General features: G+C 39.0%; 3 protein-coding genes and 1 long non-coding RNA gene across 5 annotated transcripts; 1 reads left to right on the top strand and 3 right to left on the bottom strand.

Moving 5' to 3' along the window:
- Positions 1 to 27,689: 27,689 nt before the first annotated feature.
- On the bottom strand, positions 27,690 to 30,541 carry LOC130421302 (E3 ubiquitin-protein ligase RBBP6-like). The gene is made up of 10 exons (XM_056749113.1): positions 30,128 to 30,541; positions 29,671 to 29,770; positions 29,551 to 29,587; positions 29,134 to 29,175; positions 28,954 to 29,042; positions 28,784 to 28,880; positions 28,561 to 28,700; positions 28,307 to 28,482; positions 28,129 to 28,232; positions 27,690 to 28,039 (listed from the first exon to the last, which is right to left on the bottom strand). Exons 1-10 carry the CDS (start codon positions 30,285 to 30,287, stop codon positions 27,791 to 27,793), a joined length of 1,194 nt encoding a protein of 397 aa, XP_056605091.1. The 5' UTR covers positions 30,288 to 30,541; the 3' UTR covers positions 27,690 to 27,790.
- Positions 30,542 to 32,543: 2,002 nt separating this feature from the next.
- Positions 32,544 to 34,443, top strand: LOC130421322 (uncharacterized). 2 transcript variants are annotated; one of them, XM_056749145.1, is made up of 5 exons: positions 32,544 to 32,633; positions 33,126 to 33,343; positions 33,575 to 33,706; positions 33,904 to 34,071; positions 34,161 to 34,443. In XM_056749145.1, exons 2-5 carry the CDS (start codon positions 33,152 to 33,154, stop codon positions 34,392 to 34,394), a joined length of 726 nt encoding a protein of 241 aa, XP_056605123.1. In that variant the 5' UTR covers positions 32,544 to 32,633; positions 33,126 to 33,151; the 3' UTR covers positions 34,395 to 34,443. The 2 variants fall into 2 exon arrangements, with proteins under 2 accessions (XP_056605123.1, XP_056605122.1); XM_056749144.1 differs by having other exon boundaries at positions 32,555 to 32,649.
- A 2,918-nt stretch (positions 34,444 to 37,361) lies between these two features.
- Positions 37,362 to 42,022, bottom strand: LOC130421362 (uncharacterized). Its single transcript, XR_008906784.1, has 4 exons — positions 41,904 to 42,022; positions 40,211 to 40,292; positions 38,251 to 39,781; positions 37,362 to 37,614 (listed from the first exon to the last, which is right to left on the bottom strand). It is a non-coding gene; the product is annotated as an uncharacterized LOC130421362 (long non-coding RNA).
- An 8,555-nt stretch (positions 42,023 to 50,577) lies between these two features.
- On the bottom strand, positions 50,578 to 66,939 carry LOC130420429 (secretory phospholipase A2 receptor-like). The gene is made up of 4 exons (XM_056747714.1): positions 66,903 to 66,939; positions 60,223 to 60,567; positions 51,188 to 51,421; positions 50,578 to 50,945 (listed from the first exon to the last, which is right to left on the bottom strand). Exons 1-4 carry the CDS (start codon positions 66,937 to 66,939, stop codon positions 50,578 to 50,580), a joined length of 984 nt encoding a protein of 327 aa, XP_056603692.1.
- Positions 66,940 to 72,089: the final 5,150 nt, after the last annotated feature.

Raw genomic sequence — 72,089 nt, 5'->3', positions numbered from 1 at the left:
TTGTACTCACCCGGCTTCTGCTCCTGCAGTTAATGTGTGAACTAATGTTTACACTTAAAGAGAAAAGTAATAACATTACATGCCGTTTGACAAATTGGGGCCAGCATTATGTGTACTGTTGTATATCAGCGGTTCTCAATCCTGGTCCTCGCGACCCACCGCTCTGCATATTTTGTGTATCTCTCTTGTTTAACACACCTGATTTAATCTCTAGCTCATTAGAAGAGAGCTTAATGAATGAACCGCGTTCCAATTGACGTGTTCCCTGAACTGTGTTCATTGCTCTCTACTCCCTGCACACATGAAATCGCCTGACGTTAATTTAAGAACACGAAGAACAAAACTTACTACGGAAGATTGAAGGGTAATTTAACCGTAATTTTGAGATTTGCGCAACATTATCCACATTTCGAACGGGATTTATGGCAGAATATCTAGTGATGTTTACTTCGCAGGGCTCTTATGGGCGTATTAAACAAACCTCCGAAGCGGTAGGAGAAGCATACAAAATATGCAGAGCAGGGGGTCGCGAGGACCAGGATTGAGAACCGCTGTTGTATATGATGCACATGTTAAAAAAGGGACTGAGAAAGATTGTGTATATGTCCTTTCACCATGAACCCATAAAGTATGACACACATGATTTGATTGTTCATGGTCTCCAGAGAAAACAGGAGAAAAAGGAGGAGAGGAAGAACAAGTGTAGAACCAAGTCTTCTGAAATCAATGAGTGATATGATTTCCAAAGTTACACAAATGATAAGGTTGATTCGTCACCAAGAACATATCAATAAAAACTTACTGAAGCTTACAAGGGAAATATTAATAGATAATAACCTTTGCTCTAGATTAGAAGTGACCACAGCCGAGGTTGATTCATTGGCTTCGCCTGAAGAATTTTTGCTTACGCTTCTGCAACATTTAGATAGATGCAGACTATTATCTTGACACCTCCGCTCAGAGGAATGAGGGTGTAAAGGTCAGCGATGAATTACTTGGAACATAGTGTGTGTGAAGCCATTTATGTGTTCATTTATGGTGATAACTTATGGTTATAAAGCACTTTAGGTGTACAGGAATACACAACCGAGCGTTATATAAATGGCTTATTTATTCAAAGATACTTGCTTCTTAAATAATTACAATATTTTTTTCATTGCAAACATTTGTTCAATGTTCAAATCTTGAAGGAACAGAATAGTTTGTATTTCGGGTTTAAATCTCTCTAGGTTTATGATCTGCATTTGGATTTAAAAACCTCCTAAATCAATGGCACGATAAAGCTTCAATATAGGGATCAGTCTTTTAGACATGAACATTAATCATATGAACCTCAACAGTGGTGACAATTATAAGTCATACTGCATTGCATGATGGGAGTTTTTCATGCATTGCAGCTTGAAGCATTTTGTTGAGCATCACCATTGTTGAGCTTCATATGTTGGTTCTTGATGTCTGTCTAGAAGTTTTAATTTAGCATGTGTTTTTTTGCTATTGAATTTTCTCAATGATACTTTTAGATAAACAGTTTGTTTAAACACCGAGTGTACTGGGTTCATTATGCTAAACATTAACATGATTATGATCTAAAAGAAATATCTCGCCTGTAAACATTTCAGTGTTAGATCAACTCATCATATAAAATAAGTGAAGAGTTACACACTTCACAGAACTGATCTCTCTGCTTTATAACAGTACATGAACTGATTCAGTGCAAAATCTAACTATAGGGTCAAGAGTCCAACAAAAGCAAACACTGATCTCCATGATGGTGACATCATTTAACCAATAAAACGTCAACATCTCAATTACAGCAGGTGTTCATCACTAATGCTCAATCATCATTAAATTACTCACTTAATGATCTCATTAACATTAACTCTTTGAGGACTTGAGATTTGACTTGAGACTTGCTTGTGACTTGAAAGGAATGTTTTGGTTCCTCCGCTGATGAAATCAGCTGCTGAGTTCATGGGTGAAACAAAAATATGGCAGGACTTTTACTTTATGGCACCAGGATTGTCCACCTCTGTCACAATCACAATCACACGTACTCCCTTTTTGTTTTTAGTTACCCTGAGAAAGAGTTTTATATCCTTGACTTCGTAACTGCCAGAGGAAAAGTCACTCTGAGATATATTAACGCTGGAATCAGACGACTTGCTACCGCTTTCCATACACTCATCATCGTCATTCTCAACATCTTCTTTTTTTGCTTTATCATATTGCAAGTCTTAAGTGTTTTTCCTTTAAGTTGGGAATTTTAAAATCGCTCTGTTCTGCCCCCATATCAATGCCATCTCAAAGCAACTCAGACTGCACAACATTAATCCCATCACTGCGACCGTGTGTGTCTTTCTCCACAAAGGTTTTAGAAACCGGAGAATCAGGGTTAGTTACCTGAGCTGTCATTTTGGAGCTTGTGGATGGACACGCATCATCTACCTCCTTCGCCTTTCCTGACTCAGTTTCAGGCAAAGCAGTAAATGATGGTCTGGCCTCAGCCTTCTCGCCAACACTACCGTCACCAACCTCCAACTTTTTGCCTTTAACTTTACTAGGACATGTGTGAATTACATGACCGACTTCCCCACAACTGAAACATTTCATTTTCTCCGTTGTAGCATAAAGGAGGGAGGGAGAGAAAGAAAGAGAGAGACTTTTAACACACCTCAAAAAGCAAGCACTATGTTATCCCCAAAAAACTGTATCATAATATAATCAGGAGAGAAATAAAGAAGAAATAACAGTGTTGGTGAAGTACACTGTGAGCCCTGAACTGCCATTTCTATAGTAATTTATTGTCAACACTGTTACTAGATAGTGACTGTAGGTGTTTTACAGTAAACTACTGCAATGACTGTTTGAAGATACATCATTAAAATAATCTAAAAACTCACTGAAGTCACAAAGTCTTATATGTCTGTTAAGATCTCATCAGAGGAGAATTAAACACAAACATCATTCACATCTTCACTTATTTCAGACTCCACTTTCACTTTATTTCTGTCATCTGTGTAAGATCTTATTAACAGAAATATAACTCTAGTTCATTATAATGTTTTCAATATGATTTTAGTAGTGGTGGGCATAGATTATTTTTTTTTAATCTAGATTAATCTAGATTAATTCCAAGATTAATCTAGATTAATCTAGATTAAAATGGCTCATTTGAATTCTGCCGAAGGCATTCAGAATATGTGTGCTACCCAAATAATGACTAAAAGTAAGTCTTTGAGAACTGGTTTCTCAAGCCAGGTGGCGCATTAGACCAGTGGCTCATCTCCTGTTTCCAAAATGCATCACAAACTGCTTGAGAAAGCTGTTCTACTATGATAATTGGTGATGAAAATTAAATTATGTTCAATAAGATGAACTTGTGTTTACTGCCGCATTAGCTAAGGGATGATTTGCGTTTAGGTGGTACTTGAGACTGGAAGAGCTCCTACAGTACATTTACATTTAGTCATTTAGCAGACGCTTTTATCCAAAGCGACTTACAAAGAGTGAGGGAGAAACAAGCGATATGTCATACAGGAGCCATAATACATTAGATCTCAATACAAAGTTACTGGTTTCAACTAAAGCTAGACCACTACCTGTTGAGAGAAAGTGTTTTTTTTAAACCAATTCCGCATTGCACAAGGTGCAAACAACCTTAGTCTTGTCAATGTTTCTATTGGGAAGCTTCTTAAAAATGTATATTCCCTGAAGCAAACCCGGCGGCTTCATAGCTGCATCCATGTTAGCATGTCACGTTTGATGCGGTAATTTCACAGTAACGTTATGTTGTGTTCAGACCAAACGTGAATGGCGTGTCAAGCGTGAGTGATTTATATGTTAATGCAAAGAGCCAATAGACCTACTTGCTGCGCGAATCACGTTTAGTATTATAATGTTACCCAGCATGCAATGCAGCATGAAGCTTTCTTTTGTTGATTAATACCATCGTTGAGTTTCATACATTGCTTCTTCATGTGTCTGGGCATCTGTGAGATTCTGAAGCTTTAAACTTCTCAAAATCACTTATAATTTACGTTGCAGGAATAAGGCTATTAATCAAATATAAAATCGACTCCTCTTAGTCATTCTCAGAAAGTCACAACTCAACAGCTAGTATGGGGGTCTTGCTATTATAGTATCAAGTTTTTAAACATTTAAGTCAGGTGTAGGTCACATACACTTCTTTCTCATTAAAAGACGGTGAGCTTATAGCAAAGGCAGAGAGCCTCTTGGGTCAAAGGTTATGGGCCTCATAAACCAGGCACCAGGCAGTAGTAATCTGCTCAGCATCACACATTCATATACATTTCTGTTGCATACACACTTGTGTAAACAGTAGTTGGTGCGAGGTACGAAGGTACGAACGAAAACACTGTGAACTGGGAACGCACATGAGAACTGGAACTTAATACGTTTGTTTCTATTTCTCATTAGGGAGTTGGTAGCAGAGGATGATCTGGCTTGGCAAGTTATCTTTGATCCAAAGGAAATTGTGGATTAGCTGTGGCAACCATTCACACTGACCAGACAATTGCCTATCTTGATGTCAAGATGTCTGAACAAAGACAGAGACTACTCGAGCTTAACACAGACAAATCTTTTACCCAAGCACCACTATCTTGAACATTAGCAGCTCATGATCAGGTCTTTTGGGCCACTTGTTTGGCTATGGACAATGCACCTTAGAAGCTAAACATAGCTTTTTTAAACAAGTTGCTCTACACACAAATCATTTTAGAAACATGGCACTTACACTGGAAGCCAAACACCAGAAATTAATTGGTTAACAACAACATTCGTCCAGTCATGGTACATTAGATTTTGTAGTTACAAATGTCTCAACAGTGCAGGTTGATGTTTTGAATAATGAAGTTGTGTTGGCTCTCAGGGTTGTATTCCATAAAGCAGGTTTACTTACTGTCAGCTAAACTCTGAACTCTCGGTTGATAAACTCAAACTTGTATGTCGATTCCAGAACACCTGAGAAGAGTTTGTTTAATCTCACTAAAGATACTCAGAGTTAACACGCTCACAGAAACAACATGAAGACACTGTCAATGGATCACAGATCTCTCCAGTCACCATGGAAACAGTCAGGAAGCTGAAAGTTTTTGACTGTAAAACAACTTAATAAATCTGATTTTTTTTCACAGAAGACTTAAATCTGCGTCAATGTTTAAAGTGTGGGATAAAATTAATCCAATGTAATTATTTATTTCATTAAATATATAAATATTTTTAATATGTGCAATGTTTTTATACTATAATATTTAAACATATAGTCATTATGGCTATATTTGTTACATAAACTGTAGATGTGTTGAGATGTTTGTCTGTTATTTTAACGTTTGATCACATTGGTCATTTTGAAGGCAGTATTAAACCTCTTATTTGTACCTTCTGTGAATGTTCTGATGTAGTCATATTAATGGAAACTACATTGGTCATAATTTAGGAAATAAATTGTTTAATGCTTTTCAGTACACTGCAATATGTATGATGATTCATTTGCAGCAGAGGATTAAGTTCTGCTGTGACAGAGGTCGAGGTTTAAAATGTTAAGCCCAGTCATATACACATAATAATCATGAACCCTTTATATATCCCTTTTAAATACACATACATTTAGATTCTTTTGACTTTGTTCGCTAAAAAGGTCATGGCTTTCCTAATGTTAAAAGAGATGGAAACGGCAGATCCTGAAAGACTATTTGTAATCAGGGCCCGGTTTTTCAGAATTATTCCACTAGGTTTTTGGATAATGGATTGGATCAAATCTTGAAAATGTGTTTTTCAAAAGAAAAAACGGATTACATAATCGGATTAGATCACGTTATCCAATCTTGGTTTTGATCCGGATCAAACCTTAAATTTGGGTTTTTCAGAACTTTTTTGTAGGATATGGATCACTATGATCCCAAAAATCTGGATTAAACTGATCCAATCAGAAGGGTGGATTCAGCGTGTATTTCATTCTTACAAGATATCCTATTTGTTCATAAGGTTTAATTTTATTTGTTCATCCATCAGCCTACAGTGATAAGGTAGGCTTTAACGTATTCAGCCTTTCAGTATAGGCCTAACAAAGTAGAAAGAGTTTTCCTCATAAAATAATCCTCCAAACAGCTGTCAAAATTTACCAAAAACAATACATTTTATTCTGTCACTATTTGATATATATATATTCATCACAATCGAAAATATTTTTGTTTTTATAATATTTAGTGATGCATTAAATGATTAAAGAATAACCAAAAAAATGCAAGGAATGGCAATCACTGATTTTTTAAAACCAAAACAATTCCAAATCAGAAATAGTGTCTTACTATTTCGTCCCTTGTTGCACGTCCTGTCGCTCGTTCTGGCAGAATGCAGGAGGTTGGTTAGGGTCTCCAAGGGGCTCAGGTGCATCATTGTCAGCACAGAGAGGGACATTGCGCTTAGTTGCGCTTTTGATCAGGCTGGCCAGTGCGATTGACACATCTCTCACCACATCACACACAGCTGATTTCACCACTCCCATATAGTCACCAACATCTTGATAGAAAGTCCCACATGCATAAAATCGGAGAGCAATGAGGATCTGGTCTTCCACAGACAGACCGTGACTCCTTTGGGTTCTGTGTTGAAGTTTTGGCCTGAGAAGGTTCACAACGTGCTCTATATCAGCCTTCCCAAAGCAAAACAGGATATACAGCTCCTCAGTGGTGTATTGCTCCAGTGGCTTGGTACGTTCAACATACTAAAAACATGCCAAAAAACCCACAAACAGGCAACAAGCCATTCACGAGTTCACCTACGCAGATAATAAACGGTTAGCAGAAGTGTAAAAGGTATGCGTGTTTGGTGTGCTGTCCGGGGAGCTCGGTCCAGTGAGTGTCCAGAGCTCGGAAACGGCCCGAACCCAGAGCAAACCCCCCGGATTCTGCTAACAGGGGAGTTCGGGGAAGGAGCTGGGGAGGTGGGGTGGGTGTTAGAAACAGAAGAGATGTCGCAGGTAAGAGGTCTTCTTAGCAGGTAGGGTGGAAGCCATGATTACTGATTGCGAACCAGCCGGGTTTGATTATATGCTCCGGCTCCTCCCGAACTTTGTTTATAAAACATCATTTTAAGAGGAGAGATTACACAGATGTGGTCCTCAACATCATTGGAGGTGAGAAGTCGCAAGCTCGCCATGGTAGTCAAGGTGTTGTAGGGGATGGCGAGCCTTGGATTGAGGAGGAGGAGGAGAATCTGCCAGTTCCTCCTGAGGCTGATCCAGAGAGCGTATTTATATTGAATCTCAGCTCTGTTCCTGAGGAAGAAGATGGATCATCATTGGTTGAGCCAGTGGTAGTTGTCACAGGATCTCAGAGGAAAAGCTTGAAGTGCCCTTCATCAAACAAAGATGATGATTACAAGGCACTTCTGCAAAAAGAGACTGAAAGGGCAGAAGCACAGCTTCGTCTGGCAGAGGAACAACTGACTCGGACCAAACTGTAGCAAACCAAGGCTACACTTGAGATCCGCCTCCTAAAGGCTACGCTCAGACAAGCTTTTCTCTCCAAATCAGATGAGGAAGTCAAATTATTGTGGAGTATTTGAAATTAAGTCTTTTTTGTTAATTAAATATATCTATACTTGATACTTGTTATTAATATCCTCAATGTATGTTTTTTGTGTTGTAGGTCTCAGATGATTTTATCCGAATTAAACCTTTTGAAAAACCGGGCCCTGGAGAAAGGCATTTCAATACTAAACTGTAGGAGGCTGAGGATCAGAAAGACATTATTAGTCAGTATGAAAAACCTTAAGTCTAAGTTTTTAGTGTCCAATAAGTGGAAAAGAGAAACGATGCATTCCTCTTGAGTTAAGATACTTCACTATTAACATACATCAACTGTTGGAAATTGTAAAATCGGTTTATTAATCCAGTGATATTTGGAGATGTTTTAACGAACCAAATTCAAAGGATATACAGTATTTAATATAAATACAAAATGTTGAACAATAACAGCTAACATTATTTTATTTAAATATTATTTCATTTTAAAGGTTTAATATAAAGTTAATAAAATTAGTTGTGAATGCCGAATTGCGATGGGTGAGATTGGAAATGTAATTGTAATATTGATGTAAAATGATTATATATTTTATTTAATCTGTGCATTCTCGCCCACAACCCCTAAAGCTTAGAAACATTTCCTTTAAATGAAGTAACCCTGAAACATAAACTGCTCTGGAGCAGGTTATCTTCAGAGAGTTGCTATGGTTACTTACATAACCTGAAAGTTATCTTTGTTTTGGGAACTGAAAGTTGAGGTTATCAGATAACTAACCCTTAAACTTACTCGGGTATGTCACATAACCAGCTTTCTGGAATACACCCCTGGTGTCTGAAGTCTATCATCAGGGGTTTAGTGAATCACTTTGGTAAATAGTGGAGTGTATAACCTTGTTTACAGAAAAATGGTTTGATTCACTCTGTGGTTATATCAGGATTACCAACTCTCACACATTTGCAATGAGAGACAAGTTGGAAGAATAAAAAAAACTAGTGTTCTGGGAAAGTTGTATTTGTCACTATACTAATGTTACGTGAACGTTTTTTTGTATACCGGAATCTCAACTCTCACCAATGTAAATTAAATACAACAAAACAACTAAACTGCATATGTAATTGTCTTTCTGTCAGGATTGTTATCGCTCGTATTTTCAGTGAAAGAGTAGCTGGATTTATCACTGTATTTAATACCTGGAAAACCAGTAAAAACGTCATTCAGTTGCTCATCAAGTTTTGAGATAAAATCTTATCAGAATAAAACATGTTAAGGTTATTTAAAGTTTTGCAATTGTTTGTCAGTTTTTTTAGTGGTATCTATCTTTAAAGAAATCTTCAAACCATCTTTAAACTAAAAGAAACCGTATTCTTCTATCTTCATTTGTTTGTTTTTTTATCATTGTTGTATCGGTTTTGTAGGTTTCTTCAAAAATGCATCATTTTGATTAAACAGCTGAGATAATTAATGTTTTTTGTCAAAGATTCCGCCCAGATTACACTCAGAACAATCATTAAAAAACGCTAAAACATATATGTTCTAGGTTCTGGGATTCTGTACTTTTTCGCACTGTAATAGCGCCACCTGCCGTATAACAGTAAAACACTGATTGCCGTAAAAACTCGTCAAGGGCGTTGAAAGAGTTAATAACTTTAACCATGGTTCCCTTTCTGTCGGTCTCTCGACGTTGTGTCGAGAACGACAGATGGGGGTTCGCCCTTGAGAACCAATTAACTCTGACTACTATAGAAAAGGCCAATGAAATTTGGCGAATGCAATTTGCATGCCGGGCTCCGCCCCCGGAAATCCGGTATAAAAGGAGGCCGGCGTGCAGCATTCACTTACCTTTTGTTCTTCAGAGCCATCGCTCATGAGTACAACTCAGGATTCAATCCTCTACAACTACACGCTGGTGCTACGACGTGTTACAGCGGATCGTCCCTTCCTGCAGCGACCTTCCCCTGGGCGTCTCGGTGGTTCCAGAGGTGTTAGGAGGAGAGCGTGGCACACCGGCAGCAGGCGCATGGTGATGCCGCCCTGCTGCCAACGCACCATAACCCCTTGTCTTTATGACTTTTTCGACGGACTCAGGTCCCTCTGAGCAGGTTATGAGGCAGGTCGTGGTGACGACTGAAGTCTCCCTGCAGGGGTGCGGTGTAGTGTGCAACGGGCACGCAGGTGGGGTGTTGGACGAACCCCCGCCTGCGCTGGCATATCAATTGCCAAGAGTTGTGGGCTATGCTACTTGCACTGAGCAGGCTACGGCCTCTCGTGCGAGACATGCACGTGCTGTTCCGAGGACAGCACTATAGCTGTAGCGAATACAGATCGTCAGGGTGGCGTTCGCACACAGCAGCTAAACACAACTTGCTCGACGCCTCCTCCGGTGGAGTCAACAGGTGACTCGTTCCCTGCAGGCCACACACCCCGGGCAAACTGAACTAGACAGCCGACGTGCTTTCTCGCCAGTTTATGCCTCGTGGAGAGTGGCGACTCCACCCCCGTGCAGTCCAGCTCATTTGGAGGCTGTTCGGGTAGGCCCAGGTAAAACCTGTTCACCACCCGTAACACCACCATTTGCCCGCTTGATAGTCCCTGCCCTCGGCACGGATATCCTTGCGCACAGCTGGCCGCGGGATGGGCGGAAGCACACCTTCCCCCCCCCAGGAGCCTTCTTGTACAGACTCTGTGCAAGGTCAGGGAGCAGGAGCACCAAGTGTTATTGGTTACACCACACCGGTCTAACCGCACTTGGTCTCAGAGCCGATGCTCTGGACAGCGACTCCCCCTGAACCATTCCCCTGACAGAGGACCTGCTCTCTCAGGGGAAGGACACGTTCTGGCATCCCAGATCAGACCTCTGGAACACCCATGTCTGGTCTCTAGACGGGACGAGAAGATCCTAAGATGGCTACTCCCCCTATACGGCTGAGACCATCACCCAGGCTAGGGCCCCATCTACTAGGCGGTTACACGCCTCTAGACGGTGCCTCTTCTCGTCCTGGTGTCTTTCTCAAATAGAAAGACCCACTGAGGTGCTTGATCAGGATTGTGTTCCCCTCCTCAAGAGACTGGAGACTAACATCTCCCTTCCACACTGAAAGTGTATGTAGTCGCTATTGCCACTCATCACGACTCAGTCGGTGGAAAGTTTCTAGGGCAACACGACCTGGTCACCAGGTTCCTAAGCAGCGAGAGGGCGGAATCCGCCTCATCTCCGCTCCATACCCTCTTGGGACCCTAATTGGTCCTGGGGAGCCTCAGGGCCCCCCAAAGAGCCCCTCGGAGGTTCCGATCTTCCTCATAGAGTAAGACGGCCCTCCTGACGGCGCTCACTTCCATCAAGAGGGTAGGGGACCACCGAGCATCCTCCGTGTCCCTGGATTGCCTTAAACTCGGCCCTGGAAACTCTCACGTTATCTTGAGACCCAGGCCCGGATGCGTGCCCAAGAAGTTCCAACTACTCCCTCCGGGGCCAAGTGGTGAACTTGCAGGCGCTCCCCATAGGGGAGGAAGACCCAACCCGATTAGTGTTGTGTCCAGTACGTACTGGACCGCACGCAGAGCTCTGAAGCTCTGACCAGCTCCGTGTCTGTTGGAGGACAGCAGAAGGGGAAGGCTGTCTCCAAACAGAGGCTGGCGCACTGGGTCGTGGACGCCGTTACGACGGCATTCCGATCTCAGAATCTCCCATGCCCATTGGCAGTGAGGGCTCACTCCACACGGAGTTTAGCCACCTCCTGGACACTGGCAGAAGCGCCTCTCTAGCAGACGTCTGTAGAGCTGCGGGTTGGGCTATGCCCAAACACCTTCGCAAGGGTTAACAACCTTTGCGTAAACCCGGTGTCAGCCCACGTCCTGCATGGCGACATGTAGGACTGGCATCCGGGGGGGGCGTATGCCTGCGAAAGCACCTTTCCACCCTCTAACAGGTTGGGTCACCTTTTCTTCTTACCCGAACACATCGCTAAGAAACTGGTACCTCACCAGCCTCCCTTCTTACCCAGACACTGGTTAAGAATAGGCATTCCATCCATCACCAAACAAGCACCCCCTGGGGGCTGGCTGGGCAGAGCAGCCTTCCCCCTTAGGCCGGGATACCATGTGAGCTATCACAGATAGCTCTAACCGGACCTAGTGCTACCGGACGTCTGTAACACCCCCTCCGTGGGCTGTTCCGTCTGATGTATCCTCATGAGAATGGTTCCCACTCCTGGTAACCCATGAGCTTCCCCAGGTGGGCCTCCACCTCGCGGTTAAGTACTCAGTCTGCACGTTCCATGCGTTCTCCTCCAAGGACGAGACCATACCTATATCCACCATATTCCTCCCCACGGGTAGGAGGTGGCCTCTGTAGCGCTTCTCTGATTAAGAGTCGCGCTTACCCGGTGAAAACTGATCTGGACGGCCTCTCGCCTATAGAGAGCTAAGGCCCCGTCCGTGAAAGTTACCGGTCAGGGCTGTACCCATCTTTCTCCAAGAAAGCTCTGGAACCCCCCGACCACCACACTGGAAGGTTACAGTCTCACGAAAGCTTCGAGATGACACGCCCAGGCTTGTTACCGTCGCTTCGCTAGAGATTGTGACGCGATACAGCGTTGTGGCGTTTTCCATAGGCAACCCCATCTGTCGTTCTCGACACAACGTCGAGAGACCGACAGAAAGGGAACGTCTTGGTTACGTATGTAACCTCAGTTCCCTGATGGAGGGAACGAGACGTTGTGTCCCTTATGCCACGAACACGTATCGTATTCTGCTGCAGTTTGAGAGGTCTCAGGCTCTTCAGAACAAAGGTAAGTGAATGCTGCACGCCGGCCTCCTTTTATACCGGATTTCCGGGGGCGGAGCCCGGCATGCAAATTGCATTCGCCAAATTTCATTGGCCTTTTCTATAGTAGTCAGAGTTGATTGGTTCTCAAGGGCGAACCCCCATCTGTCGTTCTCGACACAACGTCTTGTTCCCTCCATCAGGGAACTGAGGTTACATACGTAACCAAGACGTTTTACCATAGTGTAACTGTGACATTTGTAGCTATACCCAAACTTTTTATCTAAGGAAAAACAACAAATGTTAACATATTTGACATTACATTTTTCATATGAACAGCTCATCCCTCCAAGCCGCGTAAAACCAACTCGGCCCTCACTGGACGCGTATTCTCGTTCGCCGGCCATGCGGCTTCAGCACTGCATTCCATGGCAGTGCTCCAGGTATACCAGCCCAAACTCCTCCAGAGCTGCGGAGCTTGACAGATCTTGCTCTACACGCCACCAAGGCCACGGACAAGGCGATAGGCAGATCTATGGCCAGTGTCATGGTGCTTGAGCGTGATCTATGGCTGACGCTTAGGGAGATAAAGAAGGCGGACAATGTTCCCTTCCTCGATACTTCGATTTCCACCACCGGCCTCTTTGTACCGGAAGTCGAGGGTTTTGCGGAACGATTCATCGCAGCACAGAAGTCTTCGCAGACCATGAAGCACTTCCTGCCCAAGAGAAGGCAGAAGGCAATAGGTGCTGAGACGCTTCAACGCTCTCACTCCGGGAGATGTTTCCCCCACCTTAAGCGCCAGGGACCCTGGCCAAAGGTCATGCTGGACCCTGCGCCTCAGGCACCATTCTGAGACCGAGGTGAGGAAGAGACCAAGTCTCGCTGTGCACCTCATTCAAAGGGAGCTCTTGTGTGCGCCCAAGCACCCCGTTCTGTTCCGGGTGCCGGCCCGGAAGTTGTTTTTGTTCCATAATGTGAATACCGGGTGTGTTCTAATGCCCGCACAACCCACCACTGTTATAGCGGCACTTTAATAAAACACAAACATTTTCAGACAAAGAGCAACCTTCCTCTGGAAGCACCCAAAAGGCGGGTTACCTCACCAAAGCATTCAACCCCTTGCCATAAGGGCCGAGGCCTGATGATCAATCCCCTGGGTATCGGAGTGGGTAATTGGTAATGGGGATAATATCTATAGGATATTTAATCCAATTCGCTTGCAGATCCCAGGGGTTCCACAGGGGGATCCCCACCCGAGTGCAGAGCGCAAATTAACACATTCTGTGAACAGAGTTGAGGAACTTACTGGACAAAGGAGCCATAGAACCAGTTCCTCCAGATCAAACCGAGTCGGGCTTCTACAACCTCTACTTCCTACCCAAAAAGTATGGTGGTCTCCGTCCCATCCTCGATGGTGCTTCAGAATGATTACACTGAAACAGATCTTCTCGCAAATATGCCCAGGGGACTGGTTCTTCTCCTTGGATTAGAAAAATGCGTACTTCTACATCCAGATAGGTCCACATCACAGACGATTCTTGAGATTCGCCTACAAAGGGGTTGCATATCAATACATCGTCTTTCCATTCAGACTGTCTCTAGCTCCTCACACTTTCACGAAGTGCATGGACGCGGCTCTATCCCCTCTCAGGCAACGGGAATCCGCATTCTGAACTACCTCGACCACTGGCATGTTCTACCACACTCAATGGAAGAGCTAAGTTCCCACAGGTCCCTCCTTCTCGGCCATCTAGACTGCCTGGGGCTCAGGATCAACCTTGCGAAGAGCGCTCTGTCCCCCAGCCAATGAATATCGTTCCTGGGGATGGTCTTCGATTCGAGTCGTTTGACGGAATCGCGCCATACCGTGCCCTGGCTATTTTGCAGCTCGTGGCCTCTTTAACACGGGTGCCATCGCCAGAGGTCCGTGCAGCTTCGCTGCCATTGGTGTACAGTTTTACTTTACACGCACCAATGGCCCTAGAGTATTCACTGCTTATTTATAATGCTTCAGTCATCTGAGAAAAAGGAGTTTTCCCCAAAGCGTCCTGCTATGCAGTACTCATTCCCGTATCTCAGGGATCTGAGGTTGATATATATCTGTTGGGATCTGTTAATATATATCAAGTCATGATGCATGTCGCCATCTGCGAGGACCTTCCACTTGAATACTAAAAGTCAGTTCCAACGTCGCACCAAGGAAGGCGCTCTAGAGTGTGGCTGTATTTTACGAAATCGTAAACAAACAAAACAAAGGTATTTATTGTGAAAAACTAGTTTGTTGCAAGATGGTTTACAGCAGTATGGCAAAGCATCTTCGGTTGGTTCATCGTATCGCATTACAAGAATGCACCCTGTTTGATGAGTTGCGCATCCTTAGAGCCCACACTGCCGACTCAGAGTTATCTTCATTAGCCGCTAATGCGAGGACAATGCGTTTTTTATTTATTTGAAAATAAAACATCTGGGTAATTTTACACTACTACGGGAATCCAAAAGTGTATTTCTGTTGTTAAATCATTCTACTTATTTATTTAATACTGGAAGGAAAATCTGACAAGGTAGGACAGTTAGACAGAACACCAGCACATGATTTTACACGTGAGATCCCCTTCTGACTTGCTTCGAAAGGAAGGCTCACACAGGATACTTATCTTAGTGTTCAGCTGTAATTTTGCTTGGCTTTATTGCTTTTACGCTGCTTTGGAATGGAAACTAAGAATCGTTAGGAATTGGAATTGATAAGCAGAATCGGTAGAATTTGTAAACGGATCGATAAATTTGAAACAATGCCCAACCCTTAACGCAACACACATAAACCACATACTCTTTTAACTTAACATTGAAATATCTCACTGATACTTTATAAACGATTTTAATGTAAACTATTAAACAATAATAATGTTCCACTTGAAAGCTTTGCAGCACAGATATATTTTTTTGATTTGCCAATATTCATTTAAATCAACTGTTCCAAAACAGCCTATATTGTACAATGAATTATATAATAAAATCATTCTGCAAAAATCTGAATCTGTTGATGATATTTTCAGTGGAAGCTCTTGAACAGCATTTAGATGAGTGATTATTAAAAACACAAACGTACCAGAATGAAACATTAGAGAAACATTCTCATGAGAATTAAACTGTCATCTAACAACAAACTTGAACGAATGAACAATAAAAATAATAATTTACATCATTCTACTTTTCTATGTGAAAAATCTAAAGGATTGATTACCTGCTAAACAACCTGGAACAGAAACAACTTTCTATCTTAACTTTTCAAGAATACTTTTGAAGATTTGAATGAAGAATGACTGACAGCATGTATAATGTTGAGATGATGATGTGAGTTGTACTCACCAGAAAGTAAAATCCCACAAATGAGTTTTTCCATCTCTCTGCCAAACAAAAGGAATATGAGAACAGAGAATAGAAGAGAAGATACTTGAGTTAAGAAAGGATTGAGAGCAAAACTAACATCTTCATTTAGAGTGTCCTACTCTCTTCTTAATTTGTCTGGCAATACATCAGTACATCCCTCTGGACATTTGCCTTTCTCTCTCCACCCTCATGATTACATCACTCAACGTGTTTTAGACGACTTTAACATCTAAAACATATTTACAAATCAAATCTGGTGTCACAAATCATCTATTACACGAGGACATTTCTTTCTGGAAACCAGCAGATAAACAAAGAAATTAACTTTGTGTTGTGATTGATTTTTATCTTGAAGTCAATGAAAGAGTGACAAAATGTTTTCTCTTCCTGAAAATCACTCTCATTGTGTTCTGTGTTATGAGTTCAGAATAAACTCACTTTCGTGCAGACAAATTAAACCCAGAGATCTTGAATGATATTTTAACACAAGTAGAAAAATAATTCATGGCCAACTATTAAATTAACTTGATTCTACACAGAAGAATAATTTTAAGTTCATGAGCTCTAATTTTTAAGTGTATTTGTTCAAACGCTTAATGTTGTGCTTGATTCATCTTTTCAGTATACTAGCTTTTGTAAATCTATTATTATTTTAAACCAGTATTACAAACATAAGTTTGGTGTCAGGTGTTTGGTGTTGGTGTCAGGTGTTTTTTTTCCAGTAGGAAAACCTGTTGTTCACTTGAATGTTTTGGATATGCAAATTTTGCTGACCCAAATTCTCTACGAGTGAATTTAAATGATCTTAGATCACTCTTTTTAGTTCACTCTTTGTCTTGTTTGGTTTTCAATGTGTGAAAAGGACGACAGATCTGCCTTGAATAGCTCTTTATCTCTTCTCATCTGTGATTAAAAGAAGATCATGTCATAGTGTAAAACAATGTTAAAATATATTCCACTATAGATGCTGAATAATCATGATGTCACTCAAGACGAGTAATGCAATCTAAATACTTTGAATACTGCTCATCTAAAATCATGCTATTTAAATGGTTTGTGGTGAATGTTTTACCATTTGAGATGTGTTGAGTTGAAGTCTGGCTCTTGAAGACATTTGCATAACAGGTGCATGTTGTCAACATGTACAATGTTAAATCGAAGATAAAGTCATTCATCATTGTTTTCATGTCCTAGTTTTACACACAAGTCTTAAGTCACAGACTTAAGCTGTTTGGCCTGTTTAAACTAAAAACAACTTTCAAAGATACATTTTAAATACATCTTTGTCGCTTTTGTTGTTTTATACTATGGTCTGACTGAATACTTGATTCTTAAGGGGCTCTAAGGTGTATATTAAACTTTTTAATAAACAGGTAGTTCCAGTCAGTTTTAATCACCATGATTCTAAATCAATGCGCTCCATGTAATATAAACATATCACCACACATGCACACCTACTCGCACAACAGGATAGTCCTACTCATGATAGATATTAATCCAGCAAAGAAATGAATCAACACAATGTTTTTTTTATCTGCTGGTTTCCTGGAAGTGTCCTTAAGCAATGCAAATAATCCCCCATGTGTGGGTATGAGGGCGCATGTTATGTCAGAACCACCAATATCATGTCTCTCGACACAAAACAGGAGGCTGTCATGATCCTGCCACTAGATCAAGAAAGAGATTAGAAGGAGGTGTACAAACACTTATGCCACTTGAAAACTTAGAACTTTAGAAAACAATTTAAAAGTATAAGGATTATGGTACTCAACTTTAGAAATCTACTTGTCTTTTTGGACAGGGTTGTAGTGGAACACATCATTATGTGTTCTTCCGTTTTGAATTACAGATGAACTGACAAAAGTGATGATGAACTACACAAAACAGCCATGATAACATGAAAGGCCTAAGAAACTAAACAAGACACCATTTCATATCTTTGACCTCAAGATTCAGTTTTTCAAAATGATTTGACTGTTCTGAGATCCAAATCCAGACATTGTTAAAAAACATCAATCTTGCACCGTCATTTATATTACACTGCAACATAATATTTGACTTACGTTGAATTGTATAAAAGAAGACTCTTTTTGTGATATAAGATTCACACACAGAAAAGTCCCTGTTGTAAAAATGTACACCCTAGTGTCAAGAGACCACATAAGTGCTGCACATATATTTATTGTATTGCTTTAAATCAGCTGTGTTTCTAAATACTTCATGAACAGAAGGTGTCATCACTGAACATCAATCATCACTTGTAAAGTGAACTCAATTGATTCATTATCTTACATGGTTCCGATATCTTGTGTTGTTTATTCGTGGTCTTGGGGCGGAGCCATCACAATGGGGTAAGGTTCTTTGTGGAGAGAGAGGTTGGACCTAAGAGATCCTCTCCCTCTCTCCGTGTCTGGTCGGTGTTTCCCGCCCTTTTGTCTTGTTAGCTTTCCCATTAGTGTTTCATTACCTTAACCTGCTCCTTGTTAATTATCCTTTGTCTGTCTCCCTTTAAAACAAGCTCATGTCTATTGTCCTGTGCTTGTGGATTGTTTCCGGTATCTTGTCTCGTGTAGTCATCCGTGCAATTCTTAAAGCTGTAGTTCCTGTTACCATTTGCTCCTGTTTTTCGTTGCTCCTGTATTGTCTATGTAAGTGTATCCAAGTGTTGTTCATAGTGTTTTGTTTTTCTAGTCTAGTTAGTCTATGTCCTTGTTTTTATTTATCAGTTATCTCTTATTAGTAAATTAACATTTCACACCAGAAAGACTCTGCTTCAGTGTAAATGTGTACAACCGTAGGTACAGACTCATATATATACACCAGAGTGTACATGTTTACACCAGTGTAGATGCACACAAATAAGATGTAACAAGACATGTTAAAGTTCAATATTTGCATTCTTGTGTGTGTGGTGTGGGGGGGGGGGGGGGTTGTTTGCACATTCTGCTCTTTTCCTTATTCATTTGCCTGAAGCTCTTCTCGATTATTTAAAAATGTTCTGCATTGAAGTGTGATTTGCATGAAATGTAAATGTGGTACTGCTCTTCCTTGTCTAGCTGGCCAGTACACTCAAAAAAATATATATAATAATTATTAAAACGTCCATTCCTTGTATAGCATACATAGTTCATTTTAGGTTAAAATAATTACAATTAATATAATTTATATTTAAAAAAATGTCTCTTCGTTTCATTGAAGAAATGTTAAATTGTCCAGGTTGTACATATAAAGAGAGAAAGGGAACTTGGATTAAAGGTACAGTTTGTAGAAATTTACGCTAGAGGGCGCACGATCAAAACAACAAGAATTGTGTAGCTTGATGACGCTGTGTAGAAGCATGGAATGATGGGATATGTTGCCTTCAACTCTACCGCTGATGGTACCACTGAAACATCACTCAGATGGAATGAGAAATCATGAGTAATAATGTTTTATAAATATTGCGTTGATGAAATCATTTTATTTCATTATAATGAATTAGACCCGAGTAATGTAAGGTATAAAACTAAATTTTTAGTCATAGATGTTAAAACCGGCTGTGAACAAGGCAGATTTCATCACAGGTTTTGCCAAACATTCTGGTCTTTCGGTTTCAGCACTTACCGAAACCTGGATCAAACCAGAGGACACTGCCACACCGGCTGCCCTCTCCAATAATTACACTTTCTCCCACAGCCCACGCATCCAGTCATACTTATTCCTAATTACTGGAAATTCAAACAGCTGGCACACTCTTGCAACAACACCGCCTTTGAATCTCACGCTGTTACTGTTATCCACCCTGTTAAAATGCATGTTGCAGTTATCTATTGTCCCCAAGGGCACCTTGGACTTTTCTTGGAGGAGTTGTATGCGCTTCTGTCATCTTTTTCCGAGGACGGTACTCCTCTTGTGGTACTTGGAGACTTCAACATCCACCTGGAAAAACCACAGGCTGCTGACTTCAACAACCTGACTGCGTCGTTTGACCTCAAGCGAGTCCCAACTTCAGCGAATCATAAATCAGTTAATCAACTCGATCTTATCTACACACGCCATTGTTTCACCCATCACTCCCAGGTCACCCCGAGACACAAGTCAGATCATTTCCCCGTCAATCTTGATCACGGCTTAATTCCTCCAGACACTACACATGCTTCCCCACTGGTCACATTCCGATGCAACCTACGATCACTTTCTCCCTCCCGCTTATCCTCTGCAGTCTCTGCTACTCTTCCACCCCCTAAACAGTTCTCTCTCCTTGATGCTATCACCGCCACCCAAACCCTTTGCTCCTCACTAACCTCCTGCTTAGAAATCTTATACCCTCTTAGATCTAGGCCATCTCGTGCATCTCCTTCTGGTTATCTGATGTTCTCCGTGAACATCGCGTCTCTCTCAGGTCTGCTGAGAGAAAGTGGCGCAAATCAAAAGAACCTACCGACCTCTCTCTCTATCAGTCTATTATCTCTTCGTTCTCTGCGGATGTCTCCTCTGCGAAAACCCAGTACTACCATGCTAAAGTCAACAACTCTCCTGACCCTCGTGCTCTTTTTAAAACCTTTTCTGCTCTCCTTTGCCCGCCTTCCCCCTCACCTCCATCGGACTTAACATCTGACGATTTTGCGTCGTTCTTTGTAAAGAAAACGACCACCATCAGTAATCAATTCTCTGCGCCACCACCTCATGACCACGCCCAATCCCCAGACACATGCTTGCTTCCCTCGTTCTCTCTCAAATCTGAAGAGAATGTTTCCAAGGTCATTTCTTCTAACCACCCGACTACCTGCCCCCTAGATCCCATCCCCTCTCATCTCCTCCAGGCCATTTCCCCATCGGTTGTTCCCTCTGACCCACATTATCAACTCATCTCTCACCACTGGTAGATTTCTTGCAGTCTTCAAAGAGGCCCGTATTACCCCACTACTAAAAAAACATTCTCTTAATCCTGCACTGTTAGAAAACTACGGACTGGTATCCCTCCTCCCCTTCGTTACGAAAACTCTAGAACGTGTTGTATGTAACCAGCTCTCATCCTTTCTCGCCCAGAACAACCTCCTAGACAGCAAACAGACTGGTTTCAAGAGCGGTCATTCCACTGAAACTGCGCTGCTCTCTGTTATTGAAGCCCTGAGACTGGAAAGAGCTTCCTCTAACTCATCTGTTCGTATTCTAATTGGACCCATCTGACGCCTTTGACACCGTTAACCATCACACCCTCCTGTCCACCCTCAAGACTAAGGGGGTCTCCGGAATGGGGCTACAATGGTTCAGGTCTTACCTCTCGGGTAGGTCCTTTAGAGTATCTTGGAGAGGTGAGGCGTCTGAGTCCCAACATCTCGACACAGGTGTGCCTCAGGGTTCATTGCTTGGTCCGTTGCTATTCTCTGTATACATGACATCCCTACACTCTGTCATCTGGAAACATGGCTTTTCCTATCACTGCTATGCGGATGATACTCAACTCTACCTTTCTTTTTGCCCAGACGATCCGACAGTTTCTGCACGCATCTCAGCCTGCCTAGCCGACATCTCGCTTTGGATGAATGACCATCAACTAAGCTGAACCTTTAAAAAAAGAACTGCTTGTAATCCCGGCCAATACAAAGACTCATCACAACCTCTCCATTCAAATGGGCTCATCAACCATCACGTCTTCCAGAAAGGCAAGAAACCTGGTTGTGGTGATCGATGATCAGCTCAACTTCACAGATCAGGTTGCCAGTACCGCCCGTTCCTGTAGATTCATCCTCTACAATATTAGGAAAATTAGTCCCTTCCTATCAGAGAATGCTACGCAAGTCCTAATACAGGCTCTGGTCCTTTCCAGACTGGACTACTGCAATGCGCTACTGGGTGGACTTCCAGCTTGCACAACCAAACCTCTACAGGTGATCCAGAATGCTGCGGCAAGAGTTATCTTTAATGAACCGAAGAGAGCACATGTCACTCCTCTGTTCATTAAGCTACATTGGCTCCCTATAGTTGCCCGCATCAAATTCAAGACTCTGCTCCTGGCCTACAAGACCACCACTGGTTCGGCACTACCTTATCTTCACTCGCTACTGCAGACATATGTACCCGCCAGATGCCTACGCTCTGCAAACGAACGGCGCCTTGTGGTGCCATCCCAAAAAGGTAAAAAATCTCTCCTATGTGGAATGATCTACCTGCTGCTACAAGATCTGCAGATTCTCTAGCCATCTTTAAGAAATGTCTGAAAACAAAGCTCTTCCGTCAACATCTGACTGATCTGTTCTGACTCTATTTTCTTCTCTACTCTTTAAAAGAAAAAAAAATATATATATATATATATATATATATATAATGAATGGTTCTGTATACTGTGTAAGGTTATATGAGACCAGTCTTCTTTTTTTGATTCCACTTATGCTTTTGTTGTACTTATGCTGTCCCAATTGCTTCCATTGCCTACCCCACATGTAAGTCGCTTTGGATAAAAGCGTCTGCTAAAAGACTAAATGTTAAAGTAATTGTCCAAGTCCATGTTGTGATAATACTGCGCAGTCTTAAGTGTTCAATTCAATTATAGTAAAAGATATTTTGAACATGCGCAATTGAAGCGATGGAATTAAAAATGTTCAAGCATATAACTTAGCCCCGAATAGTGCAAGTCGTGTAATGTGGGAACGCTCTATGAGACAATACATAAATTGACCCTGACTAGACCAAACTATTATAATGGAGCAGAAACATAGACAAGGTGTAGTAGCATAACAAACAGGCACAGGACAACGAACACAAGGGTATTAAATAGGAAGAATAACAAAAGGGTAAATTAACACTAGGCAGGTGTCGGGAATGAAACACTGATGGAAAGCTATACGAGGAAACGAGAGGGGCGGGGCCAAAGACGAGACCAGAGAGAACGCATGTTATGTCAGAACCAACAATAACATGTCTCTCTCAACACAAAACAAGAGGGTCTGTCATGATCCTTCTATTAGACCAAGAAAGACATGACATGATGAGGCAGAATCATAACATAAAATTTTTTAAGTTTGCATCCAACAAACATGATTAAATTAAGCTATATCAGAGCAATAATTATATGTGGAAATTTACCACATAATTAAATTACATTCAACTGAGGTCTGTTTGTTTAATTGGGAAAAGGTCAATTGTTCATGTTTAACAGTATCAAAAGCAGCCTAAAATACTAAACACATGTATTTGAAATACTGCCCATCCCTGTCTATCTCTATTCCATAATGATGGCAATAGTAAATATGAGGGACATTGAGTCAAAATGATTGATTGTGACCTTTGACCTTTTGTAGGGGTTGACTATTTGCCCGGACCACCTACGATGTGAGGGACCTCCCACATCGGGTTGACCTTTTGCCGTGGACATGTCGTGTTTGTTGTTTCTATGATGAATGATGCTCCGGGGATAAATGCAATTCTTACTCATGAATGAACATACAGGTTTTAAAGGAAATGATGAAAAATAAACACGGTTTAAAAATAATAATAAATAAACTAGATAGTAAAGTTTGATAACAAACCTGATATTGGCTTGACAAAGTCTGGCCTGAAGAGTAAAAATGGTTTGAAAAGTTTTTGGTTAGATATTTGAAACATGATGAAAACAAACATTGTAGGCCGGTTGCATTAACTGATTTAACTAGTCTTACAAGTTAAAACTGGTCCTCACTTCTTCAAGTCAGTCAAAAAAAAGGTAGATTAAATTAAAATCTAAAAAGTAAGACGCATTAGTTCTAATTAATTGCTAGTCAGTTGGACCAGTTGTTAAGACATAGTCTTTACTTAGCAGCTATGCTTATGCAACTGGCCCTAGCTGAACCCAGTCTGTAACAACCAGGCAAAAGTTGAAAGAAAAACGGTCTTAGTATATTTTAACATCAATTAACATGTTTTAGTATGTATTACCATGTCACTAACATGACTGTAAAACACACTGTCACGCACACGTCAACAACATGTTAATGAAAGTTCACAGAGATGTTGTAGCTGCAGACGGACAGACGGCGGTCGTCATCATGAGGATTATTTTACTTTTTCTGCTCTTATCAGGTCAGTTTCACAAATATCAATATTGTAACATGACTGTCATCAGGACAGCTGTGTTTACGGTCATCATATGGTGACATGATTGTTCATTATGTCGTCTCTATAGTGATGCTGTATTTGATGAGGTAAAGCACAAAAACAAACGGACGTCTGAACACTGTCTGTGTTGAACATGAACAGCAAGTGATGAAGATGGATCCGTGTTATTTTAATCCTTATAGTAACTTTTGTTGATTTTTTCAGTGACACAGTGTGATGATGTTCAGATCCAGCACATCCTGAACATGAAGGGCTTGAGAGGCAACGTCACGCTGTCATGGAGAAATCAATCTGATGAGAATGTCTTCCAGAAGCACCAGCAGAACAAAGACACCAAACACACCTGCCATTGAACAACAGCAGCAGCTGCTTCTTTGTTTTCATGTCTTGACATCTTTTCTTTGGGTTTATAAATCATCAATATTTCATTCAGTTGGATTACACTAAACTTCATGTCTCTTTATGTCACAGCTCAGGTGTCGTTCTCTGACACACACGCAGATTTAAGTTTCACTTTCATTTCACTGCATCTGTTCTCACGTGCTGAACTGGTCTGACTTCATACATTCATTATAAGTGTCTTTCATAGGTTTGCTAATAACCATAAATCAATCAGACTTTAGATTTGAATCTTGGAGTGTGTGACAGATTTAACTCACATCACATGTGTTTATGACGATATCAGATAGATTAGTGTTCCTCATGTCATTCTGACCTCTGCTGGTGATTTGTGAGTACAGGTCTGAATGATCTTCACAAATATATCTTGTCTACTTAAGCTCTGATTAAATTCAACGTGAGATACTATTAAGTATAAGCTTATTTTTGGTAAAACGTCCTATTTATAGTAGACAGTGTCAGTTCAGAACATTTGGAGGCCCTATAGGTAAAATGATCCCCTCCACCTTTTAGTATAAATAAAGTGTTTTTTACACTGTAAAAATATAACAATTTTATGATATTAATAAAAAGTCTGTTTCAATTTGAAATTGTTTCGAAATAAAACTTTTTGGCAGCCGGTATTTATTTTATTGTTATTTTTACCGTCAGACAGCCATCACTTTTTCACTCTTTTGGATGAGTGTATATTTAAAATGGGTAAAAAGCAACATCATAAATATATGACTCACAATCAGTCGGCTGAAAGAGTTTATTCTCATTATACATTCAGAGACTGTACCAATGGGCTATTACTTTATTTTCTGCCTGTCTGTCACGCCCTGGTGCTGTGTCCTCTGTTTGCCACCTGAGGGCGCCATTACACTCTGTGTTCTGTCTGTATTTTGTTAGGACTCCAGTTCCCATCATGCTTTGTCTTGTTATCATGTATTAGTTTCACCTGTGTCTCATTACCTGTTTGTCCCTTCATCTGTGTATATATAGCCCTTGTGTTCAGAGGTATAATGTACAAAACCAGAAAAGGGTTTATGATGGGATATGGTGGTTATTCTGGCTGAATTTAGCATCAAATTGGTTACATGAAAGCCGCTCAAACTTTACCCGGACATGTTACTATGATGATTCATTCTCTGCAGACCAAGTGTTATATTGCTATGCTAATGATGCTATCATAGGTTTCCTAAATATGTGTTTTATTGAAGTAATCGAGATTACAAAACACAGCTGATGAAGTTGCAAAGGTGTTTTTTATGAAATATGTGACAAGGATAATATAGAATATATAACTCCAACTCCCTTTCACCTGTTCCCTCTTCATGATGACTTGCACTTTTTGGAGGATGTACTGCATGAGGAAGCACTAATCCTTCCGGGACAGGTCATACCCATTGGCCTTTGGAGATGACTATCTCATTGAGAGATACAGTTTCTCAGGTGATGGACTAAGATATTTATGTAGGCTGCTGGGTCCAAAAATGTAGCACCAGACAGCACGAAGCCATAATCTCACTGTACCACAGATGTTCTGTGTTAAATTAAGATGGTTTGCAAATGGGAGCTTCCTTTAGTCTGTAGGAGAGGCAGAGAACCTCAATAAAGGAACAATTTGCCTCACAATAAGATGCGTTTGTCTGGCGCTGAAGTCATTCTGCAACATATTTATCACCTTCCCTGGCCACAGCAGACCCCTCAACATCAAGGAGGAGTTTTACAAGATTGCAGGTAACCTCAATTTAATGTGCAACCATTAGTTTCTTATTTGCTCAGTCACAGATCAATACTCACTTTGTTTCGTTACAGCTTTCCCTATCATCATTGGTGCAGTGGATTGCACACACATAAGGATCAAACGCCCATCAGGAGAACATGATGGAGATTACGTTATACAGCATCAATGTTCAGTTAAGAGTGATTTGTGGTTATTATGACCTACATAAATTAATTCTGTGCATTTAATGACCTTAATGAATAGGTTACAATTTAACATTTCAGATGAACTGTGATGTTGACTGCCTTGTCAGCAATTTAGAGGCAAAGTGGCCTGGCTCAGTGCATGACTCCAGAGTCTTTCAGGCTTGTCCAATTTACGAGAGACTTTCACAAGGTAAGCCACACATTTTATGTGTACTGTACGCACCTTGGACATCATGAGTGTTTAACTCTGCCGTGTTGTTTGAGTTGCTTGGATCCTGGAAAAAGAGAGCAAAAGCAACAAAGATTAAAACACTGTATTGCAGTTACTGTGTGCACTGAAATACTCACTTCTCTTTGAAGTTTATGGATTTCCAGGTCCAGTTTCTGGAGTGTCTGGCAATAAATCTCAAGATCCAGCTCCATTTCTTGTAGCTTTCTCTTTTTGAGTGTGATTTTATCGTCTGCAATCTCTATCTGTCTATCCAGGTGCTTTATATACAATGTTCTGACAGTTTGTGAAGTCTGTTAAGAAATGTCAATTAGCACAGCAGGATTTGTGCAAAATGTAGATTTACTTTGGCAAATACTCACATTGTTACAGGCTTCTTAGGAGATGTTTAATATCTGGGTCCTGTTTCACATATTTTCTATTAGCACCACATCACTGACTTCATATCCTTTGACTTCTTGCGCATTAAGTTGGTCCGCTATTGTCTGCCAGGCTTTCTTGAATTATGGCATTGGTATTGCATTTTTTCTTATGGTTAATTTCACCTCTTCATATAACTCTATCAGGAGCTGTCGAGGAGCGGCCGTGAAGTATGAAGCTTGACATTTATCCATGTCCTAACAAAATACAGACAGAACATAGTGTAATGGCGCCCTCAGGTGGTGAACAGAGGTCCCAGCACCAGGGCGTGACACTGTCTATGCTGGTGTACAGGGGTATAGGGATACTGTAGGTGTGTTTCACTTCCACTTCAAGAGAAAGTAAGAATGAGAAACTATTTACGCAAAAGTAGGAGTTGACAAAATCTTATTATCAGGTACAGTGGGTTATTTAAACAGTCCAGTCGCATTTTATAAAAATAAACTGAAATGAAACACTGCTTCTTCACTCTATGAATTAAATAAAAATCATGTTGAAGTAGTATTTTGAACAACCGCAAAGGTGTTTCACCCTGTAACATCACATTTGCTTGTTGAATAATAATAATGTTTAGTTGACAAAAAAATATAATAATGCATTTCTATATCTTTTTATATATAATAAGGGTGTGCATTACTGTCCAAACTGATTTCTTAAAAATAAGTATAATTTATTTTTATTTTTACATGTTTATATTGTGATATGATACACCAAGTATAATACGAAACATTAATGTTCATAAGGCACAGTGATCACCTGTTATATGAACTTCAGATAGACAGTATTCAGATCTCCATTTACTTTCTGTTTCTGTCTCATAAAATACAGAAGCAGTTTAGAGATTTTACTCATCAATCATCAATATATATAAGTGTGTGTGTGTGTGCGTGTGTGTGTGTGTGTGTGTGTGTGTGCGTGTGCGTGTGCGGCTTCAAAAACACTTTTCAAACCTGAATAAAATGTAAAATTTATTTATTAATTCTATATGTCTATGATATCTATTGTAACTATATACATAATATATACATAATGATGAATCTCCCTGGATGTTCTTCATCAGAAAGCATTCTTGGATTTCTTGAGCAGAGGTCCGGAGTCATTGTCTTCACTGCCATCATCACGCAAACCCCGTCGCCTCTTACCGGAGGATGAGTTGGTGCGGGAATCGTGGGGTTCAGAAACGACTGAGCTGGACCGATGGCTGAGACTTTGGCTTGTGGAGGAACACGCCGTATAAGAGTTCAGGGGTTTTCGAGTGTGTGAGAAACCAGACCCCTCGGCTCTGTTCTTAAAACAGTTCACTTCCTGTGTGAGCAAGAACCAAAAAAACGGTTTGAAAAGAAGACAGAGTTTGATGCTTGACAAAAGCCTGATGTACAGTTTCACAATCTTACCTGCCGTAAGAACATGTTTACATTCAAATCATCAGGAGACACATGACACTTTGTGCAGCTGGGACAAACATGTTCATCTGAATCCAGCAGACACGTTCGAATACCTGCGACCAAACAATCACATATGTTCTCAAAGGTCAAACAAAACTGAGTTATATTTGCTTGTGTAGAGACTCACACTCATCGCAGAAGCTGTTGCTGCAACAGGGCGTCATCACAGCGTCAGTCATGAGATCTTTGCAGATCTGACACAGCAGAGCATCGGGCACCGGATCTTCATCTGGGGTGGATGTGGAGGACTCACTCCTGGTTAAGAAGGGCGGATCTTCTTTCTTTTGAGTTGCATAAGCCTCACTAAACAGAACAAGCGCACAATTATCAACCGAATGCAAATGTGTGTCAGTGGTGAGGTCTCTACAGTTGTAAACTTACGCGTTGATAATGGGAATGACATGCTTTCCACTGCTGCTCAGCATCACTCCCTTCATGTTGTGGTCATCCACCTCCATTAAGAAGCTGACAGGAATTCCTGCGCTTCTCCGTATGCGCTTGCTCCCAATAAATGCTGGATCCTGTGACGGCACAAGCAAGGTTGCATTTACATTCACTGCAAAACGTGCACACAAATCCTGTCCACAGTTTAGATATGTGTTACCCGTGTCTTTGGGCAGTTTTTGATGTGATGCCCAGGTACGCCACATTTATAGCACACATAGTTTGGTGGAAGGCCTCCAACCAGCTTGAGTGCTTCACTGGTAAGTGATGAGAGTCATGATGGAGAGCACTTGAAAATTCAGGTCACAATGTAAACGTTATTATACTCACTTGGTAGAATAGTAACAGCGGCTGGACTGGAACATGACAGCTTTAATTTTGTCCTCCTCTGATGCCTTTGCCTCAGCCAGATTCTCAGTCTGTTCATTTACAAATAAATGATTTATACGCCTTTTTCTACACAAACATACAGTTTACATAGTTTTCATATCGTTTAGTGGATTTCAGTACCTTGAAAAGCTGCTCAAGTGACATTAAAGAACCATTCACTTGCTGTTGAAAGAAGACCAAAGAGATTTATTACCATTCAGAACCCCATCACACCCAGAGATACAAACTAAAGACACTTAACACAATGTAAACAGAAACCCACCAAATGACATTTTACAGCAATACTTTAGTAGAGAGTTTTAAACGCACGTATATTAGCTAAACCACAAACATATTTATATTGAAATAAGTTAATGACAGAAAATATAAAACAAGATGACATGAATTACTTAAACAATGAATTTTGACTTATTGAATTTTACAGTAAAAATAAACTCAGGCCTATTGTTCAAGGCTTCTTCATGGTCAACTCTGACCAGCTTAAAGAGATCATACAGCACAATATAAACAATCAAGTCAACACTTTTGTTTACATACTGCTTTTGAAGATCCACTTGATGGTTTAGACCAGTTACTGCAAATCAAAACAACTAAGACTTAATGACTGATTGATATTCATTAAAAGATTCATATTCATAACATCATCAAGTGACTTACTTTGCAGGTCTGTTATATGTGGATTTCACCCCAGTTCCAGGGATTCTTCTGACGGTCACCATAGTGTTACTGGGGATGATGTCTGCATCATCAGTGTATTCTGTGGGAAACACACACTTATTTACAGTCTGTCCACACCAACTAAAATAATACCAGGATACTGTATACCGACCACAGTACATATCAATATATAATATATTTATACTATTTACAACCTTAGTTTATAATAAACATACAATATAATACAATACAATACATACTAGTGAGTGTACCAAACGGAGGTGACCTGCAGCGTTTTTCTTAATGTTCATTTAATCATATATCAAAATAGTGATAAAAGGATAAAGCCTGTGACATCTACCCTCCGTGACTATTTTTCCATAATCACATTTAATACTTTATACCCGTTAAAGAGTGTAAATAAGTCAAAGTTTACATGTAAAATAGCTGAACTTACCTTCATCAGTTTGCTCGGTGGAGATGCGCAGGTCACATCGCTTCAGTTTCTCTCGTCTCATGATTTGTCGTTTCAAATCTCCGAGAGTGATGTGAAGTCCCTCAAAGATCACAGTGTCGTGTGTAAGTTTACTGACAAACTTATAATGAACACACGGCATGTTGCGTTCTGATGCCCCTGCACACAAACAGATGCAATGAATGTAATAAATTGGCAGAAATGCAATAGAAATGAACAGATAATGGTCAGCAAGTAATTAATCACAACAATAATAGATATTAATAACACAAATATGAATATAAGAAGTTAAAATCAGACGACAACGAGGATGTAGAAAGGTGCTCTCGTGAACAGCGATCAAATAGCAACACTAAACAAAACTTTGCTTGTTACTATGGAAACCGATCAAGCGCATCAATTAAAAGCGATCTTGATGACGTCAATGTTTAAGATGCACATCAAGCACAACTAAACAAAAAAATAAAGTTTTATTGAAGTGTGTTAACATTAGTGTTTGGTGTCTATGATTACAGAGTCTAATTACTGTAATAAAATGTAACAGAGGGGATTACTTTTCATTTATTAGTCATTTGTAATGTACTTGCATTTGTTAAATTGACTTAATATTTTTATTCAATATTTCCTTTTATTCGGTTATTTTACTGAAATAAATAAGGGTTACTAATGGTCACAGTTTGTTACATGTAATGTTTAATTTATTAAAAAAAGATTTATATTGTCATTGTGGACTAGGTTAATGAGTTTTTTGTATAAAGCAGAGTGTACTTTATGTAGCCCGATGTAAATAGTAATTATTACATTTTGAGGAAACATACCCAACATTGGTAATGAATATAATTAATTTGCACTGTATCTAAAGATCAATTAAAAATGTTTTTTAATCTTTTTTATTTTACCTCAGTTATCAACAGCGGGCACGCGCAGTGTTCAATTAAACTGCGCTCTATAAGCGGCTGCTAAATGAGCGCGCGCGCCAAAATGCTCGTACAGGGGAAAATCACCCGCTTCGAATGTTATCAGTGGATTGAATGGGCGTTGTCAGTGGTTATCAGCTGATTCATATGGGCCAGATGGGGCTGCTGCGGCTACTGGTAGACTCAGAAGGCTGTTATCATCCATCCTAATGGTTAACCACCATTTCAAATACAAGAGAAGACTCCAGATCCAGTCCCAGAGGAATCCAGCTCAGCTGATCGAACGTCTACAAGATAACGTGGTGACGTTACGCTTTTTCCCGCTTGATATTTTCACTCCCGCATCATATTTCACTTACTTTCAGGTAAGACCATTTAAATGATAAACTGGGGATTTAAACTAACTTATTTGCCAATAAGTAAATAAATGCAGAAAATGTCTTTTAATTGGCGTGACATGAGTGTTGACATGACATAACGATTTAGATTTCATAGTAGACTGCGTTATAGTTACATGCTTTATGTTAGCATTAACGTTTGCTGTCTGAAGTTTAGTTTAACGCAATATTACTCTGTAACTGTTTCATGCTGTAAGACAGTTTATTGCATTTTATAACGTTAAGTTATCTACTCGTTAACGCTTCACTGAAGCTAACGTTATATTATACTCGTATTGCGTGAAGTATTCAAACCCAAGACGTACTTTTATAGCAAATAAAGTTATATGTGTTTAAATGTGTATATCTGTCTGTCTATCTAATAGTGTCACCAAATACATATACCTCATCTGCATCCCATGTTCACTGATGTGTTTATGTCTTTTAGGCTGTGATGAGAAGTATGGGTTGCTGCTTGCCTTAACTAATAATTGCCAAAAATTCTGATTTTAGATATGGGAAAAGCAGTTAAGGGCGTACGCTTCAGGAGCGTTAAGATTAAGGTGCTGAGGAGGTCTATCACTGGCCCTGCAAAGGTTTCTTACCTATATCAAGGTCTCCCCGAGCCCAACTGCAAACTGACCCCCCCTTCAGACCCTCACAAGTCTATTACACCTCAACAGGCTGAACCTGATGATGTGGTACCGAGCTGCAGCTCATGTTCTGAGACTGCGTACAGTAAGGCAAAGAAGAGAGAGCTTCATGCCTGGGATGCAGTTAAGGATGACATGCTTAAGGTGTCATTTGAAGGTTCAGCACCAATCACTACCCAGTGTGTTGTCTGCCAAGAACATGGAGATTATAGGTGTGTCAAATGCAGCACCACTGCAGTGTTTGTGAGGCTTGTCTGAAAAGGACTCACAGAAATTCACTGCACCTTCCTGATAAGTGGAACGTAAGAATAATAGCATGCAGTCATACACACAGACAATAAACTCACAGTTATTCATTAATTTCTTCAAATTGTTTTTGAACTATGTAGCTGTTCGTGTCTCAAGTTTATTGTTTTAAAAACTTTGTTAGAGCTATAATTCTTTCTTACAGAATGCTTACTATGAGCCATCCACCCTGAGGTTATTCCTATATTTACCTGAAGGCCATGGCACCCATGCATTCTACACAAAGGACATGAAGGTCATTGTCAGCACAGGTTTGTCATTTTACAAATTCATTTAATTTTCTTAAAAGGTAAAGGAATCAAATCCGTTTAAATGTGAAGTAAGGATTTCATCAAAATTTGTCAAAATATCTAATAATTATAGTAACAATATTTATAAAATGGTCAGTTCTGGTCCTTGATTCTTATTGGCTGAGCCAAATTCTAAAACGTTATAAAGTACCCCGATTTATACAAGCTGACTGAATTACATAGCCTTAATAACACTTCGTTTACTTTATTTTATTAAAAGCAGGGGGTAACAGTGTGTTTTATAACAGCAAAGGGGGTTTTAATGACTTCGTTTAGCATCGTGCCACAACGCCCTTAGCTGTTATAAAACTCACTTTAATGCACTGCTTCACAGGCTTATTGCGTTATTAAGTTATTAGTGACACACTCAAGGGATTTAGTCTATACTGATAAGGTCTCTATAGTAGTACTTGCTTATGTTTTTTTTTATTTTGCAGGACGGCTCTGCACCGTCACAGTCAATATGTGTGCGTGTGAACCAGAAACGTGCACTCTGCTAAGGTATGGGCTCTGGCCAGCAACAGCCGACAAGCATCAGACAGCCTTCTCCATCCCTCTGCTAGAGCTTTTTGTTTGTCTGTCACTGGAGTGTCAGGTTTCTGTTGAGGGTTTTTGCAACACCCTGCGCTGGAAAAATAACCTTACACTTGCAGAGGTAAGCCAGTTTCCAGAGGTCAGTTTGAAGTCCTGTCTATAATGTGAACATTTCTGTTACTTTCATAGAATATTGATGAGTCCATATAGACAAACCATCTTGGATTTACAGTTGCTTGCAAACATATTCTTGCTATTTTGCTATAAAATAACAACTTCTCAGTGAACCACAGTCTACAGATGTGAGTGTGGGATACAGTAATGTTTTCACTGACTCCTGCTTATACCGTAGGTTAACGCACTTTACAGAGCCCTGGTGGGAGAATCCATATCTCATTTTAGGCATCACCACTTCCGAAAAATAAGTTTGGTAGATGTTTGCCCACAATTAGGTGATGGGACCACATGTCCAGCATGTCCAAAGGTTGGTTCTAGTTCCAGCGTGGTACTTGTTTGATTAACCATAAATGCATTCTCCATTACCTTATGGCATTGAATTGATAAAAATTGAAAAATTTCTTAATTTTTTGTATAAAGAATTATAATAGAATAGTAATAGTATAAGTGTATCAACCTGTTGCATATACAAAACCAGGATTACTGTAAGTGTTTGTCTTCCAGGCGGATGGAGATGTGATAGTGACATTGGATGCCAACTTTGGCCTTGTGAGAAAGCAAAGCTCAGGGACAAGTGCGGTTGAGCCATTACATGGAACCCGCATGTTTGTTAGTGAAAAGGATGTAGAGGAATACCTGCTATCACATCTTGACAGCTCAAAGCCTCACGAGGTAAGACATAGTTGTAGAATACGCCGTGAAATATTAGATTTAAAAAAGACCATTATTCCTCCAATAAATCTCGGTCCTTTAATCTTTAGGACTGCAGTAACTTCAAGGCTGGCAACGTGCTGAGGTCACCGCAACAAGCTAAGAAACTTGATGTTACAGGAGTGTTTGGAGCCTCCTGTCGTCATGAAATGCCCCTAATGTTTGTCAACATGAGCCAAGGAGAACGGCAAGTCTATGCCACAGTAGTGATAATTCTCCTGTTTTATTCTACTTATTCAAAAACATTTTTGAATAGCTTGACCCTAGCATTAGCCATATTTTAATTTTATATGTCACCAAATATGAACCTCACAGAATGTAAATGGGGGATTCCAAAATATTACAAAATTTGAACTTTACCACCATTCTATAATCTTCACTTATCTAAGAAAAAGGGTTTGGTTAATTGTGAGTGCCCCTATTGAGTACGTAGGTATTGAATTTGATGCTTGAGATTATGTATATATAATAACATACAATAAATTTACATTGAGCTGATATATCAGCACTGTTAATTATTTCCCTGTTAAATAACAGGAAATTACTGGCAGCAGGGTTACCATTATTTTCCTGCTATTTGAACAGTTACAGTGCATTCCCCGTAATGTTTTTCTACAGGAATTTACTGTGAATCACAGAAAAAACAGGAAACAACTGGCAGCAGTGTTACCATTATTTTCCTGTTAAATCACCATTTATTTTGTTTCCATTAAATATTGTTAATTAGGGTTAGCATAGTAACGTGTACTGATTGTTATAGACATATTCTAGCTAGAGTTAATACAAAAGGCATAATCCTTCAGGTAACACTTAAGTGAAAGAAAACTAATAGTTCCGTGTTGAAATTAACTTTTTTTTATTGTAATACAAACACTGAAAGATAAATACTTACAAATGTAGGCACACATGGATCAGACCAATCACAAAAATATACTGTATATCATGTTCATTGCTGACATCTGTGGTCACTGGACGGAAAATAACAACTGCGTCTGTCTTAAACTAGCAAAGACACTTGCGTTTGGCTTTGCGCTGCGTTGGTGCAAGATAGGGCCCAAAACCTCAACATTTAATGTTCCTTGAACTGCTAAAATTCATTTAAAAAGACTCAAAGGATATACACTGTGACTCCTGGTCACATAAAAATGTTACACATAGGCTCAGATTAATCACAAACAAATTTCGTTTTCTCATGTTCATGGTTTAAAAAGTAACAATACATTTTTAAACCCAAATACATTTTTCATTATAACAAAATACTGAACTTCATATGCAGTGTTACCTAAACCACTAAAATTCAACATGTATGAATACATTCAAACCAATAGATGACACTTAATGGAACTCTTCATCAATAAAGAGCAATGAACAATAAAAACACTGTCACTGCTTAGACCACAAACCATTTACTCAAAGCACACAATGAGGATCCTTTGCAAAGTCTTGGGTCTGTATATGACAGAGAAAGAGAGAGAGAGAGAGAGAGAGAGAGGGAGAGATATGATTTCCATAATTTCAAATTTCAATCCAAAATTACATCACATGGCTTGACCTAACAAAAGCTAATTTTAGAAACAGAGCTTAAAACGGACAGAATAACATAAAATAATAGAAAGTGTGATGAGCACAATTCATTGAAAGAACAAAAAAAAGAATGGCAAAAGAGCACAGAAGAGAAGTTCAGCATTCTCACTTTGAAAGGCAGATGAGAATGAATTTCCCCAGCCCCCTTAGTCATTGCTGTTTGAACATATGTGTAATGTATACATCCTACTCACCATTTTCAAATGAAATCCCACTGAAAGTCCATTTACTTGCGCAAGAGGCTGGTGACGTGTGAATTGACAGTTCTTCTTTTTTTCCCCTTTGCAGCCTTTGTCCCTTTTTCTGGGTTTATACCCACAAAGCGTCTGAAAAATTATACACTGGTTAAAAATCTAGTAATTCACACAGACTAGCAGCACAACAAATGTACATGAACTACCCTCAACATGCACTAATATTTTAAGTTGCACTAAAACTTTCTAAATCAAAGTTAATTGCTAAATCCCGTCACCAGACCTGTGGAAACCATGCTTGAGCCCCAGCCCTGTCACAAAGGTGGACTGGCTGTTGTCCACAAAATTGACAAGAAACCATAATGCAAGCCAATTAGATTTATTAATAGATAAGCAGTAAATTGCTAGATTAAAGCAAGTAAGAAACCATTCAAATTTTCACCTGTTTCTGAGACATACACCCTGGGATATTATCTTGAACAGCAGTGTGATAATGGATGGTAACGTTACCCTGCATCTGCATCTGTAATGAAAAAAAATATATATAAAAAAATGTAAACATTTATCTACAACTCAATGATAATCTGGATTTACCTCATTGATAGGCTAAAACCTGCACATAAAAGTCACACCAGCATGTCTGGTAGCCCAAACAGCTATAATTATAACAGCTCATCTTACTTCATGTGGTGTAAGTCCGTGGCGTTTAACGTTAGTATACATCAACATCACTGATAGATGTTAAAACTGTGCATGACTTTGAAGAAACTCTGTAATCTCACCAGATTATTGATATTTTGGTCGATGAAATCACCGCGATCTTCCGACATGGATCTCCGTGTTCGATGCAGGTTCAAATGCCGCCTTCAACGTTACGCTCCTTCCCAGATAGCAAATTGACTCCGGAACGGATCCGCCCCGGAACTACCACAGGCTCCGGAACGGATGTGGAAAACGGATCCGGAATGGAGTCCACTTGCACAGCGCATCGGATCCAGAACAGATAAGGATGGCTGATCCGGACCAGACCCGTTCAGGACCCGTTTATAAAGCTGCTGATCCGCCACGGATCCGTTCAGGACCCGTTTATAAAGCAGCTGATCCGCCACGGATCTAGTCATTCTCTCTAGATACCTTCAGATCCCTCATTTAAAAGTTTTCTGGCCAAAACTAGCTAAAGAAATATTTCAAATCTTATCGACCAACATTGGATAGAATGGATTGCTCTTTCATTTTTAATATGCCTTCCATTTTTAATATTAATAACACATGAGGAAATCATTCAAAACGCATAGTAAACTCACCCGTTTAAGCCAGTAACAATTCAACTTTAAAAATAGGTCATTACAGACTGTATTTATGTATACAATTGTATTACAGAAAATGAAATGCAACCATAAATTGTACAAATATTTTTATTTATTTAAGGAAAATAACACTTTTTTTAATGTAGCTCAAGAATCATTTAATTAAATATTTTTTTTGTGTAAACTGGGTTTTTAAAAGATTGATCAATATAAACTTAAAAAAATACTTTTTAAAGTAGTAAACTTGTCTTTATCTTAACTGGTAAACGAACACTGAACACACAAGTTAAAGTTAAACAGTAAAACACAACTTTTGGGTCCTGACACTGGGTCTGCTGCTAGGTTGAACCACCGTATCACATGTATTGTGGTGTCATCATCAGTGGCGGCACGGGAGACATGGCTCTTTCTCACAGCACCTGTAATACACCAGCAGAATTATTATTAGACCAGTTCATGAAATCACAAAGGCGCTACCATTTTTTTTTAAAGAAAACACCACCGTTTAACATATGTCTTACCTCAAGCTAGACAAGTTGATATGTATCTGTCCCATCTCAGTGAGTGCACTTAATCGCTATGAAGTGTTTGGTGGCTTCTTAAATCATCCCTGTTTGGATCCTAATGAATGAATTGAACGAATGGTTCTAAGCTAAACGCTAACATAGTGGCACCCTGCAGCGATTAAGTGCACCCACTGAGACGGGACAGATATGTATCAACTCTTTTAGGTTGAGGTAAGAGCATAATGGCATATGTAAAAACGGTGGTGTTTTCCTGTAAGGATACACACAACCAATGTTTTTAAAACAAAAGTGTGATATCTGACACTTCTCTTTGTCTATGACGAGTCATTCAGGTACTGGGCTACTCAACAGCGGTTGACTGTCAAAAATAGTCTGAATGTAAACCCTAGGTGTATTTGATTGATTCAGGATTAGACAAAAACAAACTTCGCAAGAATGATACATGATGTATCGTTAGATACATTTTTAACCCAAAAATGTTTTGTGCTTATATTTTTAAACCAGGCAAATTTCATTACATTTACTTACACAGGAGGAACTTCCTAGACTCCATCTGATTTTAAGATTTTTTACCATTCATGCCCTTCCAGTTGATCCTCCTCCCAACATCATCATGGAACATGTGTGAAAGGATGTTCCATGTGACACGTTTTGTGTCATGGCCCCCAATAGTTGCCAGGGAGGAAATCTGAAATGTAAAAAAAAATCCTGTCATTTCTTATAATTAACACTGGTAAAATAATTTACAAAATAAATGTTGTGTTATAAAAAATATTTAGTCTTAAGACTTCGATGACCAAGTAACCTGTTTAACCCTTGTGCTACATATTTAATATTTTGTGTGTATAACAGCAAGATATTGACAGTTTTGGGAAAACTAAAACTAATAATATATCTGTTAAGATTTGCCCCAAGTGCTTAATGGGACCATCTGATAGTGGAATCTTAAACCCGGGACATACCAAGCCGACTATCGACTGTGAGTTTTATTGGGCCGATTCAATATGTAGAATGTATGGAAGAATGTGTGCCGAGGGTAGGCCCAGAGGATTATTGGAAGTGTAGGGCTGAAGTTGAGTGACCTGGTGACCGTTACACCAGTTTGCTTTGGGGCACCATTGACTTCCATAGTAGGTAAAAAATACTATGGAAGTCAATGGTGCCCCAGAACTTTTCACACTCTTCAAAATATATTATTTTGTGTTAAACAGAACAAAGAATTTCATACAGGTTTGTAACAACTTGAGGGTTTTTAGAGTCAGAACAGATCAGTCAGATGTTGACGGAAGAGATGTGTTTTCAGACGTTTCTTAAAGATGGCTACAGAATCTGCAGATCTTGTAGCAGCGGATAGATCATTCCACATAGGTGGAACAGATCCAGGGAAGATGCACAAGAGAGATTTTGTACCTTTTTGGGATGGCACCACAAGGCACCGTTCGTTTGCAGAGCATAGGGATCTGGCAGGTACATACTGTATGTCTGCAGTAGCGAGTGAAGATAAGGTGGTGCCGAACCAGTGGTGGTCTTGTAGGCCAGGAGCAGAGTCTTGAATTTGATGCGAGCAACTATAGGGAGCCAATATACAGAGGAGTGACATGTGCTCTCTTCGGTTCATTAAAGATAATTCTTGCCGCAGCATTCTGGATCATCTGTAGAGGTTTGGTTGTGCAAGCTGGAAGTCCACCCAGTAGCGCATTGCAGTAGTCCAGTCTGGACAGGACCAGAGCCTGTACTAGGACTTGCCTAGCATGCTCTGATAGGAAGGGTCTAATTTTCCTGATATTGTAGAGGATGAATTTACAGGACCGGGCAGTGCTGGCAGCTTGATCCGTGAAGTTGTTCTGATAATCGATCACCACTCCCAGGTTTCTTGCATTTCTGGAAGATGAGATGGTTGATGAGCCCAGATGAATGGAGAGGTTGTGATGAGTCTTTGTATCGGCTGGGATTACAAGCAGTTCTGTTTTTGAAAGGTTCAGCTGCAGGTGATGGTCATTCATCCAGAGCGAGATGTCGGCTAGGCAGGCTGAGATGCGTGCAGAAACCGTCGGATCGTCTGGGCAAAAAGAAAGGTAGAGTTGTGTATCATCCGCATAGCAGTGATAGGAAAAGCCATGTTTCCGGATGACAGAGCGTAGGGATGTCATGTATACAGAGAACAAGCTTCTATATAGCTTGTTACTTAAACAAGCAGCAATTGGCTCTTTTATGGGACTTGTTCTGCCATATTGTCACAGTTTCTCCCATTCATAGAAATAGTAGTAAATCATCTTTCTAGATCTATAGCCTTTGGTTGTCTGCTTATTAAACAACCAGCTTAAGAATGTGCATGTAAACACGCCCAGTATTCATTTAAATTTAGTCATTTAGCAGACGCTTTTTACCAAAGCGACTTACAAAGAGTTAGGGAGCAATAAGCGTTATGTCATATTCGACAAAATAGCTGGCTAAATAATGTTTAAAACAGTATAAAATCTTACTTTACCAGTTTGGTTGTAAAAGATAAATTGAGAAGATGAAGATGATGAACTCCAAAACAGACCAGTTGCACTAGAACGAGCTGTAAACTGCAACAGAACACACACACACACACACACAGTATATTATAGTTGATTTATTCTATTAATATGACATGAAATAATTAGAATACCAGAACTAAAGTTTACTAATGCAAGTGGGTTTTTAAAATTATTTTTTTATATAACTATAAAGTAGGTTTTAAACTTTTAATCTTAAATTATTGATATGAATCGTATGATATTAAATATTATTACATGGGCCATTATCACTATATAAAGTGCCATTTGGTGTCCTTATCAGAAACACTGAGCCATCATGTAATGCAAAATAGTGACATTTTGAGGTTTTACTATAAATGTACTAATATTTACACACTTACAACTCCTATAAGAAGATTCTTAATATGTGTTTTATCATTTTATAACCATGTGATTTTGGCATGTCCCTCACACTGCTTAGCTACCTTCAGTGAGTTTAAAAAGCGGATACATTGCACAAAATTAAAATCTTTTTTGATAGTTCCTATTGTCCTCAGCAATGTATTTAATAAAACAAATCATTTGGATAATCTATATTCTATTTTCATAGTAATATTCAGCATTTGCATGCGTCCCTGTATTTGCGGTCTACCCTGTCCTTTTGGGGTACACGCCCCTTTAAGAAATAGTGTGATGTACTCAGTGACATCCCCCCATTCTGACTTTCCTCAGTGGAGGTCAAAACATCTTCTGCACATACAGTTAGTATCTGCAATCAGCACTCATATTTACTTTTTATAGTTTTCAACATAATGTGTTTGTAGTTAAATGTTGTCAGGCTTCACATGTCTTGGTGACATTTTAATTTACAAAAACTTTTCAGTAATTGAAAATATGTTTCTTAAACAGTATACAGTCATCTTTAACAGTGAACCCCTTTGCTAGCTGCACACTGTGTGTTCATTAAATGCTAACTTTAGCCACAAATGCACAGCCGGTCACCAAGCCTTCCTTGATATGGTGGAAAAGTGCATTAACGTAATGGGTTTGAGCTTTGACCAACATACATTTCTAACAGCCAAAGGTCTACTTAATACAACAGACATGAACTTAAATGGAAAATTTAAGATTAATATTTTGAAAATTGTGAAGTCTCAAAGGCACTCTATAGTGATAATGACCCACATGTTAAAAACTGTAGTGTGTACCGTTATTGACAAAATAGCCTCGATTTTGATCCACATCCGGATATAAAAACAAGGCCACACAGTATCTTAATATAATGAATTCATTATCTGAAACAACATTACATAGGGAGCTGCACAATATATGTCAAAATATGAACAAAAGACTCAAACTATACCAGAAGTTCAGTGGATAAAAAACATGTAACGTTAAACGTTAAAGTTTGGCCTATCAATTAATCTCGCCTGCTTGTATGGAAATGGGTGAAAATATGGTCTCAGGATGGGATTAAAAAATCGATTAAATCACCCCCTCCCAGAAAGATAAAGACATTCCGTTTAAAAAGCTTTTAATCAAAAAGTTAAATGAATGACAATGCGCTGAAACTTGTCTTGCCAAAATCACTTCAGAATTAAAAACATCAAACAGAGAAATCAACGGTAATGTTACTGGCTGACGTAACCGTACAAATAAAGCAAATTTAATTATTCTTACCGTGTTCCGTCTTCACCGACCAGCCGGCTCCACCGTTTCCAGTGTGTGAGGAGATGATAGTGACTGCGACCGTTTGAAAAGCGCGCGTTCGGTCAGAGAGTTCGCTCAGCGTCCGTGACAGTGTGTTGTGCGGAGGCGGGGCCTGTTCTGTGCGTATGACTGAATTGATTCTGAGAGAACAGCGGACCAGGTGACTTGAAGGCGGATCCGCCCCGGAGTCTTTTGCTATGTGGGTTCCCAGAATGCAAAAACTACTGTATGAACGTGTTATTTCAGATGCGTGTCATACGGATATTTACACCGTGTTCAGAAAGAACATACACACATAGACACACACACACATTGGGAGCGCAGTTCCTCAACTAAATATATAGGCCGTCTCGCGTAAAATCCGGAGTGTGGGGTATTAATAAAGGAATTAAAGGCTATTACAATCACGATAACAAACACATTTGCGCATGCACAGAAAACACCGCAAACTTTATTATTTCTGTCTGTGAATCCGTCGTTGTTTAGCAACCTAAAAAAAAACTAAATTGCTAACTTCTCCACTGAAAAATAATAACTTTTTTTTACAATAAGGATAAAAGCATTTATCTCCAAACATAGCCTACATATCAGACATCTTTGCTTGAATTTTCGATTTTGCGGTTAAATAACAAAAATGAGGTGTTATTTAACAATGAAGTGTTAAATAACAAAAATGAGGTGTTATTTAACATATATTTCCTAAAATTAACAGTAAGGCGCAGTTATTAACAATAACAGGTTAATCATGTTGGAATTTGGGTGTAAATTAACAGAAACATTTAACAGTGAGTCACACTGTCACAGTATAAGAATGGTGTGACATCACGTGTTGACTGACTGGCCATGCGTACTATATATGCCTTAAAAACATTATGTGTCCCGCTGAACTATTTAATACGACGGCATATTAGTGCCACGAAAAAAAAAAAGATTTCGAGAATAAAGTCGAAATGTTAGAAACTACAAACATTTACATCCGCCCTCCATTCTAAACTCTCCAACTACATACATGATTTAATGCACTGTAATATCTTCATGATATACAGTCTCATAAAAATGTATTTGTATAATCTTGCTTTAATAAATCTGTGTGTTTAAACATGTGTGATGGTTTCTGTAATGTTCATTCAGGTTCAGTCTGCTGGTGATGTGACTTATGCCGTCATCAGAGGAGGAAAAACTGAACCTGAAGACGCCTGCAGAGAGCTTTACACCTCACTGAACAAAACCACTCACAAATAAAACACAAACACACATAATTAAACAAAACTTAAATTTCCTTTGACAAACAAACTCAAGTGCAGATTTGATTTATTCGATGTATTTTTGGTCAGCTTTGGAATGTTTGTTTGTTGTCTGTTTGTTTATTACTTGATGTTTTTGTCCACATGTTATTGAATCCTAACATGTCTGATGATTGATCAATTTGATTGATCAAATTGGTGTAGTGTCATAGAAACAGATTTCTTAGTTTGACTTTTTATCTTAAATGAAGAACCCCATAAGAAATGTTAAGACATTATTATGTATTTATATATGGGCCTAACATTTTACACCTCTGTCCCAGCAGAACTTCATCCTCTGCTGCAAATGAATTATCATACATTGTGTAGTGTACTGAAAAGCATAACACAATTTCTTTCCAAAGTATGACCAATGTAGTAGTTTCCATTAATATGACTACACCAGCAACTGTTGCTAATAAAGCTGATACAAGGCAAAGTCAGTTTAAAAAATAAAAAGTATATTATTTAAGGAACATACAGAGAAGGAACAAAAAAGAGGTTTAATACTGCCTTCAAAATGACCAATGTGATCAAATACAGACAGACACGTTAAAATAACAGACAAACATCTCAACACATCTACAGTTAATGTAACAAAGATAGACATAATGAGTATATATTTTAAATATTATAGTATAAAAATTGTCCATATATTTAAAATATTTATATATTTAATTAAATAATTAATTTAAAGACTTTATAGTAAACAAATAACCTAAATAATTTAACTATATGATTAAAATGTTTAATTTAAAGTCACCATTATAGTGAGCAATGTTTCCTTTAGTTGAGTATTGCCAATGTCATTAATTCAATAAATGTTTACGCCAATATTAACATTGAGAGGAAAACATTTTAACCACTAGATGGCGACAGCATGTTATTTTACACCTCAATAAAACGATTGTTAATTAACAACAAATGATCAGAGAAAGAATACAAATGATTTCAAAAGATTTAGTTCACAGGTCTATGAAAATTGACTCAACAGAATGAAATCATGACACTAAAATAACAACAATCAAGCAGAATAAATAAAACTATAATACACACATCAGTAAATGTACATTATAAGATTTATAAAAGAAAGTTAAAGTTTTAATGAATTATTAACCCAGTTTATGATTCATTCATGTAGCAGTAGATGCCGAATTCACACTTCACAACCCACAACAGCACATAATCACAACATCATCATTTAACTGTTATATAACTGTTTTTTTCCCAGATTTTAGAATAAAAGTTTAAAGTATCAGTGAAATTTAAAGCGTTAAAATTATATGTCACGATTTATCCCAGGTCACCGATGTGCTTCTGTTAAATATTAAAAATGAAACTTCAGTTCTTTTCTTCACAATCAAGTTTTGGTGTGAAAACATTTTCATCAGGCTGCAGTCTCCATGTCACTGTTGTGATCTTCTCTATCCCATGATCCTTCAGTTTCAGCTTTATCTGAACAACACAAACCTGTATTACTGAATACTGATGATGTTGAGTTATTATATGAACATGAGTCAGAACCAGAGGATGAATTCACTATTAAAATGTATTTACTGTCCTCCAGATGAATACATGTAAATAAGAGAAGTGTTGAAAACAGCGATCATTGTGTCTATAAAGCTTCTAAAAATAAAGACACAAAAGTTCTCTAGAATACAGTTGAATACTCACACACTGTAAGATGTTCTCCATCACTGCATCATCACTGGATCATTTACATCAGATTTCATCTCCAATCTCACAATCAGATTTTTGACTCTGTTGTAAAAATATAAATTATGAGGCATATTTCATCTTTAATAGTAAATAAATAAATAAATGGTTACTATGTTGGATGTTATACAGTTAATGCTTCCCAGCGGCACCTTGACTGTATATCAGACTGATGTCAAACATTTGACGTCTACTTGACCTCAACATCCTGATGTCCTTTTGACTATTAAAACAGTTACACAGAATGTATCCGCTGAAGAGAATACGGTGTACAAAGCTAGATCTAAAAATGAAAGGTTACCCAGAGAGCAGAAAAAGTTGTTCTGTCAATGTTAATGACATTTTTGATATTTAATAAAATAATTGTGATCAGTGTTTGCTTGAGTTGGGATCTTTAGTCTTTTTCTGTGATCAAGTCATTTCTCTTTCAATACTTGCAATAGTATATGGGATAAGAACACTTTTGGACATCAACATTAAACTCACGCTCTAGTATCACACAGTATTTTCACATTATTAACACAACACACTCAAAATTATTTATGTAATTTCAAAGTGATTTTATCAAATATACATTGAGGCTCATGGATTGCCAAAAAATCTTAAAATGAAAAAGTACAATTCTTTGTAAATAAGTTTTGTTCAACATCAATTTGAAGACTTTTCAACTTCAAGGTGCTCACTTATGGTGTCAGATTTATATCACCGGGGGTCTCATTTATAAAATGTGTGTATGCAAAAATACACGTCAACGTTCATATTTATAATAACGGTCTCTGATGTGGAAAAGTGCTACAGGCGTCACGTCAGGGTCTGAGCAGACGGACACACTTTTGATTGTCAGAGTGCTGCTGGTTTTTGGAAGTATACGTCATTCTTGCCACTCGTAAAGGATTTGGAAGTTGACAGGTGCTATCTCATATATCAATGACATAAATTACACATTATTGAAAGGAGGAGATCTGAAACTGTTCAGCTGTGCGCAATATCACGATCATTTGAGATTTATAGATTTCACTCACTCTGTTTGCAGATGAATGAAGGGCTGTTGAGCATGTTGATCATCTATCACAGCATCAGGACCTACAGCACCACACGCTCGCTTCTGACCAGTTATGTCACGTATACTAGACAGACAGTTAATGGAGGACATGAGGACGTTTGTTCCATCTGAACACTTCCATCAGTCTCTGAACAGACCAATCCATGCTCTTGAAAATCCTCACATCATGGTCAGCAGCAGGTCATTCTCAGCTTGAGTGTGAACGGTGGTCAGATCTGTGTAGTGTCTGCAGTGACTCTGAGCATCAAGACAAGACATCAAACATCATTAATAGACACAAACCTGTCTGCTCCAGTTTACATATGTAGAATGACATAAAACATGAGAAAAAATCAATTGAATTGTTTTTTTACACTTAATTAGTGGATCTATGCTTCCCAGTGCTGGTGTGTATTCCAGAAAGCAGGTTAATTTACTGTCAGCTAAACTCTGAACTCTCAGTTGATAAACACAAACTTGTTTACTCGGGTCTGTCTGTTCAAAACACCTGAGAAGAGTTTATTTAATCTCCCTAAAGATACTCAGAGTTAACACGCTCACAGAAACAACATGAAGACACCGTCAATGGATCACAGATCTCACCAGTCACCATGGAAACGGACGGGAAGCTTAAAGTTTTTGACTGTAAGACAACTTTAGAAATCTGAGTTTTCTTCACAGAAGACTTTAATCTGCTTCAATGTATTAAGTGTGGGATAAAATTCATAAAATTAAATTATTTATAGGTTATATGTTTATTAAACTTTAAACGCTGTAGATTTGTTGAGATGTTTGTCTGTTATTTTAACGTGTCTGTCTGTATTTGACCACATTGGTCATTTTGAAGACAGTATTAAATCTTTATTTAGTTTTCTGAAAACTGACTTTGTACTGCTGATGTAGTCATATTAATTGAGACTCTTTTAATTCCAGAAACTACATTGACCATATTCACAATGTATGATGAATCATTTGCAGCAGAGGATGAAGATCTGAAGGATGAGGTTTAAAATGTTAGGTCCAGTCCTATATACATAATCATCATTTAGCCTTTAAATATCCCTTTTACATATAAAATATATATGTTTTGTTTGTTTTCTTTTGACTTTCTTTGCTTAAAGGTCATGGCTTTCCAAATGTTAAAAGATGTGGAAACGGCCGATCCTGAAAGACTAGCTGTAATCTGGAGAAAGTTCTTTCAATACTAAACAGTTTTTTATGTAAATTAATTTAAAATTATATTAAGAATTTAAATATGTGAACAATACTTCATGCTGATCCCATTGAAAGTCATCTTTAGTAAAACCTTGGAAACAGGCCAGCCTGAGAATCAAACTTACAACCTTTGAGTTTTAAATCTGGCTCTCTAACCATTAGACACAACTATCTTTGACCAAATGCATCAAATATTATTGTAAAGCTTAGAAACATTTCCTTTAAATGAAGTAACCCTGTACATAAGATGCTTTGGAGCAGGTATGTTGCTATGGTTACTTACATAACCTGAAAGTTATCTTTGTTTTGGGAACTGAAAGTTGAAGTTATCAGATAACTAACCCTTAAACTAACTCGGGTATGTCACATAACCAGCTTTCTGGAATACAACCCAGGCCAACAGAAGTATTTAGACATCAGTCAAGTTAATCTCGCAAGAAGTGTCACCACTAGAAGAATTAACTTTTTCCCCTTCAGACTTTTTTTTTTTAATTGTCAGCCAGCGCCAGCGTTTTTTAACATTTTCACCAAACTTTAAATTTTCTGTAAGAAATATACAGTCAATCACTATATCGAAGGAAAGAAGAGTCTCTGCTTTTAAGCAAAATAAACTAAATTCTTCTATCTTCAGTTGATCACATTATCACACCTTGGTTGTTGGCAGGTTTCTTCAAAAATGCATCACTTTGATTATAATTCATATTTTTTGTCCAAGACTCCACCCAGATTAGACTCAAAACAATGATAAAAAAACTGATAAGATATATACGTCCTAGGTTCAGAGATTCTGTACATTATCCAAAGGTGTGTAACAGCGCCACCTGCTGTACAACAGTACAAACACCGATTTCTGTAATACAGTTTTTTTCAACTGCCTACACACAAAATGTTTACTTGTCACACAATTTCTGAAACATGTCACTCAAACACCAGAACCACACACAAAATAAATCAAAACCATACACCAATTCTCGACCTTTGACTCAGTTTTCACCTTCACTTTTTGCAAAACACAACACACAATTCACGATGTAACACAAAAATCTTACAAGAAGTATATTGGTTTCCTTTTACAAACACAACCAACCACAATGCTACACTCATTCATCAGTGCCTCACACTAAATCGGAACCCCATCGTGGGTTTTTGTTTACACTTATTAAAGTCTTTTGTGTTACCCCGTACCGCTGCCTGCATTTGGGTTCTTCAGCCTACTTAACCGTGACAGACTTAATTCTATGTTTTTAAGTAAAGAGTACCTAAATTTATCAGATATGAGTCATGACACATTAATAGAAATGAAGGTAGGTTCAGGAAGTTTGCATGTAGTTTACTTTGCTACCTAGTATATGTAGTAAAATATAACTGATTCGAGTGGGTAATATTTACTAATCCTTAAGAATAATCTTTTGAGTGACAGGTGCGTTATTTCCCATCAAAGGGCTTCTTCCTCTCTGAAGATGAGGTCATGAAAATCTTGTCATCATTTGCTCACCCTCTAGTTGTTATAAATCTGTAAACATTTCTTTGTACAACACAAATTAAGATATTTTAATGACAGTTTGTAATCTGTTTTGTGTCACCATTGACTCTCATTGGCAAGGGAAGTCTATTCATAGCACATTTCATACACAATAATATCTCAAAGTGCTTTACAAAAAATTATTAAAATAAGCATTTAATGTGAATTTAAACATTTATCAATGAAAACATTTACATGAAATAAAGTGCAGTCAGTTCGGACATAGCACAGTGCTCATTCACTAAATGTACAGCTAAACAGATGAGAAAAACAGCTAAATTCATAGAAGGATCAAAAGACATTTTCAGGTGAAGTATTCCTTTAAGTCTTGTCTGTTCAACCATATTCATTCTTTCCTCAATTATGATAAACATGCTCCATAAATACATTTCCACTAAGTGCATTGAACATTTTGTTTATGGTCATGAATATTAGTCTAATAAGTCTTGTCTTGTCTAAATTGATCAAATGTAACTGACTGTGTTTCTACAGTCAAGTATTAAAACAATGATAGAGACAAGAAACACTCACAATGTTTTCATGACACCAGTATTCAAATGAACTCCACCTGCAGGCTGAACTGTGTAACTGCACTGTCTCATCATTCACTAATACTTACATTAAAATTCATCTTTTGAGATGTAACAGACTGTCATTAAGTTAAGATTACTCAATCTTTTAAAATAACTTGTCAGTTAGAGATTGCAGTGCAATTGTAATGTATGCAGCTGTATTCTCAGATATGTTCACACAAGTACATCTTATTACTTAATCTGTGGGCTGGAAATTGTTTATTTATTATTTCATAATTTAGTGTAGAATAACTGGTGAGCAGTGAATACCATAGTGGATATAATCGACTAAAAATATATATAATTCAATGTAATCATTAAATAATAATAAACATTATTAGTCATAATAGACATTAAATAACTTTTTTAAAGTGTTCAAAAAACTTAAAAAAAGCCAGATTAAAAAAACAATTACATTTTAAAGATTTTAGATTTATAATTTCTTTATAATGATGGTAAAAAGTTACAGTCTGACTTTTGAGTTTTGTCTTTTTGGCCACTTGGGATCAACCACTTGTTTAATTGAGACCACATCACTGAGTGATCTGCTCATTCCTGCAGTTGTAAATGTCTATAAAAACAAATGATTTCAATTAATTTCAGTCTAGTTTTCTGCATTTATTCAGATAGTCAGTATCTGGGCTCCCAACAATTCATTTCATAAATCTGTCTCTATTTTACAAGAAGCCAACATACAGAATGAAAGTCAACCTTCACCACATTTAATATTTACATTTCATTTTCATTATGGAAGAGCTAAAGCACTAAACAAACACACATCACTATCATCTGTTAATAATTCCCTTAAATTATAGGGATCAAAATAATAATTATTGTTATCAAAATAAATGTAATTTAAAGCGTCAGTCCGTAAGAGTTAAAATGAACTTAAATCTATTATTAAGTACATGAAAGAAGATCGAAGAAGATCCGGCTGCTATAAGCCCGTGTGTGGATGCTGCGAGTGCCGCTTTAACTCTATTATGAACTTATTTACAAATCACATATGAAAAAAACAAAGGTGTCCCCTAACAGCAAGAAATCATTTAATTATTGCTAGACATTGTTTTTTTAAAATTTGTCAATTTTAAAGGCATTGAATTAATATCACATTTGCGCCAGAAATTAAATTAAATTAATTAAAAACATTTGAAAAAAACATTGAACCACCATTGTCATCAGTGTTTGCTTTAGTTAAGCTCTTGAGTTAAGAGGTGCCCTTAGATGCTCCCTATTGCTAAGCAACAAAACAAAAAATGAAAACCAGAAAATTAACAAAGGAACAAAAAATTATTTATTTCTCTTTCCTTGTACAGATGAAGTTGAGTTTGTGAGATTCAGGAAGAATGATCCAGAGATGATCTCCTCCAGACTGAACCGCTCCAGATCTCACTTCACGCTCACAGTCGTCCACTGCTGTTTCATTCCCCGGAGCCCAATGATCATAACACACAATCTCTCCATTCACCCAGAACCAGATCCCCACAGAGCAGGAGTGACGTAACCCCAGCCACACCTCAGCAGTCGAGGCCTGATGAAGAACTTCAGTCACCATGAGCTGAATCTTCTCTGAATCCACTGAAACCAGATCCACATGATTCTCTCTGCAGTATCTCACAGCTTCAGTCCAGCTCAGATTCTTCTGGATCAATATCAGCTCATCTGAACACACAATAAACAAAAACAACTGAACATGACAACAAAACACAAACACTGAGACTGAACTGAGATCAGTTCATCATGAAGAAACTTCTGTCGTCAAACACACACATTGACTTTTATTAACTCACCTTCATGACACAAAAAAGTGTTAGAGTCACTGCAGCGTGCACCATTCCATTCACCCTGATCATTCATTCTGACCTCTGTACAATCTTCAGAATCAGCATTATTATCAGGTTGACCAGACCTCCAGTATCTGAAGGCGGAGTCAGTTTTATCTGACCACTCCCACTCCAACGAGTCACTGAACAGACCAATCCAGACAGATGTCTGAGGATCATTAATGATGTTGTGGATCAGTTGATTGTCAGTCTGGTTCCTCACACTGATCAGATCAGTATGATACTGTCTGCAGAAACTCTGAGCTTCTCTCCATGTTTCAGTAGAAGGATCAATGATGTATGATTTACTGCTGTCTGTTGAAGAAAATAAAGATTCAAGTCTCATGATGTTCATTCACTTACAGTTCAGACATGAATCTTCAGAAACTCTTTTCTTTTGAAAGTTTTGAGCAGTGCTTCATTTATGAATCTGAGGGTGCCAAAACAAACATTAATGAATATGAGAGTTGACCCAGCAAACAAAGGCAAGTCCAAAAGGCGTCTTTTCTACATTGTTGATGACGTTGAATGAAAGTTTTTACGTCTTTTTATGATGTTTTCTGAAAGTGTGCTATTGTCGTCCAGGTGATCTCTATAATTGTTTGGACTAACATCCCTTTGGCAACGTTGCAATTAACGTTGAAATTTATTAATCCACAATAATTGTGATTGGTGTTTGCTTTAGTTTTGGTCTTGACTCTTATATATATCACTAATAAGTTGGGAGTACTTATTTCAACAATAATCGCAGGTGCAATAGTGATATTATTCACATAAAATTATAGAGATCACCTGGACAACAATAGCACACGTTCAGAAGACGTCATAAAAAGACATTGTAACACGTTAATTCTGGCTCCACAGGGGACGTCTTTTCAACATCAAGTGGAAAAGAAATCTTTTGGACATGCCTTTATTTGGAGGAGAGATGCTGGTCTTAAATTTGTGTAAAACAAAAACAGTATAGGAAATGGAGTGTAACCTGTTGCACTAAAAGGCTTTTGTTTACACACAGGTTGAAACTAAATTGGTTTAGTTTAATTTACTAACAACTTTGAGGTGGCAAGTCAAGTTTCCATTTGTAATGTTTGCTAAAAACAGAGGTGGGACCAAGTAGATGTTTTCAAGTCACAAGTACGTCTCAAGTCTTTGCATTGTTTTTTTCTGTGATACCCTCATAATGAGTACATCGTAAATCAGCAATAGAGGTGTAGTTTACCACAAAATGGGTCCCTATTGACTTTCAATGATAACTTTTATTCCTACTATGAATAGTCAATAGCAACCTATTATGAAGTGAACTACTCCTAAAGCTTCTGCCTCAGCATCCTTTGCCCCAACAATTGCAGTTTAATACATTACCACATTCAGAAGACACCAAAATTAACACTAAAGTAAAAGAGTCAAGGGTGCAACTAAAGCAAACAATGATCACAATAATGGTGATATTGATTCAATTCTATTAACATTCAAGACTTGAAACTTGACTTGAACTCGCCTCTCCTTACTTGGTACTTGATTGGGACTTGAGACTTGAATGCAAATACTTGAGACTTGGAAACAATGACTTAGTCCCACTTCTGGCTAAAAATCATTAGTTCATATTATTGTCACAGGCCGAGACGAGCCCCTCTTGAATGTACCACCCCGAGGAGTTACACAGAGACACCACAGACGGACAACAAGGTAAGTAGTAAAAGTTCAGTTTTATTGAATTAAAATCCTAATGGCTAAAATACGTAGTGGAAGAGTTCCAACTCTTTTCTCCCCTGTCCAGCAGCGGTGGGAGCTATTGGTGCAACAGTCACAACCCAGCGGGTAACAGAACGGAGGGTCGGCCCAATCGTTCCCCTTCGGAAAGGAACTGGTAAGTAGACTCTTATGTGATAACGAGTGAGGGGTCCCTCGATAGGTCTTCCTCGAAACAGACGACGGTAAGGGATCGAACAGATGGTGGTAAAGGATCTGCACCCAGTGGCTTCTCTTCAAAGCAGGCAGCGGCAGACCATGGAACAGAAGGTGGTAAGAGATCTACTCACAGCGGCTTCCAGCGGCTTCCGGCGGCTTTCTCGCAGCGGCTTCCAGAGGTCTTCCTTCAGAACAGGCAGCGGCATACAATGGAACAGACTGTGGTACGAGATCTACTCACAGCGGCTTCCCTTCAGAGAAGACAGTGGCAGACAATGGAACTGAATGTGGCAAGAGACTTTCTCACAGCAGCGTCCAGCGGCTTTCCTTCAGAACAGGCAGCGGCATACAATAAAACAGATCGTGGTAAAAGATCTACTCACAGCGGCTTCCCTTCAGAGCAGACAGCGGCAGACAATGGAACTGAATGTGGCAAGAGACTTTCTCACAGCGGCGTCCAGCGGCTTTCCTTCAGAACAGGCAGCGGCATTCATTAGAACAAAGTAAGAGTAGTAAGAGATCTACTCACGGCGGCTTCCCTTCAGAACAAACAGCGGCTTCCAGCGGCTTTCCTTCAGAACAGGTAGCGGCAGACAATGGAACATAATGTGGTAAGAGAAGCTCTGCCTACTAGGCCAACGGGTGGAAGCAGAATTACACACCCTCACTTGTGCAGGCAGTAAAACACTTCAAAGAGTCACATGTATTCACTTCACACGAAGCACTGCAGTCTTAGCAAAACTCAGTGAATAAGGCTCCCATTCGAGGTCCCAGCGGGCGTCCCCTCCCTTTAATAGGTCTGTATATCCAACACTGTAGGGGGTTTCTGCTGCATAGATGATATGGAGACTCAGCCACTCTTCAATCCCTTTCGCTTTCACTTCATAGATTCCTCCATCCAGTTCCCCGAGACGCCGAGCATGAAGTTCCGCCTTGCGCCATGTTCATCCTTCCCGCTCTTTACCCCTGCCGCTGCTCCGCTGCTCCGTACCCCTGCCGCTGCCCCGTACCCCTGCCGCTGCCCCGTTCCCCTGCCGCTGCTCCGTTCCCCTGCCGCTGCTCCGTTCCCCTGCCGCTGCTCCGTTCCCCTGCCGCTGCTCCGTTCCCCTGCCGCTGCTCCGTTCCCCTGCCGCTGCTCCCCCCCTGCCTCTTCACTCTAGGATACCCATTTTATAATCCACATCATAGATACGTGTCCCAATCACTGCTAACTTCCCTCCTCTCGCACAGCTGGCGCTACTGGCGCTACCTAACCCTGGACACAAAACAAGGGGGAAAACCGGGAACCAGCTCGGTGTTTCACCATAACTGGCCCCTGATGGAAACATTTCCCGGCCTAATAGTTCCTACCCGTCTATCACCTTGTGACATCATCACTTTCTTATATTCAAGCCTTTAAAACTTTAAAAACGTGCAAAGAGACTGCAAACAGCTTTACAACTCCTCACTCTGGAATTGAGATGAAGGAAAGATAGGAACATGACAACAAAAGTTTGATCTAAAAAAAAAGTAAATGTTTCTGTCATTTAGAACATTTGTAATTATAAGTTGCTCTACTAAACACTATTCCCTTGTTACAGACACCACTTTTACTGATGTTTCTGAATTAACAGAGATTTGGATGTAGATATGTTTTATTTTAAGTCATCATTGTTGTACTGAGTTTTTCTTTAGTTGGGCTCTTCACCTTTGACATCATGTAGTCCTCTGACTTTGTTGTATCTGGCCTGGGATATTTAATTGTGTGTGTTTAACATATAATAGTTTAGCAAAGAAAGAGAAAAGCCTAATCGTAGTGTTGGGGTCTGAGGTGGGGTATCTGGATAATCGGTTGTGCTGAAAGTTCTGTTCATTTGGTCACAAAAACATCCTGTTGCACATAAGTGCAAATAGATAGTTCACCCAAAAATTTAAATTCTGTCATCATTTAATCATCCTCAAGTTGTTCCAAACCTGTGCAAATGTCTTTGTTCGGTTGAACATAAAGAAAGATGTTTAGAAGAATGTTAGCAACCGATAGTTCTGAGGCACCATTGACTACCATTAAAAATGATGCAGTAATTATTTCTATTATGGTGCCCAAGAATTTTTTTTTCCAAATATCTTTATTAAAAAAATAACATTTATAAAGATTTGGAACAATTTGAGGATTAGTATTCATGACAGATTTTTCGTGAACTATCCCTTTAAACGCTATCGGCCTACATCCAAAGCCACCTTTTCATTGTTGCCATTTGATATCGAAGAAGTTTAGTATAAATTAAATGAATTAAAGATCCTCTTCTTAGTATTATTAACTCATCTCTGACATTAGGACATATGCCTAAAGCATTTAAGGTGGCTGTTTTAAGGCCCCTTGTCAAAAAACCCAAACTCGACCCAAGAGAACTAAGGGAATTACCAAAGGAATAACATTAATGAAGAATTTCAGTCTGGATTTCGCGCATATCACAGTACAGAGACTGCTTTGATCAGAGTTACAAATTATATGCTTTTAGCGTCTGACCGTGGCTGTATTTCGTTATTGGTGCTGCTAGACCTTAGTGCTGCCTTTGACACCTTTGACCACAGCATACTCCTACATAGAAATGGTTTAAGTCTTATTTATCCGACCGTTTTCAATTTGTAGCAATAAACTATGGTATTGGGTACAAACATAGGTATCCTGCAAATCGCAAGTCCAGTACGGTGTACCACAGTGCTCAGTGTTAGGGCCTCTGCTCTTCGCATTATACATGATACCTCTAGGAGATACAATAAAGCAACATGGAATTAGCTTTCACTGTTATGCTGATGATACTCAACTTTATATTTCCTCGAAGCCTCATGAAACCCAGCAGTTCCATCGAATAAAGGAATGCATAGTTGATTTAAAAAACTGGATGAGTAACATTTTTTTACTAATGAACTCGGACAAAACAGAAGTGATACTTACTGGACCGAAAACCGCCATACGTAACTACCAAGAATACTGCTTAACTATTGACGGATGCTCCATAAAATCCTCGTCGTCAACTAAGAATCTTGGCGCGGTATTCGATAGTACTCTGTCATTTGAGAGCCATGTCGCCAACACCTGTAAAATTGCATTTTTCCATCTTAAGAATATATCTAAACTACGTCATATGCTGTCACTGTCAGATGCAGAGAAATTAATTCATGCATTCATCACATCAAGACTAGATTACTGTAATGCACTTTTAGGTGGTTGCCCTGCAGGCCTATTACAAAAACTGCAACTGGTTCAAAACGCGGCAGCTCGAGTTCTTACACGTACAAAAAAGAATGAGCATATAACCCCGGTTCTGTCAACCTTGCACTGCTTACCTATAAAGCATCGCATTAACTTCAAGATCTTGCTTATTACCTATAAAGCCCTAAATGGTCTAGCGCCACAGTATTTGAATGAACTTCTATTGTATTACAGTTCTCAATACGCTCTCAGGCATCCTGTCAGTTGGTAATACCTAGAATTTCAAAATCAAGTGCAGGTGGTAGATCCTTTTCTTATCTAGCGCCTAAACTTTGGAATATTCTTCCATGCACTGTCCGGGAGGCAGACACACTCTGTCAGTTTAAATCTAGACTAAAGACGCATCTTTTCAATCTTGCATACACTACACTTCCATAATATTAATCCTCAGAGGATTTAGGCTGCATTATTTAGATCAACCGGAACCAGGAACACATCTAACAACAAGTGATGTACTTGTTGCATCAAACAGTGCAGAGCAGTACTCTACTCTCAACCAGTCTTGTCTCTTTGTTCAAAGGTTTCCGCAGGATGCAGCTCATGCCCAGACCTGATGGCAGAGCTGAGAATTGGAAGCGGTGACCTGACAAGAGTGAGATGATAGAGCTTGATAAAGGACGCGGCAACTTGACAATTTTTTTTTAAAAAGCGCTATATAAATAAAGTTTAGTTGAGTAGTATAAAACCAAGTATTGACAGTTGTTTTATAAAGATTCCCAGCCAGCAAAGACACATGGGGTCGTGATGGGTTTGATGTGGTCTGTCTTCTGGGCCTCAGCTGGTTTTGTTGGCGGGTTCCATTTAGGCCCCACATGGGTTAGCCCAGATGAAATGAACACTGCTTGGTGTGAATACTACAGACTGATAAATGTGACACTGAATGTTTTAGTTTAGATAATGAAATGATAACAAGCAGAATCACTGATAAACACAGAAACAACAAGAACAGAAAGAAATAAAACAACAACTACAACTGACTTCAGCCACAATCCCACAAACACCATCAGCATCTTTACTTATTTATATTATTAAGAATAAAGAGAGTTTTTTCTGTTAATGTTTTACTGAAAATAAGTGGTTTGGTGTCACCATTATGGTGATCAGTGTTTGTTTTAGTCGGGTGGTTTGACTCTAATTTTTTTGAATGTTAGTTTCTCTTGGACTGCTGTATTTGACTTTTTTATGAAAATTAAAAATTATATTTATTTTGTTGACTACATAATAAGTGTACAGTCATTGTATGTGTTAGGTTATTGATCCTGTGAGTGACTTTTATATCAGAAATTCAAATAACTTGGAAGAACAGCACAGCTTCATTAGAGAAAGTAGAAAAAATGCATTGAAATCCACACACAGACATCAACAATCCACGTATGAACCGGACAATGGTGACATGCATTCTGGGATTCATGCTTCTCAGCATGAAACATGATATCATTGTTTAGATTAATTTCATGAATCTTGATATCTGTGAGTGATTTTCCTTGCAGGAGTTGAAAGTGATCAAAGTTTTTATAACTGAAATATTCTGATTGAAGTTGTGTTGGCTCTCATCTACGATAATAAATCAAAATAGTAAAGATTCACTCTCACATAAAAGCCTTCCATAAGTTAAGTAAACTCACCACAACATAAGAATTGTGAAATTTGCACGAAACGGCCGAAAGCATCGGATCATATTCTCTCAGGACTTTAATGCCAAAAGAATATGAGCTACAGACGTCAGAGAGAAACATTCAAGGTCAGAGTCAAACCAGCCGACTAAAACAAACACTGATCACCATAATCATGACATCAAACCTGTTATTTTCAATAAAACATTAACAGAAAAAACTCTCTTTATTCTTATTAATATAAATGAGTAGAGATGTTAATGGTTTTGTGGGATTGCGGGTGAAGTCAGTTGTCAGATCAGTTGTTTTTGTGTTTTATTTATTTATTTCTGTTGTTGTTGTTTCTGTGTTCATCAGTGATTCTGTTGGTTAACACTTCATTATCTCATTATCTACAACATTCAGTGTCATATTTTGCAAAACCTGTAGTGTGCAAACTAAGCATTGTTCATTTAATCTGGGCTAACCGATGTGGGGCCTACATGTAACCCGCGGATAAAACCAGATGAGGTTCAGAAGACAGGCCACATCAAACCCATCTGGACCCATGTGTCTTCGCTGGCTGGGTTGCACCTATTTGAAACTGTGCCTCGATGTAATCTGAGATGATTTGCATATGATGACCAGGCTTGTCAGCGATGGTACCGTCTGTTTAACACAATCTCTGTTTTTGTATGCGGTGAATATGTTTTACCTGCCCATGTTAACGGATTAGATGCTTAAAGCGTCCCTGCAACGATGTTTCATGCATTCTAACTTCCTTACAATGTTAAATGTGTTGTTTTCTCATGCTTAACATGGTCAACTTGTCTAAAAACGATTTGGGCGTATAAGTATTTCTGTGCTCAATACACTCCTGCAGCGATCGTGCAGGTTTCGGACATTTCATAAAAACTTTTCTTAGTCCCTTATCGGACAATTCTCCCGGAAAAGCACGGGCACAGCCACAGGAGAGCAGGAGAAGGAGCACGTGCAGACGTCCATTTCACTTGTGTGCAGAAGGGAGAGCATATGTTGGTGAAGTTCAGTTGTTTGTTTATTCACTACATTTGGGTGATGAATGTTATATAAACTGTGTATATAACGCTGTATTTGGAGATCGTTTGAATCAGATTATGGAGCCGTCCCAGCGCTAAAAGATGCTGGACAGGAACCGAGTGCGGTGAGTGAAACTGATGTCTGTGTTTTGTTGCCAATGTGTTTTAGTTCAGGCACCACCCCCCCCCCCACGGCTGTATATTTTCGGGAAAACAATCTGACAGCTGTATCTATCTTTTATGTGATCAAACTAAATACTCTTTGAATGTTTGATGTTGACTGTAACATCAAAGAATTTTTTTTTTATTTTGGCTAACATTTTAAAACATGGTGTCATAAATTATAGAACTCACTTAAAAAGATATGAAGCGATTACCTTAAAAGTGAATGAGACAAACACAGATATCAAGTATCAGTGTAGAGGGCCAGTTTAGTCACAAACAGTATTAAAAGAGTACACTTACAGGTACACAACTATCAGGTGTACTACTATAATTATGTACTTACTTAATAAATAAATAAATAAATCTTAAAATACACTTCAACTTTACTGCTGTATATTTTATAAGAGTTAGGTGTCAGTTGGGTGTAAAACTCACTTGGTGGTGCTGTAACACACTCATAAGACACTTTCAGGTATTTGTAATTTCCTTTACAAGGATCAGTGAAGACATCATCGCTCACAACCAAAAAACAACTTGTTTTTCCATCACATCTGTGTTTATAAATACAAAGAACAGCAAAAATATATAAAAAGTTATCTGATAATATCTGACAGCTCTTTAATAATGTTTACTGTTCTTACAGAGTGGCCACTGTTAGGGATGTATTCTCACTGCACCAATCTTTTAAGAGCTGTCCATGTGGTCTTCCAGTAGAGCAGGTCTGAGCGTCTGTACGCCCGTAATTGGCTGAAAGGATTTGAATAGTTCCCTCATCTGTTGATAAAAAGACACATGACATGCGATTGTGTTTAATTTTTTGTATTTTCTCATCATGTTATGTGACCTTTAAATCATTGGACAGCATACAAACTTACCACAGCTGAGAATTAAAGTCTGTGATTGACAGATAATTAAATCCTTTGATGCATCTAAAGTTTGAGATGAGAAGTTAGTCAGAGAGGAGAGGTAAGTTAGATATAGTGATGCTACTGTGTTACATTGACTGTTTGTGCAGATTTGCTTTAATCTGAGGTATCTAACCCTGTTCATCTGACCCACATGTGTCGTGTCTTAACTGTGATGTTTATTATTGTTGTTTTATGATCATGTTTTGTGACGTGAAGGTTTGCTGTCACTCACCATTGTAGCAGATGTATCCTAGCTTATCTTTACACTTCTGCTGACGCCATTTTCCATTTCTCATAACAGCACAATTATTTGTGTCAGTTGATGATTCAGTTTCCCAGTTCAGATATTTCACAGGATCACCCAGAGACCACTTCCATTCATCTGTTCTCTTCAGTCCAATCCAGACCTTCTGATTGTTATTCACAGTCTTCATCAGCTCGTTCATGTCATTGATGTTGTTGACTGTGGCCAGATCTGTGTAGTTCTCTCTGCAGTATCTCTGAGCTTCAGTCCAGTTCTTCTCAATGTTTATATGGTGATAGCGGCGCTGAGAGCATTCAGATAATGAACAGAGAGCTGAAAGAGAGAGTTTTTATTCAAACACATTCACTCAGAGCTGATCTAAGCAGGAGTGGGCTGACACCACACAATCATCATTTACTGACACAACGTTTGTATTGAAGAAGCAGATTCTGACATATTTTTGCCTGTTAGAGATAATCGCTCGAGTCGGCAACTCAGAATCAAATCACATTTTAAAATACATCAGACTTGCACCGAGAAAGCAAGAAAAACAAGGCAATATCATGCAGTGAGATTTCAAAGCCCTTGTTTGTTAAATGTCGAAATGCTTGTCCTGATAGATCGGAGAGAAACATACAGTTGTTTTTTGATTTATGTAATTTGATTATTCTATTTCATTTATCTAATTTATTACATTACCCATTTATCATGTATTTATTTATCATATGTAGTCATTCATTTATTTTATTATTCTCTTTTATTCTTATTATTTGTTACATTTCCTCCTTATTTTCAATATTGTTTAAACTTGTTGGGCGTTGTATTGTATCTTATGCTGATATGAGTCTCCAATGGTCTCCATCTCAAGGTTCATAATAACCTCAGGAGACAATGTTTTTAACAACACCTATTGAATCTGTTTCGACGAAGTTTAACAGAGATAGACTGAGCAATAAAGCACAACTGAGAGAGACCGACAGAAAGGGAACTACACAATCATGTGTTCTTTCTCAACAGGGGACTTTGTTTTTGCTAACTTTGTAACAAATTTCCGCTCTCTGTGGACCGCCAGCCTCGGGAAGCCTTATGGAGAAAAGTAAAAGCCGATCAACTTTACTCTGGTTGTTGAATGTTTTGTTACAGTACATGTTAAGCTTTAAGACGAGTCATTTTTATCTGCATAATTTTTTTTTTTTTTGATTTACCTGTGTTGTAGGGTACAACGAGCCTAAAGGCGCACCTTCAGAAGAAATGTGCTTTTCACTACAAACATATTGTATGATTGAAGAAAAAACATATATGTTTGCATTAGGATTTATTGACCAACAGATTTTGTTTGAAAATAAATCCTAAATGGTTAATTGTGAAAAAATCGTATAAATGTATGAGGATTGGGGTAAAAGCCGCACAGTATCGATGCAATACTTAAAGGGGTCAAATGACATGGAAAAAGCAAATATTATGGTTTGTTTTAGATGTAATGTAATGTGTATACACGATTTAAGGTTAAAAAACGCTGTATTTTCCCGCATACCGTGCATGTTTGTATCTTATAGCTCCGCCTCTCTGAAACGCACTGATATTTTTTACACCTCATCGTTCTGAAAAGCGAGGTGTGCTATGATTGGCCAGTTAACCAGTGCTAGTGATTGGTTGAATACTGCAAGAGTGTAAGGAAAATGTTAAAAACCAAAGACACATATTCGGACCATCATGTTCCCAAGCAATTGTACTGACGAGAGATAAAATGTTATCGTGACTTCCTTCAAGCCTGAATCTGATACGGAAAATTAAGATGATCAAGCCGATACATCAACTTTGCCAGCGTGATTTGAGCAGGATGTAAAGGATTGGCAAGGTTTTATAAAATAAATATGATGTTAAATAGTTTAAAGCTATAGCTTACTGTTTTACCTTTTATATACGCCGTTATAAAGACCTAAACAAACAACCATATACATAATACAGAGTTTGTGTGAGATAGAAACATGCTCGCATTACAGCAGGGAATGGTAAGATCATAAATAACACGAGCGCTTTGGCCCTTCTTGATCAACCAGTGTTACGCCACATCTCGTCACGACTCAACAAGGACAATAAACCCAAAATAAACACAACATTTGTTGCCTTTAGTTGGAACATAATTACTGATTATTGAGTTTATATATATTTTTTTCATGTTGTGCGTGTGTCTGCACACAACAAAGTCGTGTTAGTCCGTAACAAAGTCTTTTACAATGAAAATATACTTACAGGCTGCAAATCTGAAGCGCCAGCGAAATTTTAATGGTTGGAATAACCCCATTTTTTAACCGAAGCTTTCGCACATAGCCGGTCTTAATCTCTCTCCCACGTTCGTGAAGCAATCGTTGGTTAAATGGGCTGCACAAACTTGAACATTCGGATTGTACTTTTCTGGAACAGTGTGAATTAAATGTACCGTGCGTTTTAGTTATTTCATCTTTTGGCAGGGCAAACAAAGAGTCTTCTTTTTGCAAAGAAACACACAGCATCTCCACGACATGGCTGCAGCGGTGACAATACAACAAGAATTCAAGTACCTCCACCTTACTTGCGTTTACATTGGTGCCGTTTTAGTCAAATGCTACCACGAACTGACGTTGATTTGTGGGGGTGTTGTTACACGAGGTGTTTCAGACAGGTCAGGGTTTGCATTCACTTTCAGATAGAATGCAACTTTTGTTACAACACTTTAATTTTAGCAATTTTACAGACCAAAGACAAAACATGTATTCGCCCCATATGACTCCTTTAAAATAAAATAATATGGCTTTAATAATGTTTAAGCAATTACTTGTTCACATTAATCATTTTAGCAAAGTTTATTCTACTTTTTGTTGATTTGAATGAATAAAATCATTAATTTTTGTTCAATAAAAATGCTGTCATTAAAATATGTTAATATCACAATATATTAAGAAACATCATAAACATTTTGAAAATGTAAAGATTTTAACAGCATGAAAGATCTCAAAATAAATGTATGTAGATTCACAGTAGTAACAATAAGTGATATTTTAATGTCCATCCATCCATCCATCCATTTTCTTCCGCTTATCCGGGGCCGGGTCGCCGGGGCAGCAGTCTAAGCAGGGATGCCCAGACTTCCCTCTCCCTAGACACTTCCTCCAGCTCTCCCGGGGGGAACACCGAGGCGTTCCCAGGCCAGCCGGGAGACATAGCGTGTCCTTGGTCTTCTCCGGGGTCTCCTCCCGGTGGGACATACCCGGAAAACCTTCCCGGGAAGGCGTCCAGGGGGCATCCGGAAAAGATGCCCGAGCCACCTCAGCTGGCCCCTCTCGATGTGGAGGAGCAGCGGATCTACTCTGAGCTCCTCTCGAGTGTCCGAGCTTCTCACCCTATCTCTAAGGGATCGCCCAGCCACCCTGCGGAGAAAGCTCATTTCGGCCGCTTGTATCCGGGATCTTGTCCTTTCGGTCATGACCCACAGCTCATGACAGTAGGTGAGAGTAGGAACGTAGATTGACCGGTAAATCGAGAGCTTCGCCTTGCGGCTCAGCTCCTTCTTTACCACGACAGACGGGTACAGCGACCGCATTACTGCAGAAGCTGCACTGATCCGTCTGTCAATCTCCCGTTCCATCCTTCCCTCACTCGTGAACAAGACCCCCAGATACTTGAAATTCTCCACTTGAGGCAGGAACTCTCCACCTACCTGAAGTGTGCAAGCCACCCTTTTCCGACTGAGAACCATGGCCTCAGATTTGGAGCTTCACACTCGGCTACAAACCGTCCCAGTGCATGCTGAAAGTCCTGGTCTGATGGGGCCAACATGATGACATCATCCGCTAAGAGCAGAGATGAAATCATGTGGTCCCCAAACCCAACGCCCTCCGGCCCCTGGCTGCGCCTAGAAATTCTGTCCATAAAAATTATGAACAGAACCGGCGACAAAGGGCAGCCCTGCTGGAGTCCAACATGCACCGGAAACAAGTCTGACTTACTGCCGGCAATGCAAACCAAGTTCCTGCTCTGGTCGTACAGGGACCGGTTGGCCCTTAGCAAAGGGTCCCGAATCCCATACTCCCGGAGCACCCTCCACAAGATGCCGCGAGGGACACAGTCGAATGCCTTCTCCAAATCCACAAAACACATGTGGATTGGTTGGGCAAACTCCCATGAACCCTCCAGCACCCTGGAGAGGGTATAGAGCTGGCCCAGTGTTCCACGACCGGGACGAAACCCACACTGTTCCTCCTGAATCCGAGGTTCTACCATCGGCCGGATTATCCTCTCCAGTACCCTGCCATAGACTTTCCCGGGGAGGCTGAGATGTGTGATCCCCGATAGTTGGAGCACACCCTCCGGTCCCCCTTCTTAAAAAGAGGGACCACCACCCCGGTCTGCCAGTCCAAAATGATATTATAATGTCATATTTTAGAAATATAATGGTTTCATATTAAATATGGTGACTATCTCTAAGGTGGACCATCTGAATCTATGTCGTGTCAATTAAGGGAAACTTCATTCAGCTGTTAACTATCATGTTCATTTAGTGTGGGGGGATTTATTGTAGTCAATGGAGCCTAGCTCAGAAATCAAGTTTGTAACAACATATATAACAACATGTGTTCAGAAATCACTGACCAGACATCAAGAATCAGTGTATGGAACCAAAAATAGTGTCAATCAACAAATGCATTCTGGGTAATATCATAGTACAAACTCATTCATGATTCCCAGCATGCATTGCGGTAAATCTGTTTATCTTTGTTATTTTGATGATTGTCACCATTATTGAGGTTTGTGTGATGACAGTTGATGTCTTATAAGTGTGTCGAGAAAATATGTTTTATTTTATTTTGCTGAAGTCATTTTACATTAATAAACTAGAACCTTGACATCAGGGGCGCCGTATGGGGGGAAAAGTTAGGACACTTCCAAGTTTCAATGACTGACAGGGGCCCCCAAAATAGGTAAAAACTAATATAAAATGATCAAACCATCATCATTCAGTACATATATTTATATAATAATACACTTACTAATCAATATGTTTTTGCCAGTAAAAGTAAAAAATTCCCATTGACCAAAAAGTAAACCAACCACCCCACTGTATCTGAATGAAATGGTTTGGTCCTGCCTTAGCTCTCTCAGTGACGGTGTTTAGTTGCAGTCAGTAGATGCGCCAGAACTACAGTGACCACAATGTTCCCTAATCAAAATCCGGTTTTCAAAAAAGGTAAAAGAGAAAAGAGAGAGAGGAAAGACAAAGGAAAGGGTGTTAAACTGTAACCCAATATTTCACCAAGAAAGGTGGCTAGATAGCAGTGGTTCTCAGCTATGGCCCGCGAGATCCACTTTCCTGCCAAGTTCTATGTCCCATAGATTTATACATTGGTGTGTTCATCCCCTACGATCGAAAGGGAACGACACGCAATGCTCTTACCACTGAGCTACAGGAAAGCTGCAGTGATAGATTTGCGCAGCGCGGCATTAAGTTGAACACATCTGTTCTAAACACGCTGATTAGCTTGTTCAGGTGTTTTATACACCCATGGTCTTTGAGTGGTATTAACCTGTTGGCTTAATGTCCATAGTGAAATAAGCTAGCTAGCAAAAGTCTAGTGTTAGCAGTGTTGGGTGTAACTAGTTACTAAGTAATTAGTTACTGTAATTTAATTACTTTTCCCTTGAAAAAGTAAAGTAAGGGATTACTCATATGTTTTCTGTAATTTAATTACAGTTACTTTTGATCTAATTAAACAAAATACTTTGTGAAATATATGCGTGTGCAATATTGTTATTGACATTAAAATTCAAAGTCTTACTTTAAAATCTGTGCTTTAATGTATAATTATCACATTTGTAATACTTTGGTCAGTTAATAATATTATTTATTTGAATGAATTAAATAAGCCGTTTCATGTATATCCTTAAATCACTTAACTAATCAAGGTTGATGTAGGATATAGAAAGTAATTAGTAATGAGTAACTAAATACTTTTTGGACAGAGTAATTTGGACAGTAATCTAATTACACTATTGAATATGTAATGAGTAACTAGTAATGAATTACTTTTTCAGAGTAACTTACCCAACACTGAGTGTTAGCCTACATTTAATCTCCATTTAATCAGTGCAGGGAAACGTTTAGCACTATAATAACCCAAGTGTGGAAATTCCATTTTACATGTCCACTTTATTATTTTGTTGGCATGTATGTGCAGCTAAGTTAATAAAATCTGCCGTCTTCATAGTTTTGAGAGGATGATGTTAATTTTTAAGTTTTTTTTTTTTCCTTTTTAAATCTTTCATTACTAATTATAACAATAATTAATAATAATAAATAACAATTATTTTGCTAAGAGAATTTTCCATTTTGTCAAACTTAACAATAATAAATACATTGAGACTAAAAGATAGCCTTCAGCCAAATGTTTTATTGTTGCTTTTAATCTTGCATCAAATAATAAACTGCATAATAGACTTGCATGCATATACAGATCACCAGTAACACATATTGTGCTAGTACTAGTATTGAACTACAAGAAGCAAGACAGTTGCAAGCCTTTAATAAGAGTTATGTAAAGCTTTTGATGGGACAGTTAATTCCTAGAGATGTGGTGACAACATCAATTCTCCTGACATTTAAATCAAACATAGAACCAGAAACACAAACTCACCAATGAAAAGAAGACTGAAATATAGAATCTGAGCCATTTCTGAGGAAGAAACACATTGAAAACCTCAAATGTTAAACTTTGGTTTGTTCACAATTTTGGCATTCAACATAAATTCATTTGCAATTTTAAAATCAAATAAATCTGTGAGTATGACATAAAAGTTTGCTTAGTTTCTGTCATGTATAAAAGTCAATGAAGTTATAAGTCAACATTTCTATCACTACTGTATCTAAATTAGTTTCTTGATAAAGTTTCATTAAAAGTTATTTTCAGATCAATTCACAAAAACAGAATCAATTCAAAAGAATGATTTTAATAAGAATGAGAATGTAAATAGTTCTTACTCTTCATGTCTTGTGTGTTTCTCTCCTGAAGCTGCTACTTTTTCTCTCTCTCTGTGTGTTCCTGTGTCATTATATTACTTCTGGTCTTCAGCACCTCCCATCTTTTGGTTATTTCTGTAGAAAGACTAATTTTCATACTTTACATAGTCTGTATTTGTATAATTGTTCACTCAAATGAGAAGAAACAAGGTGTGTGTTCTCTTATTTGCATGTGTGATGTGTGTCAGCCAGCGAACACAAGATAATAAGAGACACAGCAGAGGTTGATATTGGTGTGTTACTAAATATATACAGTCCAGCCCGAAATTATTCATACCCCTGGCAAATTCTTAAAGTTTTAACTTTAACTTTAAAGACTTAAAGTTACTTTTATTCAACCAGCAAGTTTTTTTTTTACCGGAAAGGACACAGGCTTCTCCAAAAAGATAATAAGATGATGTACAAGAGTCATCATTGTGGAAAAAAATATTTCTCAGCTTTTATTTACATTTGAACAAAAAGTGGCGTGTCCAAAATTATTCATACCCTTCTCAATAATCGATAGAAATGCCTTTATTGACTAATACAGCTATCAAACGCTTCCAATAATTGCTGACCAGCTTTGCATGTCTCCACTGGTATTTTTGCCCATTCATATTTAGCGATGAGCTCCAACTCTTTCAGGTTGGAGGGTCTCCTTGACATCACCCTGATCTTCAGCTCCCTCCACAGATTCTCAATTGGATTTAAGTCAGGACTCTGGCTGGGCCACTGCAAAACGTTGATGTTTTTGTCTGCTAACCATTTCTTCACCACTTTTGCTGTGTGTTTTGGGTCGTCGTCGTGCTGAAATGTCCACTGGTGCCCAAGGCCAAGTTTCTCTGCAGACAGCCTGATGTTTTTCATGAGAATTCTGATGTATTGCTTCTTTTCATGGTGCCGTTTACTGTGATTAGGTTCCCTGGTCCACTGGCTGAAAAACACCCCCAAAACATTAGGTTGCCACTACCATGTTTGACAGTGGGGATGGTGTTCTTAGGGTTGAAGGATTCTCCTTTTTTACACCAAATGAAGGCTACATCATTGTGGCCAAACAATTAAATGTTTGTTTCATCGGACCATAAAATAGAAGACCAGAAGTCTTTGTCCAGATGAGCATTTGCAAAGGCCAAGCGGGCTTTTGTGTGCCTTATCTGGAGAAGTGGTGTCATCCTTGGTCTGCGTCCGGAGAAACCAGCGGTGTGCAGTGTCCGTTGAACTGTCTGCCTTGAGATGTTGCCACCAGCTTCATCAGGATTCATCAAGATTCATCAGGATGGCCTTGGTGGTGATCTTTTGATTCTTTTTTTTACCTCTCCCACTATACTCCTGGCCAGCACATGTAACCGGTCCTTCCTGACCGCTGTCACGACTGATAACTCTGCGTTGCGTTTTAAAAAGAAGACTGGACAACCAACAGCTCTGGAGATCTCAATGAGGTTTATTTGCCATGTGGTCTGGAAATAATCAGAATTCAAATGTCACCATCAGGCACGACACAAACCTTTTTCACCTCCTCTCCCAAACGCTCAAACATGAACTGAACAATTATCAAATGTAAAATACAGATGGTCACCAAACCCATCATATAATACATCACCGGAATAAATCAAACAATAAAATGAACAAAATATAAAGCAGATGAATAAAGTACATTAAAGAAGAGACATACCTGGAAATAATCAGAATTCAAATGTCACCATCAGGCACGACACAAACCTTTTTCACCTCCTACACAATATAAAATGCATTACAAGGCCTGCACTCATCGTAAACATACCAATTCACACAACATGCCTGATACATTTCCTGACTAATACCATTCACACACAAAACAAACGACAGAACACTATAAATCCCCTCATAACACATATTACATGAACATATAAGCATATTTCCCCCATAGCAGGTAAATTTGATCACTTTTAAAGAGACCTCATAAACCGCTTACCTCTCCCAAACGCTCAAAACATGAACTGAAGAGGAGCGCCAAAATAACGTCAAATTCACCACAGAGAGTGTCAAAATAAAAGTCAAATTAATTGAGAGGAGGATTTTAGTGAATATACAGTAAATGCCTACATTAAAAGTATTATGTTTTAACCCGTTACACACAGGTGTCACTTTTGGCTTCCGACCACGCACTCCGAGATTTTTAACAGTGCGGAACATTTTTAATAATACTTGCTCACTTAAGGTAGGTGGAGAGTTCCTGCCTCAAGTGGAGAAGTTCAAGTATCTGGGGGTCTTGTTCACGAGTGAGGGAAGGATGGAACGGGAGATTGACAGACGGATCGGGGCAGCTTCTGCAGTAATGCAGTCGCTGTACCGGTCTGTCGTGGTGAAGAAGGAGCTGAGCCGCAAGGCGAAGCTTTCGATTTACCGGTCAATCTACGTTCCTACTCTCACCTATGGTCATGAGCTGTGGGTCATGACCGAAAGGACAAGATCCCGGATACAGGCGGCCGAAATTATCTTTCTCCGTAGGGTGGCCGGGCGATCCCTTAGAGATAGGGTGAGAAGCTCGGTCACTCGGGAGGAGCTCAGAGTAGATCCGCTGCTCCTCCACATCGAGAGGGGCCAGCTGAGGTGGCTCGGACATCTTTTCCGGATGCCCCCTGGACGCCTTCCCGGGATGGTGTTCCGGGCATGTTCCACCGGGAGAAGACCCCGGGGAAGATCTAGGACATGCTGGAGGGACTATGTCTCCCGGCTGGCCTGGGAACGCCTCTGTTTCCCCCCGGAAAAGCTATAGGAAGTGTCTAGGGAAAGGGAAGTCTGGGCATCCCTGCTTAGACTGCTGCCCCCGCGACCCGGCCCCGGATAAGAAGAAGATGGATGGATGGACTTTGCACTGTAGCCAATGGAACTTCAAAACATTAAGATATGGTCTTACAGCCGTTTCCTGACTTGTGAACAGACACAATGCGCAGCCGCAGGTCCTCAGTGATCTCCTTTGTCTTAGCCATGACTGTCCACAAACCAACAGCAGAGAGCTTCTGTTTTTCACCTGTTGAGTTGATTAAATCAGCTGTTCCCAACGAATCAGGGTAATTAGGATGCTTTAGAACATCTTGGACTATTGGGAATGATATAGAATTTTGGATTATCCCATAGACTGTGACAGTTTGCAAAGGGTATGAATAATTTTGGACAGGCCACTTTTTGATCAAATGTAAATAAAAGCTGAGAAATATTATTTTCCACAATGATGACTCTTGTACATCATCTTATTATCTTTTGGGAGAAGCCTGTGTCATTGCCGGTCAAAAAAAAAACTTGCTAGTTGAATAAAAGTAACTTTAAATCAAAATTTGCCAGGGGTATGAATAATTTCGGGCTGGACTGTACATTTAAAACAACAAACTTATAGATATTAGGCATGACTTTAAAAAATATAGGTCTGGTAGACTTTTGTACTACAGTCAGCGAGTTCTTCAGCCGTTCCCTTTTGAGATCGATGACCACACTACAGGGAACGCCTCTGTGCTTGGGGTCTCATGCTTCCAGAGGGACGACTTCCCCCGGCCTGACTTGAGGTCTTATTTAAGAAAGTAGTTAACATTGATGTACGGCCCTGCGTGAGAAAACGGATTTGTGGTGTGAGATGTCAACATTCGGTGTTTTCTCATCTCATGTGTGTTTTCTGTTTCTGGGTCTTATCACAATAATATATTTTTAAACATCTTACTGTGTATCAATGTAATGGTACCAAGTATTGCCATACCACCCAATAAATCCTCCTCAGATATTCACTATGACATAGGTTTATAGGTTGTGGTTTGACTATCTTAAATGCAATTAGTTAAATGCGTTTTCTAAAAATAAATTATAATAAAGAAACAATTTACTTGTTTATTTGCTGAACATTTAAAGGGTCAGTTCACCTAAAGTTGAAAGTAAATTTGTTATTTAAAATGATATGATCACGTGTTCAGGTCTCTTTCTGATTTAAATGTAGTTTGCCTGCAGCTCTTGGCCAACAACTCTCTGTTTTCAAATGTTGATGTCACAGGGGTCCGTTCATGCTTATTTTTGTGAGCAGTGTTGTTATGGTGGTTAAAATTCAAATCCATACAAATGTGGTTTCCAAACAAACAAAGCGCACATGTTTTCTCTTGAAGAAGGAAGATAATCTGTGCACAGATGTCTAATATTGTGGCCTTTTGTTGTTGTACACTGTAAAAAATCCCTTATCTTACATTTTTGTTATCTTGTTCCTTTGACTCAGTTAATTGTGAGGCACAGAAAGGCTTACATCTGTCAAAATCTGCTTCTTCAATACAAACGTTGCATCAGTAAATGATGATTGTGTGGTGTTAGCCCACTCTCGCTTAGATCCAGCTCTAAGTGAATGTGTTTAAATAAAAACTCTGTTAAATATCTGAATGCATACAGCACCACTATCACTATATAAACATGAAGATGAACTGGACTGAAGCTCAGAGATACTGCAGAGAGAAATACACAGATCTGGCCACAGTCAACAACATCAATGACATGAACGAGCTGAAGAAGACTGTGCATAACCTGGAGGTCTGGGTTGGAATGAAGAGAACAGATGTTTATATATGGAAGTGGTCTCTGGGTGATCCTGTGAAATATCTGAACTGGTAAACTGGACCATCAACTGACACAAATAATTCTGCTGTTATGAGAAATGGAAAATGGCGTCATCAGAACTGTAATGTGCCGTCACAGTTCATCTGCTACAATGGTGAGTGACAGCAAACCTTCACTTCACAAAACATGATCATAAGAAAACAATAATAAACATCACAGTTAAGACACAGAACACATGTGGGGCATATGAACAGGTTGGAGC

Source organism: Triplophysa dalaica, chromosome 5 (genome assembly GCF_015846415.1).
Source record: "Triplophysa dalaica isolate WHDGS20190420 chromosome 5, ASM1584641v1, whole genome shotgun sequence".
In the NCBI taxonomy this organism is placed as follows: domain Eukaryota; kingdom Metazoa; phylum Chordata; class Actinopteri; order Cypriniformes; family Nemacheilidae; genus Triplophysa; species Triplophysa dalaica.
Note: the sequence above shows the minus strand (reverse complement) of the source record. Positions and strands in the feature narration are given on the sequence as shown.

Bases quoted from the DNA above. Each gene is read 5' to 3' on its own strand.
- LOC130420429 (XM_056747714.1), bottom strand. From the start codon at position 66,939: ATGGCTCAGATTCTATATTTCAGTCTTCTTTTCATTG. The intron at 60,568-66,902 runs GTGAGTTTGTGT...TCTCTCTTTCAG, and splicing joins TTTCAGTCTTCTTTTCATTG to CTCTCTGTTCATTATCTGAA. The intron at 50,946-51,187 runs GTCAACCTGATA...TTGTGTGTTCAG, and splicing joins CTTCAGATACTGGAGGTCTG to ATGAGCTGATATTGATCCAG.
- LOC130421322 (XM_056749144.1), top strand. From the start codon at position 32,628: ATGAAGGTCATTGTCAGCACAG. The intron at 32,650-33,125 runs GTTTGTCATTTT...TTTATTTTGCAG, and splicing joins GAAGGTCATTGTCAGCACAG to GACGGCTCTGCACCGTCACA. The intron at 34,072-34,160 runs GTAAGACATAGT...TTTAATCTTTAG, and splicing joins ACAGCTCAAAGCCTCACGAG to GACTGCAGTAACTTCAAGGC.
- LOC130421302 (XM_056749113.1), bottom strand. From the start codon at position 30,287: ATGCCGTGTGTTCATTATAAGTTTGTCAGTAAACTTACACACGACACT. The intron at 29,176-29,550 runs GTATGTAAACAA...TTCTTTCAACAG, and splicing joins CAAGTGGATCTTCAAAAGCA to CAAGTGAATGGTTCTTTAAT. The intron at 29,043-29,133 runs GTACTGAAATCC...GTAAATGAACAG, and splicing joins CACTTGAGCAGCTTTTCAAG to ACTGAGAATCTGGCTGAGGC.